Genomic DNA, 71,922 nt, shown 5'->3' on the forward strand with positions numbered 1-71,922 from the left:
TAATGTAGGGGCCCTTGACCACAAGCAAGTCCAGTTGCCGCGTCCGCCCTTGGTATTGCACCCTGAAGGTCCCCACCCCCATTGTGGGGACCTTACGTTTCTGGAAGTCCCGGAGGGTGAATGGGGCCGGCCTGAGTTTGGGACCCCCAGTAGGACACAGTTTCCTTAAGGTCCTTGCCGAGATTATGGATAGAGTTGAACCCGTGTCAAGCTCCATGCGGCATGGGGCCCCCTCTATCTGTACCTCTACATAAATTTTCTCTACGTTGGGGTGGGGCAACTGGTATACCTGGAAGTCCGTGAGCTCCGTCGAGTTGCCTTGGTGTGTTGGGCCCCGGGACCTGGGGCTCTTGGATTGGTCATCTGATGCCTGGCGTCGGGTGGGCCGAGCTCGACACACCCGGGCGATGTGTCCCAATTTTCTGCACTGCCTGCACTCTGCGTTGCGGAAACGGCAGGTCCTCCTCTCGTGACTGTCTCCACAGCTTGCGCAGTTCCCTGCTTCTCGTCGAGGCAGCTGTGGTATGTGGGCTGCTTGAGTGCGCTGCTGTACTCGGTGCACCTCCTCCCTGTTGGATCCTGAGTCGTCGGTGAGGTCTTCGTGGTGGACCCTCGGTTGGGACGGCTGGCTCGGCCGTGCCTCTTGCGTCGACCTCTCGGCAGCTTCCGTTGCCAGAGCCTCCTCCAGAGCGACCTGGAACGTTAGGTCCTTCTTAGCGTAGAGGCGTCGTTGCAGCTTCTCATCCTTCAGGCCACCGACGAGGCGGTCACGAAGCATGTTCTCCAGCTCTGAGAAGTTGCAGAACCGGGCAGCTTGGCGGAGAGAGGTCACAAACCCAGTTATGGTTTCCCCAGGGGCTTGCCGCTTTGCATAGAAGGCATTTCGACGAGCCACCACAGAGGGCTGTGGCGAAAAGTGCCCCTTCAGCTGTTCCATTATTGTTTTGTATGGAACAGTAGCGACGTCTTCGGGTGCAAGGAGAGCCCGGGCGATTTCAAACGTCTCCTCTCCGCAGACGCTGAAGAATATCGCTCTCTTCTTGGCGTCTTCTTCATCGGTGACCCCTTTGGCTTCTAGGAGGAAGGTGAAACGGGAGGCATACGCTTCCCAGTCTCCAGATGCTGGGTTGAACGGCGAGAAGCTGCTGTCGGTTGCCATTCTGAGTTCCTTGTGTCCCGGAGCTGAAGCCTGGATACACGGTGCGAGGCAGCGGTGCGGCAGGTGGTGGTGCTGCGGTGCTGTGTGTGGCAGTCAGCTCAGCGGGATCCCACCTTCGTCGCCAGTGAAATATACTCAGAGTCGCAAAGTGATTTCATGCTCTTTATTCAGCTCATAGTGGTGAGGAGGAATGAATGAAAGTCCCCTCAAGGTATCTGCTTTATATACATTATTTACACAATGGGCTGCACATGATTGGCTAATTCCGGAATTCTACTGTAAGCCAATCAGGTTGAGGATTCACTTCTATCTGGAGCATGATTGGGTGGTTCCTGCCAACCAATCATATTGCTGCATTGTTCTAGGACCAATCTGACTGCTGCATTCTGAATCCTATTGTTCTAGGACCAATCAGACTGCTGCAGTTTGGATCCTATTCAACTCAGTACATAACAGCGAACATACTGAAAGAAGATTGTATAATCAAGGATTACTTCAGCAAGTGAGAAGCAACTGAACTGGAAACTCAGCATGGAATCTCTTCAGAGATTTTGCCACTGCCAAACAAGGGTGAAGAAAGGAGTAGAGAGATACTGGAAATGAACCAGTAGATGATCTGATAGAAGAGACAGGAGGGTTTCGAATTCACAGATCAGTAGAACGCTTTCTGCAAGAAGAGCCAAGTATTTGGATTAGGCTGTCTCCACTTAAGCAGAGAGGTTGCCAACCTTTGAGGTTTGAGAACTGGCAAAGCCTGTTAGGCAGGCTTTTAAAGCTGGGAGGAAGGGAAGTGGAGAACTTTCACTTACTTAAATAATCTGTTATGCTCTTCCAACACTTAAATTAAGACAGAAGCTAAAGATGACGATGATTTGATTTGATTTTTTTAAAAAGCAAAATCCATTGTATTCCACAAGTGGAAATAGCATTAAACAAATACATTTAGGATTATAAATAAAAAATATAAAAAAATTGTCCAGTATCCCTTAGAGACCAACTAAGTTTGTTCGGGGTACACAAAAGCTTATACCCAGAACAAACTTAGTCTCTAAGGTGCTACTGAACAATTTATTTATTTATTTCGACTGCGTCAGACCAACACGGCTACCTACTTGAACATAGGATTATAGCCACCTTAAATAAAGTTCATTATTATATATAAAAGGGAAAGTGAAGCTTAGTGGAATGACACTTAAAAGCAAGAAAATGAAATGAATGGCTTTATTCCAAATGAAAGGGAAATTTATGAAGAAAACATTTTGGATGGTGGTGTTTATCCAAAACTTGGAAGAGAAAGCAATTTTTGGTGCAGAACAATCAATTGTAGAAGATCTCATTTTATTCCAGATTAATTAATCTAGAATAGATACTCCTTATGCTATCTCAACTCAGGGGATCGTGGAATAGGCAGATCTCCAAATACATCTGTGCTCAGCTAAGGCTATGGCAGCAGAAATCCCTCACCCTGTAATAGATATCAGATTATGCAACAGAAATTCCTGCTCCTCTCTCTTGCAGCCTCCCATCACCACCCTCAAAAACTGCTCCAGATGGTTAGGGGAACATCTGCAGATGATTTGCAGGGCACACAGGAAGAGGAGAGGAAGAGGGTGTACTGTTGTGTAAGTGGAACAAAACTTCTGCAGGCATTGGCTACAACCCAATCTCATTGTGTTTAGATAATGCCTGCATGTGGGGGGAAATCCATCTACTTGTTTACACTTCCAAAGGAACCTTCTTATACATTTTAAAGAGTTTGTTAGGTGCTAAATACCATCTATACATCATTTTCATGGGTAAGTATAGTGATGGAACATGTGGAATTGGCAAAGCTATCAGCAAAAATAAGAGAACCTAACCATGATTGTTTTGTGGACAAATGGAAATCCTTTTTAGAATATTTAAAGAAATATTATACTATGATGAATTCACAATCAGGATTTGAACTAGGAGTAACAGGATGAATTAGAGATTATGGTGTGGTGGTTATGATTTAAGAGAGGGAAGACAGGGTGAAGCAAGGGGGAGAAATTAAAAACACCATGGAAAATGGAAGGGGAAGTTGATCAAACCAAAGAAAAATACCGTATTTTTCGCTCTATAAGACGCACCAGACCACAAGACGTACCTAGTTTTTGGAGGAGGAAAACAAGACAAAAAATATTCTGAATCTCAGAAGCCAGAACAGCAAGAGGGATCGCTGCGCAGTGAAAGCAGCAATTCCTCTTGTTGTTCTGGCTTCTGGGATAGCTGCGCAGCCTGCATTCGCTCCATAAGACGCACACACATTTCCCCTTACTTTTTAGGAGGAAAAAAGTGAGTCTTATAGAGCAAAAAATACGGTAATTGTTTTGGTGTGTATATGTGGAATTTTTGAAAATTTTATAAAATATAAACTGCAAAAAAAAATGTGTCGCACAGCAAAGAGCATCTTTCATGTGTGTAAGAGAGAAAACAAGGCTTCTTCTAAGTGCCCTGCCACAAGGCATTATGGGACATGGCAGAGAGCTCCAAGTGAGCAGCTTGCACTGAAAAAATAAACCATCTGGAGATGAACAGAAGGCTTATGAACCTTCAGGCCACCAAGAATGGAAATGGGGATGCTTAAAGGCCTAGTGATTAAGCCTCCTTCTTTCCTTCTCAGCCTCTCACTTGGTACACTGCATGTACCACTGGAAATGGCTAGGTAGCATGGAAGACACTTGGCTCCCTGAGCTCAGGGGAAGCAGAGTTCATGGAGCTCCTTGGCTCCAGTTCAGAAGACTCTGTTTCAATGGGCTCCAGCTCAGTGTCTTGAGACTGGTGCATCCCATCATCTGGCAGAACAGCAGACTCCGGCTCGGCTGAGCCAGCTCATCCTCTGACTCTGAGCTGACAGGCTGGGCCAAGACTCTAAACTGCTGCTCACTATCCTTAACAGATTGGAGAACTGGGTGCAAGCTAATAAAGTGAATTTCAATAGGGGAAAATGTCAGGTTCTGCATTTAGGAAATGGTACCAGACGCATGAATATAAGATGGTGGACACCTGGCATATTAGCAGTACATGTGAAAAGGATCTAGGGATCTTGGTGGACCACAATATGATCATGAGTCAACAGTGTGATGCAGCAGTGAAAAAAGCTAATGCTATTCTAGGCTGCATCAACAGAAGCCTAGAGCCCCAATCAAGGGAAATAATAAGGTAAAGGGTAAAGGGAACCCTGACCATTAGGTCCAGTCTTGGCCGACTCTGGGGTTGCGGCGCTCATCTCGCTTTATTGGCCGAGCAAGCCTGCGTACAGCTTCCGGGTCATGTGGCCAGCATGACTAAGCCGCTTCTGGCAAACCAGAACAGCACACAGAAACGATGTTTACTTTCCCGCTGGAGCGGTACCTATTTATCTACTTGCACTTTGACGTGCTTTCGAACTGCTAGGTTGGCAGGAGCAGGGACCGAACAACAGGATAATAATAGTAAATAAATAATAGTACCACTCTATTCTGCCTTAGTCAGACCACACCTGGAATACTGTGTCCAATTCTGGGCACCCCAGTTTAAGAAGGATGTTGACAAGCTGGAATGTGTGCGGCTGAGGGCAACCAAGATGATCAAGGGTCTGGAAACTAAGCCTTGTGAGCAACAGTTGAAGGAGCCGGATGAGTTTAGCCTGGAAAAGAGGAGACTGAGAGGAGATATGATAGCCATCTTCAAATATCTCAAGGGCTGTCACCATGTATGTAGCCAGGATTTATATTTCAGGGGACAGACTTTATGTTGGGGGGGGGTGAAGCTCAGTTAGTTAAGTATTTTGTATTGATTTACATGATTGGAGGTTGCAGCTGCCACTCCCTGACCCCCTTTAGCTACGCCCATGGCTATCACATGGAAGAGTTAAGAGGCTTGTTTTCTCCTGCTCTGGAGGGTAGGACTCAAACCAATGGTTTCAAGAAAGGAGATTCCACTAAACATCAGGAAATACTGGTACTTTCTGACAGTAAAAGCTGTTCAACAGCGGAATGGCCTCCCTCAGGAGGTTGTAGACTCTCCTTCCTTGGAGATTTTTAAGAGGAGGTTAGATGGCCATATAGTGCTTATATTAAAAAGACAAAGGAAAGGAACGTTTTAAAGAATCTGCAGCCTGTTTAATTGGGTGTCCTTCGTTTTCTACACCCCACCCCAGAGATACACCCCACCAGCAAGAGTCTAGGGGCTGGGGACACCAAAAGACAGAAGGAAGATAAGGTGTGCAGCCCAGATATTTGCAACTGTCGCAGTCAACATAATCAAAAGGGATTGTTGAAAATGAAGGTACATTTTTTCACCTTTGGTGGACGTGCCCAAGGATTAAGGCTTTCTGGGAGATGATCTATAATGAAATGAAAAAGGTATTTAAATATACCTTCCTGAAGAAACCAGAGGCCTTTCTCCTGGGCATGGTCGGCCAATTGGTGCCAAAGAAGGATAGAACTTTCTTTATGTATGCAACAACAGCAGCAAGAATACTCATCGCAAAGTATTGGAAGACACAAGATTTACCCACACGGGAAGAATGGCAGATGAAGCTGATGGACTATATGGAACTGGCGGAAATGACTGGCAGAATCCGAGACCAGGGAGAAGAGTCGGTAGAAGAAGATTGGAAGAAATTTAAAGACTATCTACAGATATACTGTAAAATTAAGGAATGTTAGAAGGTTGTTGGAATGAAGTTATGTGGTTTTAGCAGTAATGTTACAAAGGGGTATGTAAAAATGGATTGTTAACAGGTGAGAATGTAAAGCTATAATATATTAAGATAAACTATTAAGATAAAGGAGAAAATGGTAAGGATTTGCTGAAACAACTATTGAACTAGAATACAAAAAAGGGAGGTGTGAGGAGGTCAGGGAAACAAGCAAATGAAAGATAAGATATGGAAGGATTGATTTGTTTTTAATTGGTTTTATTTTTTGTATTTTGTATTGTTTATTTTTTTAATTTTTTTGTCTTGTTATTTTTTTCATTTTTGTAATTTGTTTGAAACTCTAATAAATATTATTATTTTTTTTAAAAAAGGGATTGTGAAAAGTAGCCTAGCAGCAATTTCCCATAGACGCTTAACTCAAATAGTATAGACAGAAGGGATTTTCTTTTTTTCTTTTGTTCCTTTAAAAAAAAAAACCAAAAAACTGTGCGTCTTTACTAACAATTCAGCACTGGCAAGAAGATGAGCAAAAGGTACCCACAAGGCATTTCCACTAATCTCTATGATCAAAGAGACGTAATGGGAGACTATCCCTCTAATTGCTTTCAGGAGTTTCAGGCTGCAGAGGATGTTATGTAGATTTCAGCTGTCTATCAAAGGAGAGCATTTGGAAGAGGGTTTTTATAGTAGGAAGGAAGGAAGGAAAGAAGGACATTATTTAGGAAAGCCTTATCACCTTTTATGGCTCTGTGCTGAGAATACATTCACTGCAGAATGGCAGCTGCAAATAGCATAGATAGGGGGTAGGCAATCTTTGTCCTTCCAGATGTTTCTGGAACACCCCTCATCCTTCTCTGACCATTGGCCATGCTGACTACAGCTGATGGGAGACCAGCAACATTGGGGGGGGGGAACAGGTGACATAGATTAACTTTCCCTCTCTGACTTTAGGATGCTACAATGACTAAAGGTAAAGGGACCCCTGACCATTAGGTCCAGTCGTGGCTGACTCTGGGGTTGCGGCGCTCATCTCGCTATATTGGCCGAGGGAGCCAGTGTACCGCTTCCAGGTCATGTGGCCAGCATGACTAAGCCGCTTCTGGCGAACCAGAGCAGTGCATGGAAACATCGTTTACCTTCCCACCTGTTTATCTACTTGCACTTTGACATGCTTTCAAACTGCTAGGTTGGCAGGAGCAGGGACCGAGCAACGTGAGTTCACCCCGTCGCGGGGATTCAAACTGTCAACCTTCTGATCGGCAAGTCCTAGGCTCTGTGGTTTAACCCACAGCGCCACCCGCGTCCTGTTCCCCACAAAAAACAAAATGACTGCTCCCCCCAAAAAACAAAAGTCTTGCAGACTAACTTCAGCACTTTCATACTAGGGTTTTCCCATGGAGTAGCCCACATTGTGTCCATTTGCTTTAGTTTTATGTTAGCATGACGCCATCATCCACAGGAAATCTGACATTTTAAAAGAGCAGGACATCAGCTTCGATGTCCTCAGCATAGCATGACACTTCCGATATTTTCAAGACTCTTCCTGGTCGTTTCCATCACTGCTTCATAACTGCACATTTTGCCTGGCTTGCCCCTAGCTTTGTGCATCCATTTCAGAGGAAATGAGGCTGGAATTTGTGTTACCATGCTATTGCATGCCTCTAGACCTGTATAGGATATCTGTTGACACAGATCACGTGCAAATCACTGAAGAACAAGGCTGCAATCCTGCCTCTTGGGCAGAGATGCAAGTTTCCAAGATAAGTTCGACCTGGAAATGGTTTCTGTGCAAAGGAGGGTGATTTGCATAGAGCATAGAGTGATTAAATCAGAAAATGTGCATTGGGGAATTTTATGATGCCCTTGAGTGCGATCTAATTTATCATGTTTGCTATACTAGCATTTGGTAAACAAAACTAAAAATGCTGAAACTGCTAAGCTTGCCCAAGACTGATTTTCCATTGACATTCTTTCATGGCTACGTAAGAAATGGATTTCTTTTATTTTACTCCATATCACTGCTCTTGCTTCGCCAGAGGGTATACCCCAAACAACTCCTATCTGCATAAGGTGGCAGCTGAATCTTCATTGCTCCTCTATGGGGTTGTGGCTTTCATGCTAGAAACATCCACAGGATATTCTGGGGCCCTCTTGAACCTCACATTAGAGCAGGGGTGGGAAGCTGATACAGTGGTACCTCGGGTTACATACACTTCAGGTTACATACGCTTCGGGTTACAGACTCCGCTAACCCAGAAATAGTGCTTCAGGTTAAGAACTTTGCTTCAGGATGAGAATAGAAATCGTGCTTCGGCGGCACGGCGGCAGCGGGAGGCCCCATTAGCTAAAGTGGTGCTTCAGGTTAAGAACAGTTTCAGGTTAAGTACGGACCTTCAGAACGAATTAAGTACTTAACCTGAGGTACCACTGTATTGGCCACGTGGACTAGAAGTAGTTCTCCAGGGTTTCAGATGGGGGCATCTATCCCAGATTGAAACTGGATCAAAGCGGCATCATTACTGTGTTCTTTTTCACTTGCACTTCCAACTGGGATTACCAACTCTCTCTTTTTTTAACAAGGCCCTACACCCTTGTGCAAATTAATTGAAACAAAGCATATTTTCTATCTCACTCGTAATCCTGTACTCAAAACAAACACAAAATGTCAGTTGATCATTATGGTGTCGGAAGCCTGCAGCCAATGGAAGGAAAGATGTGCTCACCACAATATATTGAGGTTCTACAAAAGAGAGTTATTTCAGAGCTGGAAAAGAGGTCTCCTTATGGTCCCGGGATATTGCAGCAGGACCTAGCCCCCTGTCACACATCGAAAGTGGTGGAGAAATTCATGACAGAGCAGCAAATACAGGTACTTGATTGGCCAGGGAATTCCCCGGAAGTAAATCCCATTGAGAATTTGTGGGCTATATGCAAAAGTCGCCTCCCTGCTATAGACTTATGACTATGGAGAAGCTCATTCAGGAGCTGATTCAAGTGTGGTACAGGGATCCGAAAATCAACAGTGACTGTTCAAAACTAGTAGACTCCATGCCAAACTGTGTCCAAATGCTGCTTAAAAATAGCGGAGGTCATATCCGTTACTAATGCATGTATATGTGAGTTTAGTACAGGTATGTGTGAGTTTTGTACAATAAACTACATTGTTTGTTTCAATTAATTTGAACAAGGGTGTATTCCTGCTGCTTTGATAATAGCAAGCAGCCCAATAATAATAAATTAAGGAGTCAATTATTTTCCTGCCATGAAGAGAAAATGAGGAGGAATTTGTCACTTTCTTCATTTCAGCATGTCAGGTCACTTTTAAGGGTGCAGGAGCATGGGCAGTTTAAAAAGGTGGCAACCTGTCTTTTAACAAATTTCTCAAAGTCAAATAAACTAACAACCTTGTGGCTGGCTCTTATTAAATCACTGTTTAAGGATTGCAGGCTGCAACCCAGTTAAAGAAATTGTCCTGTGGATTACCCAGATGAGTCTTTATCAATGAAATCTGAATAAATTTGCATTGGGCTGAAACAATCCCTTTGAAAGGGGGGAGAGACTTTCTTTGTGCTTAGATAGTTTGTGTATATATCACAGGCACCAGTAGCAACTTAGAAGAGGCACTCTCTGGCCTGTTAAACTAGACAATGTACATACTTTTGTAAACCAAGAAAATACTTAACTAAAAATTATATATAAACGGGGAATACCTCTTCTGAGATTTTGCCTCCCATCTACAGTTTTTATAAGTATTCATATATTTATATAAAAAAATGTTTTGCCTGATCGCTCAGGTTTGGCTTTAAGGCAGCTGAAAGGAGGTCACATTGTTTAACTTAACCACTTAATTGATTAAAAGTTTCAATATTTAAAGGGACAACCATTTCCTCTTTGGGATACAGTATCAGTCCTATTGGGATACAAGGTTTCTCTGGCTAGCTGTTACCATCAAGCCAGCAGGGGGAGTATAGCACACTCATTTTTTGGTGGGTTCTCAAACTAAAGGAGATATTTCTCATTGGTGGCCTTTGTCCCCCTTCCAGACTGTAAGCTCAATGTCTGTATGACCTGTGGGCAAGAGAACTTCTTCCAGTCCCCATAAATCTAAATAGCAAAATTAGTTTTATGCAACTGCTAGCGCACTAAGATCCAACGACTTACACAAACAGCAGATTAACAGTATCCAGTGTCCACTGGCTTTTTCTGGTCCCTGCAGCTCCACTAACAATCATTTCTCCCAATGCAACAGAAAAGGAAGGCTGGAGATTCAGGCAATGCGAAGGGTGCAGAGGAAGATTAGGAAGCTTTTCTCATCCCTGAAATCTTTGTGGCTGGGAACTATGTGCAATGCCTGCAACCTGTGCCATCACCTAGCACTGAATATATTGAATTATAGAATCGTAGAGTTGGAAGGGACCCCAAGGGTCATCTATTCCAACACCCCACCCCCACCCCACCCCCCGCAACGCATCCATGACAGTTGGCCATCCAACATCTGCTTTAAAACCTCCAAGGAAGGAGAGTCCACCACCTCTCGTGGGAGCCCATTCCACTGTCAAACAGCTCTTACTGCCAGAAAGTTCTTCCCAATGTTTAGTTGGAATCGCCTTTCCTGTAACTTGAATCCGTTGGTTCAGGTCCTACCCTCCAGAGCAGAAGAAAACAAGCATGCTCCATCTTCCATGTGACAGCCCTTGAGATATTTGAAGATGGCTATCATACCTTCTCTCAGTCTCCACTTTTCCAGGCTCCTTCAAGCGCTTTTCGTAAGGCTTGGTTTCCAGACCCTTGATCATCTTGGTTGTCCTTTTCTGCACATGTTCCAGCTTATCAACATCCTTCTTAAACTGTGGTGCCCAGAATTGGACACAGTGTTCCAGGTGTGGTCTGACCAATGAAGAACAGAATGGTAGAATAAGAATAAGAATTTATTTATACCCCTCCCATCTGGCTGGGTTTCCCCAGCCACACTGGACGGCTTCCAACAGAATATTAAAATAGAATAGTCTATTAAACATTAAAAGCTTCCCTAAACAGGGCTGCCTTCAGATGTCTTCTAAAAGTCTGGTAGTTGTTGTTCTTTTTGACATCTGGTGGGAGGGCGTTCCACAGGCGGGTGCCACTACCGAGAAAGCCCTCTGCCTGGTTCCCTGTAACTTGGCTTCTCGCAGCGAGGGAACCGCCAGAAGGCCCTCGGCACTGGACCTCAGTTTCCAGGCAGAATGATGGGGGTGGAGACGCTCCTTCAGGTATACTGGACCGAGTATACCAAAGTATTATTACTTCCCTTGATCTTTACACTATACTTCTGTTGATGCAGCCCAGAATAGTGTTAGCTTTTTCGGCTGCTGCATCGCACCGTTGACTCATGTTATGTTTGTGGATAAGAGTTTACAAATGTAGAGTACAATTTCACTTTACCTTATGCTAAGATCCAGCAGGCTCCATGGACTGCTAGTTATAATCAAACCCAGGTGTCCAAACAAATTACCATGGGCCATTTTTAAACAGATTTCACTAGAATGTTTGGTGCAACACAGACAATACTTTCCCCCCAAAAAATTAAATTCAGTCTTAGCATCGCTGTACTAGGCATGTGAGTTAATTAATATATGCAGCAGAGTTTTTCTGCATATGCAAATGGTACGTGCTGAGCTCAATGACATAACTGATCATTCATTCTAATTCTTCTAAGGAAGATGGTCTAGCATCGACAGTCCTGGGGTTTGACCAAGGAGATGGGGTTCTCAAATCTCCAAATCTAAGTCTTCCTTTTTCTTCTTCTTTGGCAATCACTCGTAGCTGAGTAAGATTGTCTTCCATAAACACAGTTTTAACAATGAATCCGTTAAGTGACTGTGGAGGCCAATTCTGGATCCACGCGTCCTTCCACAGTGGGGACATTGGTTTCCAGGTGGGAGCTGATCATGGTGTGGATTTGCCAAGCATGCCTTCCTCTCAGCATGTTTCTCCCTTTCGTCCTGAGTTCGAGTGTCTTCAAAGCCCATGACACCTTTGGTAAAGGCTGTTCTCCAACTGGAGCGCTCGCAGGCCAGTGTTTCCCAGTTGTCAGTGTTTATACTACATTTTTAAAGATTTGCCTTGAGACAGTCTTTAAACCTCTTTTGTTGACCACCAGCATTACGCTTTTTATTTTTAAGTTCAGAATAGAGTAGTTGCTTTGGAAGACAATCATCAGGCATCCGCACAACATGATCAGTCCAATGAAGTTGATGTTGAAGAATCATTGCTTCAACACTGGTGATCTTTGCTTCTTCTGGTACACTGGTATTAGTTCGCCTGTCTTCCCAAGTGATGTGTAAAATCTAAATAGTCACTATCTCTCTGCCTAGCAGGGCTGTTGAGAGCAAAATGGAATAACCTCATTTGTGACTCCCCAACACTATTTCTTTTTCTGTCTTAAATAAAATCTCTGATACTATATCATGGGATGGAGAACCAGTAGTCCTCTGGGTGATACTGCCCTAAGGCCATCCAGTGAGCTACAGGGCTGAAACAGGATTTGAAGAACCCAAATCTCCTTGGTCATATGCCAACACTCTTTCCACTGTTCTGCCTTCTCTAGAAGAGGCCTTTGCCCCAAGCTTGATTCTGCTCAAGGTTTAGATTATTTACCTGACTTTGAGACCATGACAAATCATTGACCTTCTGACCGCTAGCACAGTTTGAGTCCTAAGTACCTGCCAACTTCCACACTTGAGGATTAAATTAGCTTTCACTTAACTTGGTAGGTAATGCTAATTTACAGTGCATTTCTTTCCCCTTTATTGAGAAACTGCCATATAGAACTATAAACAGCAAACAGTTCAACAGCAATGTATCTTTGCATCATTTTTTAAAGTGCATTTTAAAAAATTTTAATGAAGAGCCTTTGACATTCCTTTGTTGCTGACAAATCGTAATGCTTTTACTACAAGTACTGATCTATATATTAACCTCACCCTTCATTATTTCTATTTGTAACTAATGAAAGATTTGCATTATCAGCTGTCAGCCAGTCCTTCTGCATTCTGTCCCATATTGGCAATATTTATATGTGGCAAATAATTCATGTTAAATGGACACTTGGAGGGTCCAGAACACACATGACATGGGAGATCAGTAATCTAGTTTCGCAACTGCTTTTTTATTTCAGTTTAAGCATGCCAGAAAGGATCCTGTTTGGATTGGAGCTGCAAAACTGGGGGAGAATGGTTAGACCTTTCTCCCACACCCTCTGACCCTCAGTGTTATTTCCCTATGTTAAATCATCCTGCTCCCCAACTCGCTATTAGCCAAGTGATAGAGGAAGCAGATACTTTTGAATTATGGTGCTGGAGGAGACTCTTGAGAGTCCCATGGACTGCAAGAAGATCAAACCTATACATTCTTAAGGAAATCAGCCCTGAGTGCTCACTGGAAGGACAGATCCTGAAGCTGAGGCTCCAATACTTTGACCACCTCATGAGAAGAGAAGACTCCCTGGAAAAGACCCTGATGTTGGGAAAGATGGAGGGCACAAGGAGAAGGGGACGACAGAGGATGAGATGGTTGGACAGTGTTCTTGAAGCTACCAGCATGAGTTTGACCAAACTGCGGGAGGCAGTGGAAGACAGGAGTGCCTGGCGTGCTCTGGTCCATGGAGTCACGAAGAGTCGGACACGACTAAAAGACAAAACAACAACAAGAGGAAGCAGATACAAAATGTGTCTGTTGTGTTCTGAACTGCATAATAACAACGTCATCCATGATATTTTTGCAGAGATGTTGGTAAAATGTGGACTCGACATGATAACTGTTAGGTGGATTTGTAGCTGGTTGAGTGACCTGGGGGGAATGCGACGTGAGGTGCTTCAGGGTTCTGTTCTGGGCCCATTGTTGTTCAACGTCTTCATAAATGACATGGACAAAGGATTTGAGGAGATGCTCACCAAATTTTCAGATGATGCCAAACTGGGATGGGTAGCCAATGCCACTGAAGACAGAATGGGGATTCAAGATGGCCTTAACAGATTGGAGAACTGGGACAAATAGGGAGAAATATCAGGTTCTATGCTTAGGCAGGAATAACCAGCTGCACAAATATAAGATGGGGCACACCTGGCTTGCCAGTAGTACATATGAAAATGATTGAGAGGTCTTAGTAGACCACAAGCTTAACATGAGTCAACAGTGTGGTGCAGCAGCAAAAAAAGCTAATGCTTTTCTAGACTGCATCAACAGAATTATAGTGTCCAGATCAAGGGAAGTAATAGCACTGCTCTGTTCTGTCTTGGTCAGACCACAGCTGGATTACTGTGTCCAGTTCTGGGCACCACAATTGAAGGAGGATATTGACAAGTTGGATGGTGTGCAGAGGACAACCAACATGCAGTTATTACAACAGTCAGTGTAGCATAATTATTTTTATTTTTATTTTTTTTATTTTTTATTTTTTTATTTATACCCCGCCCGCCCTGGCCAGTGCTGGGCTCAGGGCTGCTAACACCAAATATAAATTGCAATAAAATGTAATGAAAAAACAACAACAACAAACAAACAAACAAACAAACAAACAAACAAACAGTTATTTAAAATACGGCTTAAAATGCAGCTTAAAAGGCAGCCTCATTTTAGAAGTAGCCCATAAATCAAGACCATAAAGGGAGGAAACATCAGACATTCACCTGAGCCAGCTATCCATGCTGGTACTACATGGGCCAGCAAAAAAGCCAAGGGAAAATCCCATATAAGGGGTCAAAGCTAAAGGCCACGTGGAACAGCTCCATCTTGCAGGCCCTGCGGAAAGATGTCAAATCCTGCAGGGCCCTAGTTTCTTGTGACAGAGTGTTCCACCAAGTTGGGGGCAGTACTGAAAAGGCCCTGGCCCTAGCTGAGACCAATCTAACTTCCTTGAGGCTCGGGACCTCCAAAGTGTTGTTATTTATGGACCTAAAGGTTGTTATTTATGGACCTTAAGGTCCTCCGCAGGGCATACCAGGACAGGCGGTCCCAGATTGCTGAACGAGGAATAAGGAGATCCAAGCTGAGTTCCTCACTCATCCATCAAGTGTTCTGGCTGACACAGGGACCTAGGAAGCTACCTTACAGTGAGTCAGGCCATTGGGCTATCTCCAGTCTCTCAGAAGACATTTTCAGCCTTACCTGTAGATACCATGGGTTGAATCCAGGACCTTCTGCATGCAAAGCAGTTGCTCTACCACTGAGTTATGTCCCTTCCCCAAATGATCTCAAGGAGAGCTAGAAAAGTCCTGAACCTGAGATCTTGGAGAGCCACTGCCAGTATTGGGCTAGATGTTCTGACACAGTACAACACGTTCCATAAAGTAGGTTTCAACAGCCCCTGGCAAGTGAACAGAAGGTTGGCAGGACTGTGTGACAGCCTATTCCCCATAGACAGACCCGGCAGTTTCTGTTGGGTGGAGATGTCTTTCACATCCACCATGCTTGCTGTTCTATCTACAGCATAATAGCCTGAACAATGCAAGCCTGCAGAACTCCACAAATGCCTCTTTTATGGGCTCTTAAATCAACGGACCAGACAAGTTCAACTCCTCTTTGGGGAATATGTGATCCCTCCAAAACAGGGAACTGTGGTCAATTTTCTTTGCAAACTACTCAGTGCACTTCCTGCGCTGTGTGGGAGACAGGAGATGAATTATGGACAACGCAGAGGCAGCAAACGCAGACGTGAAGGAAGGCAGTAGATAAAAAGTCAGAGAAGGGGAAGCTGACCAGGACTAAAACATTTGAGAGAGAGCAAGAGGGAGAGAGATGTTCAACGGCTAAATCACCCAAACTCTTTTGCCAAACTATGACATGCCTGGTTTCCTGTGCTTAATTTTTTTAAGACTTTAAAAAAAAAATAGGGAGGGGGATAACCAGCTGTTCTTTGTATAGTCCAGGAAACAAGTTTGATTTATTGCTCGAAGGCTAGTTTCGAAGGGAGAGGGGGGCTTGCCTGTGGCAGCTACGGTACCAGAGAAGTCACTCGGGCCTGTCCACTTTGAAGGGCTCCAAACCGCTTCCTGAACAGCCTCCTTCTACACTCATCACCTCTGACAGCTATTATTGACAACGGTTTGACTGGGGCCTGGGAGTATTTTAAAGCAGCAGGGGTCCGGCCGGAACAATCTAGCTGTCAATTACCTTTTCCCCTGTTGTGAAAAGGGGGCCCAGGACAATGCCAGAAAGCTCAGCGGGTGGGTGTGCTGTTCGAAGTATGTGACCCACTCTGCATTCAAAATTGACTAAATGGCAGTGCCTGCCTTCTCCCCCCCCCCCCGCCTGCCACCCCCAAACTGCCTGCTCTGATGAGGATGGCTGGAGCTGAAGGTAGAGGTGTCGCCACGGAAAGGTTCAGAAGTTCTACTCAGGCAGAACTGGCATGGCCTTTTATTAGCAACTTGCTGCTGCTCCCTTCCTTTCTTATGTTAGAGAGGATGGGGGGTAGGGATTATTTTATTTCTCCCGTCTCTCCTTGCTCAAGCAGCCCTGACCACAGAGAACGCCCAAGCCGCAGTACCTATATTGTGTGTCTTTTAAAAAAAAACTTCCTGTGAACACTGATGACTTGCTGAGCGGCCTGTCCATCATACAGGCCCCTTTGTCCATCAGTCACTTCCCATTTGAATTTGACTGACTGAGGAACCCGGAGTTATTTGTAAAGAACAACAAGGCTTTTCATTCATAATTTCAGGAAGGGGGGTAGGGTGGGGAAACTGGGGTGCTAATGACCGGCCTTGAATAACCGGGGGAATGTGGTTTATTCAAGGCAGGAAGATGCCCAACTGGCAAACCAAATGATTTAGAGGAGATGGGAGAGAGAAGCAAGAGCAAACAATGGAATCAGGTTCACACCCCTATAGGAATCATTTTTTTTTTTTTAGTATTTAAAGAAGAGGTGGAAGAAAGTGGAAGCAGGGCGAGGTGGCAAGCAGGAGGGATAATATAACTTGTTATATTTCATTGTGTTGAATTGTTTTCTTACATTTATGAGCCTCCTTCCTCCCTAGAACTGATGGCAGGGTACATGTAATTCCAAAGCAGTCATACATCCAGGCCTTGACCAGACTCAGACCTGCTTTTCTTTAGCAAGCATAAGGTGGCCTCATGGTCTCAGTGTGTCTTTGGGTATCCCCAAGTGTGCCATCAAGCTTCTGCAAAAGGATTGCCCTATATGAAGTCAGGGCAAGGAAGAGGAAAGAATTCTGCATCTGTTGTTGGAAGACAAAGGTACTTTTTGAGCTAGATTGCAGGAACTTTTGAAGACACTCAGAGCATCTTTATTTCCTGCCCATTAGATGAAGAGCTTTATCTGAAGCCAGACCAATTGAGATGAGAACATCAGAATACAGTGGTACCTTAGGTTACATATGCTTCAGGTTACATACGCTTCAGGTGACAGACTCCGCTAACCCAGAAATAGTGCTTCAGGTTAAGTACTTTGCTTCAGGATAAGAACAGAAATCATCCTCCAGCGGCACGGTGGCAGCAGGAGGCCCCGCTACCTAAAGTGGTGCTTCAGGTTAAGAACAGTTTCTTTTCTTCTTTTTTTTAATTCTTTTTATTGAGTTTCAGTTACAACATCAAAGAAAGAAAGAAAGAAAGAAAGAAAACCAAAAAAGAACACAAAAGACAAGACAACAATTTCAAAAAGAAAAAGGGAGAACAAGAAGAAAAGAAAAAAATATATCCACATCTAACACCAGAAAGCAACAATCTCTGTTACAATTCTATATCTTATTCTTTAAAACTTTATATAATTAGATATTTAGATCTTTCTTCTACACCCCTGTTGACCTCCTTCCCTCCCAATTTCGGGCTTCTTGATGAAAGGAAATTTTCCATTTTCTGCAGCTAATAATTATTGATGGTTTGCGCATCGTAAGTTTTATAACAGACCTGCTATAGTTTTTAGATTTCTATAGTTTCCTTCAATGTATACCATAAATTTATTCCAATCACTAATAAACTTTGTATTTTTTTGGTTTCTAATTTTTTGCGTCATTTTTGCTAATTCAACATATTCAAATAATCTTGTTTGCCAATCCCTAACCGTTGGTATATTTGTACTTTTCCAATTTTGTGCAATTAGTATTCTGGCCGCTGCTGTCGAATATTGGAATAAAATCTTATCTTCCTTTTTAATTTCACCCCCAATTATACCTAGTAAAAAGGCCTCTGGTCTTTTAGGGAAAGTATATTTAAATAATTTTTTTAACTCATTATAAATCAAATCCCAAAATTTCTTCATTTCCTCGCAAGTCCACCACATATGGTAGAAATTGCCTTCTTTGATTTTACACTTCCAGCAGGCCTTATTTCCTGTTTTGTACATTTTTCCTAATTTTGCTGGTGTGATGTACCACCTATATATCATCTTCTCCAGATTTTCTCTAAGGGTAACACTTGCCGTAAATTTTATTCCATTGTTCCATAATTTTGACCATTTTTCGTATTCTATATTATATCCCAAGTCCATTGCCCATTTTGTCATAACCTCCTTTATTTCTTCATCTTTGGTGTCCCATTCCAATAATATATCATACATTTTGGATAATAACTTGGTTTTACCTTCAATTATTTCTATCTGAAATTTGGATTTTTTTTCACTCATCCCTACTTTTTTATCTTCCATCCACATTGCATTTATTTGATGATATTGTAGCCAGCCTGTTAATTTTTCTTTCAGATCCTCATATGTTCTCAATTTCCAGCTGCTTTCTGATCTTATCAGTAGGTCTTCGTAGGTTAATCTTTCTCCTTCCATATTTGTTTTCTTAGTTATTAAAATATCCGTTGGCGATAACCACCAGGGTGTTTTCCATTCTAGGAGTTTTTTATTTTTCTCCCAAACTTCATATAGTGGTCCTCTAATGATGTGGCTTGAAAACCCTTTATGTACCTTTTCTTTTTTTAACCACAAGTAGGCGTGCCAGCCGAACCTATTGTTGAACCCTTCTAGGTCTAACAAGTCAGTATTTTCCAAAGTTATCCACTCTTTGATCCAGCAAAGGCAGGCGGCCTCGAAATATAGTTTCAGATTTGGGACCGAGAATCCCCCTCTTTCTTTTCGATCTGTGAGCAATTTAAATCTGATTCTCGGTCTTTTCCCTTGCCATATAAACTTCGAAAGGGTTTTCTGCCAATCCTTGAACATTTTGGAGCCTTTGATGACTGGTATGTTTTGGAACAGGAACAACATTTTTGGGAGTACGTTCATTTTTATTGCCGCCATCCTTCCCATCCACGAAAGTTTAACTCTATTCCATATATCTAGATCTTTTTTAATTTCCTTCCATGTTGTCAAGTAGTTACCTTGAATTAAATTTATAATTTTTGTAGTTAGCCAAATTCCCAGATATTTTATTTTTTTAGCCACCTTGATTCCATTCTGTATCTCTAATTTTTCTCTTTCATCCTTTCCCAGATTCTTAGTCATCATTTTTGTCTTTAATTTATTCAGTTTAAAACCGGATAGTTTGCCGTATTCTTCTAATATTTCCAGCGCCTTGCTGACACTTTTTTGCAGCTCTTCTAGGGATAGCATCAAATCGTCTGCGTAAGCTTTTAATTTATATTCTTTCGTTCCTACTTTAATCCCTCGAATCTCTGGTGTTGCCCTTATTTTGCTCGCGATAACCTCTAATACTATGATGAACAAAAGCAGGGAAAGAGGGCAGCCCTGTCTTGTTCCTTTTTCGATTCTAAATGGATTTGTTAAGTTGTTATTTATGATCAATTTGGCAGACTGACTCGAATATACTGCCTTTATTCCTTTCATGAATTCGCCCTCTATCCCTGCCTTTTCCATACTTTTTAATAGGAACGACCATGAGACATTGTCGAATGCCTTCTCCGCATCGATAAAAATCAGCGCCGCAGGTATCTCATTCTTACACTCCAGATATTCAGTGATGTTTATAGTATGTCTTACATTATCTTTAAGAAACCTGTTTGGGAGGAATCCTGCTTGATCTTTATGAATTAGATTTACTAAACACTTTTTAAGTCTGCTTGCCATTACCTCTGCGAGGTTAAGAACAGTTTCAGGTTAAGTACGGACCTCCGGAACGAATTAAGTACTTAACCTGAGGTACAACTGTATTCCTGCTGGATCAGACCACAAGACCCATTGAGTCCAGCATCCTCTTCTCAGAAGCCAACCTATGCCAAATCCACAAGCAAAACACATGTGCAACCGAGGGCACCAATTTATCCCCACAATGTGGAGGCACATCACATAACATGTCATGTCATGTGATGTGCCCCGTCTCCCCCTAGTGTGCTCGCATGGGGTGGGGAATGGGGAGCACAGAGCCTGGCTCCCCGCTCGGCCTTCTCTTGCCCGTGCAACATCAGCAGGGAGGCAGAGCAGGCCACAGGATTTGGGGGGGGGGAGTCCAGCCCCCTCCTTAAAAAATGGGGGAGACTGAAGACCCCTCAGACCCCACCACTTGGCACACCTGAGTGAAACAGCACTATTCCCGTCTGGGACTCCCAGAAAATGGCATTCAAAGGCATTCTGCTTTCAACAGTGAAGGCAGAACATAGCCAATCTGGCTAGTAACCATTGATGACCATATCCATGATTGCAGTGCCCATCAATGTCTCTTGTGGGAGAGAGTTCCATAGTTTAACCATGCACCAGTGGCTTTTTTTTTCAAGGGGTACTCAAGGGTGTGCAGTACCAGAACCTCTTTTTTGTTTTTATTAAAAAGTGTGTTTTTATTAAATTTATTTATTAATAGATAAATTTATTTATTATTAATTTATTAATAAATTTATCAATTTATTTATTAATAAATAAATTTATTAATTTATTATTATTGTTTTTATTAAAAAGTGTGGCACTTACTGTAACAACTTCATGGTGAGTACTGGCACCTATTTTTCGAGGAAAAAAAGCACTGACATGCATTATGTGAAGAAATGCTTTCCTTAGACTATCCTGAATCTTCTATCATTTAGCTTCACCAGGTGGCCCCAGATTCTAATGTTATGACAGAGGAAGAACAACTTATCCCTATCCACTTCCGCTACATGTATATATAGCTCCCTCATGTAATCCCATGCTCACCTTTTTTCAAAACTAGACAGCTCCAGATGTTGTAACCTTTCCTCATAGAGGAGATGGGGAGGGAAACACCCTAAAACCTAGAAATTATGTAATAAATGATAGGTTTTTGATTATTTGGGATGTGAAGGGAGAAATGCAAGCTGCAGAGGAATTCCTGGGCTAGCCTGTGTTAAAATGACCTGGCCAAGCTAGGGCCATTAAGAAACAATACAGGGCCATTGAGAGCCATTGACAATGCAAGAGGACTGTTCTGTCCCTTTGCCCTGAGGTGTGAACAGAGATTTGGAAGGTTGCCAGGGTAACTGGGTGTGAGGTGACAGGAAAAGAGAGCTTTTAGCAGGGTGCTCTGGGAAGAAGAAGGAAGAAGAAAAAGTGAGTGCCATCTTGGGCAGGATGGCTGCAGGCTGGCTAGGAGAGATGCTTTGGACTCCAGGGCTGCACTGCTGTGGGGGACAAGCCCCTCTTGAAATGACCATGCTGCAAGATCTGGATTCCTTCCATGCAAACTGGAGGTGTAAATAGCTGAATAAACCATGTTTCTTAAAGCTAGGACAGCCTTGGCCGTGTCTCATTTCTCCAAAGAATGACAGACACTGTGTGAGTGCCTGGGACCCCAGGGGCTCTTGGTACTGCTCAGCAGAGAGAGAGGGATGCACCCAACTTATGCCTTGATCAGTCTGATTGCCCTTTCCTGAACTTTTTTCAACTTTACAATATCTTTTTTTAAAAAAAAAAATTAATTAAAGATCAGTTTACAAAAATACGTGCATTGTCTCTTTTTTCAAGTTACATTTTCTACAGATTACAGTGGTACCTCGGGTTACAGACGCTTCAGGTTACAGACTCTGCTAACTCAGAAATAGTACCTCGGGTTAAGAACTTTGCTTCAGGATGAGAACAGAAATCACGCAGCGGCGGCACAGTGGCCGCGAGAGGCCCTATTAGCTAAAGTGGTGCTTCAGGTTAAGAACAGACCTCCAGAACAAATTAAGTTCTTAACCTGAGGTACCACTGTAGTTTCATTTGTAGTGTTACATACAGTGTTAGGTTAGGAGGAAAATAAGTGGAAAGAGGGGGACAGGGGAGTGGTAACAGCAAAAGGAAAAGAACTCACTCTGAAACTCACTTACAGCTAGTACCTAACACCACGGAAACTAGTGCTAATACGCCCAGGAACCTCACCAAAAGGCTGGAGAGGATGCATCTCCACAGGCACATACCTCCACATGTGGTGGGAACGTCCCAAAATCCAACTCTTCTGGACATCAATCCCACAAGAAATATGCAAAATAACTAAGCAAGTGTTAGAAATCACCCCAGAACTGGCCCTACTAAACATCTTACAAGATAGTAATGCCCACTCACATCATAAAGAGCTTGCAATATTCTTTTTGAGGCGAGGCAATTAGAACCGCTTGCAGTATTCCAAGTGTGGCTCTTTTTCAGTTCCCATCCTAATGATCCCTGACCTGGAAGTGTTTAAAGCCAGGTTAAATCAGGAAGATGCTTGGAGCATGGAATGAGTCATGCGGTCACCTGGGAGCCCTCATCCTTCCTCCTCTTTGTGGCCTCTAGTGGTTTGCTTCAAGTGACACCAGAACGCAGAACCTGTTTTGGAGCCCGGTTGATCCTGACAGTGTTCCAGATGGTGACAGACGAATCAAAGACTGCCTGGCTGCTCTTGAGACAACTGGGTGGATTTCTTGATCTCCCAAGGCCTCTCTCAAAGAGCAAGTTGCTGTCAAAGATAATTAAGCCCTTTTCCTTCCTTAGGCGCATTATTATCTTCCCTCCTTCCTTTGGCTTCATTACCGCTCTTTCAAACGCTCAAACATGAAAAGAAGATGTCAATTAAAGGTTTATGTTTCTAAGGAAATACCAGGCATTAATGCTTGCCTCCCACTCACTAAACAACGTCCTGGATCAATATCTTTGCATTAAGCCATGAGACAATGTACAAAATGCTCAGGGGATGCAGCAGACAAGCCATGCAGCCATCCGCTTGCAGGGAATAAGTACTTTGAGGAAATGCACCCAGCAGAAAGATAGCTATCTATTTGGACTACTCAGCTCTTAACCAGAAATGAAACAGACAAATTATACACCGCATTTCTTCCTCTCTCGCTCTTCCTCCTCAGCCCCCTCCTTATTTATAAAACATGTTTTAGAATTTATTTCTGAACTGCTCCTGTAGACATTCCTTGATTCACAGCCATGGGGGCCACTTACAATTATGTAGTGAAATTGCTATAGGCCCTTGAATGGAGACGTACCCAAAAGGGAGGATGTATGGCTCTGGGATGAATTAGATGGCACAGAGAAGAGGCTGGTCAACAGCAGCAGCAACTCTCCTCTCCATCTATTAGTGTGATGGCCTGGGAATCGGATTCAGAGGCTGAACCTGAGGAATCCCAGCCTGCACAGGATTCCCCGCCTCCAAAACCAGCTGAGCTGGGGCTGGGGCTTGAGCCTGAAGGGTCCTCACCTGTGGTGGATCCTCAGGTGCAGGGACCCGCTGAGTCTGCTCTGGCTCCTGAGGGGATGGAGGACCCATTGCCTGCAGGTGCTCCACCCTCAGCCCCGTCAGAGGAAGCTGAGGTTGCCTCTGGGTCTGGTCACCCTCCAGCCTCTCCTGAGCTGTAGAGGCTCAGGGCAGAGAGGCAGAGGGAACTAAGTTCCCGCAGGAGGAGTGCTCGCCTCCAGGCCAGGAGAAGCGAGTCACCTGTAGACCAGGGCCGCCCTCTGCCTCAGGGCAGATAAAAGCCAGCCAGCCCCAGTCCCAAGTTGCGGGAGCAACATTGTTGGTAGCCTGCTCCTGCCTGACCCTGTCCTGCTTTTCTGCCGGAGCTCCTGACCACACCCGACTCCCTGCCTTGGACCCAGCTTCAGCTTTGATGGACTGCCTCCATACTGCACCCTCAACCTCGACCTCAGACTGGACTCGGACCTTGCCTCTTGGTTAGCCCCCGGGACCAGCACAATTAGTCTCTCTCTCTCGCTCTGATTTTATGTCTGATAAAAATAAATTTATGACATAGAAACAGTATGTTCCAATTTCTTTGCCCCTGTGATGTCATAGCTGCTGCTGATGTCATGCTCGGGATGTTACACCAGGAATAGGTGGCACTACAGAGATATTTGAAGCACATGTCTTCTCCTAAAGAACCTTGGGAACTAGTTAAGGGTGCTGGGAATTTTCTGGGAATGTGCTCACGTTCTGCTCCCTGGTTTCCCACTGGCATCTGGTTGGCCACTGTAAGAACAGGATATTGGACTAAATGGGCCATTGGCCTGATCCAGTAGACTATTACTATGTTCTTACAGTAATGTAGCTTTGCGAGCAGAAAACTACAGTTCCCAGCGTTCTTTGAAGCCATGTGCTTTAAACATATGGTATGGGTATGACACAGTAATTTAAGTGGTTTCGCAGGACCTTTTCTTACTCCATATGCAGGCTAAGGGAAAGCCCTTACTTGCAATGATCCTGCACACAGAAGGGACAATCTTTAAAAGATCCTTGGCACATACAATCCTAGCTTTGGGGGCTTATAGCAGGCCAACTAGTCCATTCTTCTGCTCTGAATGTAATATATCACCAGCTAAGCTTTGAGATGGGATGCGGGTGGTGCTGTGGGTTAAACCACAGAGCCTAAAACTTGCCGGTCAGAAGGTCAGCGGTTCGAATCCCTGCAATGGGGTGAGCTCCTGTTGCTCGGTCCCTGCTCCTGCCAACCTAGCAGTTCGGAAGCACGTCAAAGTGCAAGTAGATAAATAGGTACTGCTCTGGCGGGAAGGTAAACGGCGTTTCCATGAGCTGCTCTGGTTTGCCAGAAGCAGCTTAGTCATGCTGGCCACATGACCCGGAAGCTGTACGCTGGCTCCCTCGGCCAATAAAGCGAGATGAGTGCCGCAATCCCAGATTCGGTCATGACTGGACCTAATGTTTAGGGGTCCCTTTACCTTAACCTTAAGCTTTGAGATAAAGGTAAAGGGACCAGCCACACAGACAATTAGTGTCGCCTTGCACAGCTTCTGCCTTTTCCTGGCTCTGCTGGGGGGGGGGGGCAGAACCTCAGTTAACTGAGTACTTTTAATGCTTTTCAACAGCATTTGAGGATTTGGGGGGGCAGCTCCCCACCCCACCCCCTTGGCTACACCCATGTCCCCAGCTACTAATCTAAAGGCAGACAACCTCTGAGCAAGTGCAAAGATAGCAAAGGATGCTGCTCACAGTCCACTTGGTCTTGAACAGGTCCACTGCCTTTGACAGGATGAACCTGATAACAAGGCAGCCCTCTCTAGCATCCACCACCCCTAAGCTACAGAAAGGGGATGATTGTGTCAAAGGAGATCCTTGCTTGCAGCGGGTTCAAAACCGGCTTTGCACACCCTCTCTGAAAGTACGCCGTGGGATTATTACATCGAAAAGCCCCTTGGGGGCCTCAAGCATTGGGGATGAGGCCCGCTTTGCCCTCTTTTCTCCCCATAGGACTATGTCCCCCTCCCTTGCCGACAACAAATGCAACTGCTAGAGCACAAAAGGCAGAAAATGAGGTTACTGTTGCAGCAGATGCATGGCAGCTGGGTGGAACACTGCACGGGCCAGTTAAATACTGTAGGCTGAGTGGAGGAGGTGCTCTTACCTGCTTGGCCTAGAATGGCCTGGCAAAATGCCCAAACTGCATTCACAAGTAGCTGCAAAACAGCTTCCAAGTAGCATTACACAACAAGGAGAAGTCGTGCTTCCTCTGCCTCAGCTCCCACCTCATCCCTGCTCCTCCCTGCCCCCCCCAGACTAGAAGCTTGGGTTCTGTTTTCAAGCCTTATCAATGGCCTCTCATTGCACTCCTGAACAGAGAAGGTGATGGGCAACTCTTTCAGCCAACTGTATCTTTCTATGCAGGGAGAGAAGCCTATCTTTTCTCCTGTTCTCCTGCTCCAAAGTATTTCTTTGCTAACAGCACACAAAGCGGCTCAATTCACTGCTCCCTCTAGCGGGCACAAAGCCATCAAACCCTTGCCATTCATAAAATTGCTGAATGAAAAGAGATTTGCCATTGGGACAGTACACCTGGCTCTCTGGGCTGCTAACACTGCCATATGATTGGAAGATGTGATGTCTGTCACCTGCAGTGCTTTGGAGCCGGGTACCCCCTGCTCCACCCCCAAAGGGGGCTGGAGCGTGCACAAAGGATTGCATCATCAGATATATTTACAAATGAACTGTCATTAAAATAAGGGATTTCTAGCAAGTGATTGAAGGAACCTGTACAGAAGTTGCTGGGGGTTTTTTTTAAGTCAGGAATGTCTATAACTCTAGAAAAGAATGTTCCAATTAAATAATCATGAAAAATTTAGAAATTGTAATTAAAGGGATCCAAGTCATACTCTGAGTAGACCCATTGAAATTAATGAACTTGAGCGCATTAATCAGGCTGCTCTATTACTCAGTGGTAGATCACCCCAAACTTCTAATGTAATGCATGATAGATGCTTCATAGAAGTGAAATATCCCCTTTAATCTTATACATTTTCATTAATTTGAGCTACAGTATTCTAAGTTTTAAAAGGCTGCTCCGCACACAAACACACTGTATTACTTGCTTTGCACTTGCAAATAATGGTTCACATACACATACTGATACACCCAGCATTGGGCTTTTGAAAGTCTTCTGAGTCTGTGGTCGCTGGGTGCTGGATCAGAAAACAGGAGACTTGTAAAATCTGCTTGCTACACAGTCCTCTGCATCAGAGCCTACAGGGTAAGGATAAGAACAGTATGAATGAACTGGGCTGCACAAACACCTCCAGAGAGACTTTTTCATTATTTAGCCTACTAGCCCAGCTCTTATTTGCAAAGTACTTGACTCTAGCTCCAAATTTCTAGCAGCTGGGCTACTAATCGGTGCCGGCTCCCTGGGGTTCTGGGTGCCCGAGCACCCACAAAATTCCCCATGAAGAGGCTGGGCACCCACAAATTTCGGTGTCAGGGCCATGCACGCTGCATGGCACCCATGGTCACTGGCCATCCTCTGCATTTGCATATTATGTGAGTTTTATCACACGTATTTCATGCAGTCCATTCCTATATGTGTTACTCAGAAGTAGGTCCCACTGCATTAAATGGGGCTAGCTCCCGGCCAATAGAAACAGGACGACATCCAAAATAGGACATACTCCACAACATGGATGTTGTGTTCTTGAGTGTTTACTCTTTGTCTTCTTTTTTAAAAAAACTGTGAAAGAGTTGTTGGATATGCCATAGGTGTCCCTCTGCCTGGTCCTGTCATCTTCTGCCCGAGGAAGAAGAGTTTGGACTTGATATCCCGCCTTTCACTCCCCTTAAGGAGTCTCAAAGCGGCTAACAATCTCCTTTCCCTTCCTCCCCCACAACAAACACTCTGTGAGGTGAGTGGGGCTGAGAGACTTCAGAGAAGTGTGACTAGCCCAAGGTCACCCAGCAGCTGCATGTGGAGGAGCGGAGACGCGGACTCGGTTCCCCAGATTACGAGACTACCGCTCTTAACCACTACACCACACTGGCTCTTCACTCTGCCAACTTCACTCTGCCCATTCCACCTGCCAAATGGGCAGGCAAAAGTACAGCCAGCCGAATGCCCACAGCCTGCAAAAAACACCCAGAAATTGTGAGAGGGCGAGGAGGAGCTGAGCTAGCCCAGGGTCTGGTAGGTCACAAACTGACCCCATTGTCACCGAATGTAATGGCAATGGGTCCAATTTTCTGTGCCAGCTCTGCTATTTTTCTTTCCTCCCACCTTGGCAGGGCTGTGGGTGTGGCAGTAGCCCTGCCGCTCTGCAAAGCCTCCCTAGACAGCAGCTTGGGTTCAGATTGCACGGTAATATTCTAACAGCCAATGACATGCATTATCTTTACCTAATAGGCTCCAATGGGGAAAGTCTGGTTGATTTCGAAAGCCTAGTATTAAATTACGTGGAGAAAGTGAGACTGGCTGGGAGCCTGTGCAGAGAGAGAGCCACATCAGATTATCATATCTTGGCTTATTGAGTCAAGATATGCTTGCATCTTTGATTTTTGCAATTAAACCAGGAAGTCTCTCATTCACCAGAGTTTCCTGTCTCATCTGATTTGAGCTGGGAAAATATGGTTGCCAACTTCAGAACAAGTCAAGATCTCAAATCAACTTCAAAGCGACATTTAAGATCCTGACTTTGTGTCCAAAGCTAACCACTGTTTCTTGGGCAGACAAAGTGAGAAACTATGGTTAATTACACATTTCCTGGTTTAATTACAGCTCACTGCAACGGGGTTACGTGTGCAGGCAGAACTTAATATATGAACTTAATATACTGAGATGATCATCTGAATGTGGTCATACTTCTCACTATAGACCAGTGTGCCTAACCACTGCCTTCCAGTTGTTACTGGGATTGCAATTACCTCCAGGCCCAGCCGGCATGGCCAAGAGTCATGGAGGATGTGAGTTGCAGTTCAACATCTGGAGAAGGAAGTCTGGAGAGAAGGAAGTCAACCACTTTTGCTCCAGAAGTCTCCAAACACTTAAGAGCGCAATCCGGGGCATGTTTACTTGGGACTTAATCCCTAGGAAATGTGGGTAGGATTGTAGCCAAATTAGGCCTTGGTGAATGAGTGTGAATTCCGTTGAGCAAAGTGGGGCTTACTTCACCGTAAACAAGCCAAGGATGGGGGCTGCCACTCCAAATCGGGCTCTTTCCAGGGAGCCCTGGTGAGATTTGTGGGAAGATAAAGTTTACTGCTGTCACCCACAAGCAACGCATTTGGAATTAAAGTGATTTCGTCACCTTTCCCAAGTGGATGACAATATGAACCAGGAAATATGTGAGCATTGTGACTGCCTGTTGGTTTTTTTAAACAGCTGTAGCCCTCGCAGTCACTGAACTGTCTTGAACGTTAAGGAAACAAGCGTAATTGCTTTCTGAATAATGTTGCCAGTTTGTTCCTTTCTTTCTCCTACCCACGACAGTGGTACAATCGATTGAACTACCCCAAGATAAATGCCACCAGTGGTCAAAGTTCCTGGCAGAATTTATCCAGAGGACCATCATCGTAGACGTCTTCGCATCATTTTTAAAAATAATGATAATTTTGAAAATAAGGAATGGTTCCCTGGTGACATTCAACGAAGCAATGGATTCCAGTTTCTCCAATGCCAATGGCACCATTCTAGTCCTACCACCCACCAGATTCTTTCACCCATATCAAGAATGAATCAGCTTGTATTTCATTTGCAGGCTGCACCCCTAAAATATTCCTGAAACTGGGGCAGATAAACCAATTCTAAGTACACTTACTCTGAAGTACGTTTTCTGGATTGCACCCATGCAAGGAATTGTTCCTGAATGGGAGCCGCAATCCAGGACACTGTTCACACAACAGCAAGTCCCTTTGAGTTGAAAAGGGCTTTTTTTACTTGGTCTGCCGGGAAAGCTCAGTTGGGTATCCAACTGACGCTGATAATATCAAGGCGGCAAGTCCCATCCCCATATGGGACAGCTGCAGATCCCTGCATTCCAGGGGGCTGGACTAGATGATTCACAGGCTCCCTTCCCAAGCTATTCTTCTGCTTCACCACAAGCACCAAAAGGGGCCATCTTCCGCGTGTAAACTCAGGGCAACCGGGCTCAACAAGGTTTTGAAGCCCATTTCCCGTTTTCTCAGCGCTACATTCTTACCCGCGCTCACTTTCTCTTTTCTTTCCTGGATCATGTGTAACTTTCTTAAGGCGTCCCGTGAGCGTGCAAGGATTTCAACCCAAATGGTTGCACGCCACAGTCTGAATGCTCCGGAAGGAGCATCTCGCTAATCCCATTTTTAACTGAAGGGGCGCGGGGGGGGGGGGGGGGAGGGAGGGAAGAGAGAGAGAGAGTTGGTAGAGAAAGCGATGCAAATAACAGTGGGAGCCGGCCTGTTTCAGGCACGCCGTGTTCCGCTCCTCACGTACACTAACGTGGGGGAGGGCGACTCGGGCTGGGAGCTAACACTTGTACACAGCGTATCAATTGTGTTAATCCACCGAACAATGTGTCCTCCCCTTCTTACAAACACAGCGCCCTCTAAAATCTGCTAGGTGATTGGATTACCTTCTTTCTCAAAGGAGGGGGTGGGTGGGAGCGGGGCAGGACGCCTAACATTAATGATGCAATTCTCAAACACGTGTTCTTTTGGGTCAGCCTTGTTGACTTTTGTCACGTCTACTTTGAGAGTAAGTTGGCCGAAGATTGCGAGCGACTCACTTTTCATTATTATTTAAGGGAAAAGGAAGGCATTGGGGGTTGTGTATGTGTGTGTTTGTTTTGGAGGGGGTGTCTACTCGCGAGTAAACGCAGTATGAGAGGTGGCTGCCTTGGAGCTGCGATCCTAAATATTGTCATTTGCAATATCGATAAGATCCTAAGGGACAGCCAAGTGAATGGTTCCAGGGTCGCGCCGTCCGATCCTGTTCATGTTACATTAAGTAGTAAATCCCATCCAATTCAACGAGATTGATGCCCAGGTTACAGCGTGGAAAAGGATCGCAGCCTTCCTAGAATCTCCCTTTACAAATTTACAGGGCTCCTACTACCCAGACCCACTCCCGAGTAAAACAACTCTTTTGCACTTTGGGATTTCAGCCTCGAAGAGATCTTCTGGCATTGCACTTCCCGGTAACATTTGCTCGCGAGTAGTCCCCGGGGCAATCGACAGAAACATAGCCCGCAGAAAACCTGCTAAGCAAGAGAGGCACATCTCGGAACAGCCAAGGGACTGTCTGAACCTGGGGGGGGGGTGGGGGTGGGAATAAGAAGAGCCTACTCTAGAGTATACGGCTGTAAATTCCGACACGGGGGTGGGAAAGAAAACCGCCCACAAATCTGACACGAGCTTTCTTGGAAGAGGCCATCTCCCTAAAGCCCGTGGAACAGGCATTGGATCAGCGCGGAATGCGACTTACTTCCGAGTAAGCGTGCGTGGGAGGGAGGGAAGGAGTGCGGGGGGGGGGGAGGGCGCTCGAATCCCCGTCGATCATTTCTCTTTGTCCAAAATGTCACCGGCGACGTTTAAAACGCTTTCGGGTCACAGTCCCCTCCCTCCCTCCCTCCTTCCTTCCAACTTGCACCGAGAGCGGAAATTATTGTGGAAATAATACCCCGATCCCCTGCAGTTTTCGGTGTGTGTGTGTGTGTGTGTGTGTATGTGTGTGCCTAGACTTAGCCCCATCCGCGTATAACAAAAAACGGGGGGGGGAGGAATCGAGGAGGGGAGAGAGAGAGAGAAAGAAAGGAAAAGGAACGAAAGAAAGAAAAAGGAAAGAAAGAAAGAAAAGCCGTTGGATCGGCGAATGGGCTTCTCTCCTCTCTCCGTCCCTCCCCAAGCTGGTGTTGCCCTTTTGAATACCTCCTGGCGCGCTCTGCTAAAGGCTAGCTCCCAAGCGCTGGCAGGCGGAGAGGTTGGGAGGGTAAGTGAATGTAAGCCCGGGCGAGCCAATGAGGTAGGACCGGATACGATATATCCTCTGGGACAACAACTGCTCTGTTCCTCCTCAGATCCACATGACGCCATTTACTGCTGCTTTTGCGGAGAGATCACCCTGCCTCCTCCGGAAAGAAGAAAAAGAGAGGGGGGGCGAGAGGGAGGGAAGGAGGGAGGAGGAGGTGGAGGAGAGAGGGCGGAAAAACGCTGGAGCGCTGCAAGGACGGATCTCCAACCTGCCTTCCTGCAAACGCGCCACAGGCAGCAGCAACTGCGGCTCTCGAGCCCCGCTGACTTTTCCCTCCCTCCCTCCCCCCAAAAAGAAAAAAAGGGGGGAAAGAAGGGGGGAAGACCTTGCTCTCCTCCTCCTCCTGCCCCTCCTCCTCCCAGTTTGCAACCAGCAAAAGCTGCCTTGGGAAGAAAACGCACGCGCTCACGTACAACACACATTTGCCCAGAAGAAGAGGGGAAGAGAGCTCGCCAACCACTTAAAAGAAGCAACAAGCCCTTAGCACGCACCCCCCACACACAAAAATTTACAAAGCGAAATCAATCCAGATTGCAACCGATCCGGACGCCCAAGCTGGAAGAACAGAGCGAAAACAACAACTCCTGGTCCGCGGCAACCTTGGGATTTTATTCTGTTTTCTCCTCGTTCTCGCCAGGAGCCACTCACTTTATGTCGCTCGCCTGGGCTCGCCCTCCCCCTGTGTATGATGTATTAAGCGAAAGTGACTTGGGATTGACGAATCGGCCTCTTGTTCATTGAGAAAAAGAGAGAGAGAGAAGCAACAGCGACAAGGAAATCAACGTGTGTGATTGCGAAGGAAAAGGGGGAAGAGAGGAAGAGAGAAACCCTCGCCCCGTCTGGAAAAAAGGGACTTTTTAGACACACGCACACATTTGTGGTTTGTTTTCTTTGCTATTTATTATCAGCCGTCCCTGCGGAGAAGACAGAAGGAGGCAGGGGGAGAAAGCAACTTTGCCGTGGATTGTCTGCTTTTTCCTTTCCTTTTTGCTCGTTTCAATGATTCTCGCTCGCAACCTGGACTCGAAGTGAGTTTCTGGAACAGAAGAGCCGCTTCTGTTCTCCCCCTCCTTTTATTTTCGTTTGGCTTCGGGGTTGCGTTTTACTCGTCAACCCCAGGAAGAAGAGAATCCAGGGAGCGGGTGGAGAGGAGAAGGGGTTGTGAGGAGGGGAGAGAGGAGGAGGAAGAAGAGGAGGGTTCATTGCAAAGCAAGCTTCTGCTTCTATATATATGTGTGCGTGTGCGTTTTAAAGTAACTTGTTTGCAAGGAGACAAATGCAAATTTCAGGCCGATTCCCTTGGTAGAAGTCCTGCGAGGGGTGTTTCTTTTCTCTTGTGCACGGCAAAGAGACTGCAAAATGGTGTGTGTGTTCGGGGAGATTGCCTTGGGAAAGTGTGTCTGCGTGTGTTGTTTGGGGGTTGAGATTTCTCGGGTGGGAACAGATCGCGGAGTTCCTTCGCGCTTTGAAGGATTCCTGGCGCGTCCTTGCGCCTCGCGGATGACTCTGCAAGAGAGGAAACCCCTCGCCTCGCGCCATTGGGGGCGAGCGTTGTTTTGAAAGGGCGGAAATCTCCCCTCAGGTTGTTGAAGTGAAGCTATTTCTGCAGAGAAGCCTTGGCGGCAGCGCCTTCCCCTCGGTTTGTGCACGGCACGCCGCGGTGGCCAGCTTCGGAAACGTGCGTCCGAGTTCGGAACAGTTAAGCAGCTCCGTTGCTTGCAAAGAGAGCCTGTCAAAAAGGCTGGGTTGCAGGACAGGGGGGGTAAAAAAACCGAAGCAAAAACTTGGGTATTTTCTTTTTCTTTTTCGCAACTCCTTCTACCCCAACTCCAATTGCTCTGTAGCTTCTTAGATCCAAGCTCACCTCGTACTTAGCCGCCCTCTTTTCAAACTTGTGCACTTGGAATGTGCAATTCGGAAGTGAGCGAACGTCTTTAAGTGTAAATCTGGTTTTTTTTTGTTGCCAGTGGGAGGGATGGGTAGAATCTCCCACTTAACCGGATTGTCTTCTGAAGTGCATTTTTTCTTTTTTGACATCTGCTCTACCTTCTTTCTCTTCCCCCTCCCTACCGCCCCGGGCCTTTTTTTGGAGGGGGGGATATGCAGAAGATTGCTACTTTTGGAAATGGCTGGTCGTGTTTCTTTTTTCTTTCTTAAGGCTTAATTTGCCCCACCCCAATGCCTGCTACATAGACTCAGCCCTAAATAGGGGAGGGAGGCATTCAAATGGGGGGTGCGAAGACGAAGGGGGTGTTATAAACACCCCTGAGATAAAGCACCCTAAATATTATTTTTAAAAAAATTGAAAGCTTGTGGGTGCTAAACTATGAAAGACAGCAGCTTTTGCATGGAAGAAAAGGGTGGTTGTGCACTATATAAATTCTTCGTCTTTTATTCAAAAGCCACCCCCATCCGCACCCCTGATCTACTTCGCATTTCTTCCTTTGCTAGTGAATGGACTTGGGCTTTTTAAAATCCGTGGGACAGTTGGCACATACGTACAACACTACAAATCCTGGCACAGAGGATTTTAAAATAAGGCTTCAGCAATTGTTGCATTAGTTAGAAAGCAGGGTGTTTCGTGGCTGGGGGGTGAGGGGACTTTGTTTGTTGATAGTGTAGCTGGATCTGTCGACCGGGGAATGCGTTTCCCTCCGGGCAATAAAATTCCAGAGGCTGTTTGTGATGGGGGGAGGAAGAGTTGAGAGTCCTGCTTTGTCATTCATGAGATGGGGATTTGCTTGAAATTTACGCAAATCGGACAAATGCCCAGCAGGCGCTCCCTTGGGGGCAGACTTCCTGCCAGACCTGACTTCTTGGAAGCTGGAGCTGGTGGGATTTGATGGCATTTGGGTGGGGGGAGAGGGAGGGGAGGGGATTGCGTGAGCAGGTGTCTCGAAGGTGCTCAGGACGGAGCAGATATGTACTGTAAGTCACTTTACATAACTGAAGCAGGAAAGAGCCCTTCCCCATCTCCTGCTGGGAGGAGGAAGGAAAGATCCTGCCAGGCTCTCCTGATAAGGCAATCTTATTACAGTATAAGTCTCCGTCTCTCTTCACCCTCCTCTCCACCCCCCGCCCTGCTTGTCTCCTGTTGATCTCCAGGTTGTCTGCCCTCCAGGGAGGTTCCTTTGAACACAGTATCAGGGCAGCCTAGAGGAAAATGAGCAGGTTCCTGGGATCCCACCTGCTAGGCGGATTGTTTTATGTATGAAAGGAAGAAGCCTGTAATAAGGAAGGAAGGAGGTGATGCTCCCTGGCTGGCGGGCGGGCGGGCAGGGAGGCAGTGCGGGAGGAAAACGTGAGACAGATCTTTCCCGACGTGTGGATTGTGGACAGATTTTCAGCCGGCACTGCTTACTTGGAATTCAGTGGGAATTCCTTCCAGAGAGATAAGACTGCACGGGGTTGCAGTCTTCACCTAAAGTTTGTAGTATCTTGCACAGCCACCTAAATTTAGTAGTACTTTTTTTTTTAAGGAAAAAAAAATCAGTTGCTATGAGGTCATTGCAATAGAGAGGACTATACCTTGATTTTTACCCTGTAATTACTGCAGATTATTGGGTGGTTTTTATGTGCCGGCAAATCGAAGCCAGAATTTTAAGTACTCCTTAGAAGTAAGTCCCACGGAGTTTAATAGTGCTTACTTGCAAGTATATGCATAGGTTTTCGCTGATCTGATGCATGTTTAGTCAGAAACGAGCCCTGCGGATTCCAGTTGTGTAAGCAGTTCCTATACTTCTCTTTAACTTAAGAGTAAGTTTCACACTGAATTCAGTGGAACGTATTTCCATGTATGCACCGGGTTGTAGTGTCACAGTAATGTGACCAAGAGAATTCTCCTTTTGTTGAACAACTGCTCCTCAGACTTTTTTTTGCATTCTGGATCCTGCCCATTTGTGTGAGAGAGGTATTTAGCCCAGCTGTTTTCTAGTTGGCAGTCCTGTCTCTCTCTGTCTATACTTTATCAAGATTCCATTGTAAGTAATGGTGGTTCAGGTAGTGCTGTTCAAGTTGAAGCAATATTGTCATAGGCTGTTCCTGGAACCATGTGGCTTGCAGATTGCACGGAGGATATTTGTGTATTGTAAGCCAAACCACTTCTTTTTTTTCTGGCAGTGCCCAGGAAGTGGATGGATTATCTCTGGGTGTTATGAATGCACAATGAAAACCCTTACAGTGCTCAGCACTGTAAGCTTCAGGTGCTGGGGCTTAGGAATGCAAAGTTGTAGACAAATATTAAAAGTTCTGCAGAGAGGTACTTTGTATATGCTTTTTGGCCTGCACTTAAGACCAGCCTTGGACACGTTGTTGCTACTCTATGCTTTTCTCAGTGTCGTTGCAGGAAAACACATTTTTCCTTCTTTTTTTGCAACATGTTTAAGCTCAATGTGGAAAGAGGACATATTTGCTAGGCTTGCACAGGATAGAAAAATTACCACTCTGTCATTGGAAATTCTGTTTTGCTTGTTTAAAGTCTGCTACATATAGTGCAGAGGAAGTCCCACCTCTTGTGGGTGTATGTATTTATTGAGGAGTGGACTACAGTGAACTTGGGTGCACTGACTTCTGACACTCTGGTTTTTTACTGCAAAAGTGTGTTACAATCTGTGATCTGTGATTTGTCAAGAGTTTCAGACAGCTAAGGTGTCTAGATCCACAAAGAGAGATTCAGGCAGGGACATGTAAGGACACCTCGCAGGCTTCTCCCTTTTTTAGGTATACACCTAAACATGAAAACTGCAATATGGTTGCAAACATATGCAAAGAATGGGTACATTTGTCATTGAGTTTTGTACATTGTACATTTGTACATTGAGTTGCCAGAATTGACTCTTTGGCTCTTTCTGTCAAGTGTACAAGCTTGTACTATGTAGTGTGTGAATTTGTCCTATAATGAACGTCAAGATGTGACTAAGATGCAGGTGTCCTCGGTTTCCAGAAGAAGAGGTCTTTGCCAATCCTTAATTAAAAAGCAGAACCCTGTAAAATGTAGAAAACAACTACCTTTCTCTTTTTTAAAAATAAATAAGATCCAATTTTAAAACTGGATTTAAAAATGCTCTCTAGAGGTAGGTTGGCAGCATCTCTTCTGCAAAGAAGGTCCATTCTCTTCAAGGGAGGACCATGCTGGAAAACAAAGCCTCACTTAAAACAGGGATGAAGATACCTGTGGACTTCCAGGCATTGCTGAACTACAACTCTCATTATTCCTAACCATAGTCACTGGGGCTGACAAGAGTTGGAAACCCAATAGTATCTGTAGGGCCACAGGTTCCTTGCCTTTGCCTTGAAATCATAAAAGAGATTGCTTATTTCCACTGAATTGGTTGTCCCCAAGTCTTCTTCCACCATGAAGACTTGGTGCCTTTGCTTCCAGGGACTAGCTGCTGTGAAGTGTGTAATATTGAGGGATTTTGCAAATACGCTAGACAACGTAGCAACAAAACCCTAATCCTCTCTTCCTTTGCCTGCAGGATTTCAGATGTGTTCTAAGCTTCCTGGAGTGATCACTCTTCAGGGTACTGATGGAGACGAGAGCTCAGAATGGCAGTGGGTCACAGCCTTTGCTACAGAGTCAGCATGACAGTGGGAGGCAGTATGGAGAACCTGACCTAAGGGATGTCCTGGCACAACAGGTTCACGTCTTGTCCTTGGACCAGATCAAGGCCATCCGAAATACAAACGAATACACTGAACCACCTACAGTGGCTCCGCGGCCTGGGGTGAAGCCAGCGCCACGTCTGCCTCTCCAGCACAAGAGCGAAAGGGCCAATGGATTGACTGATCACCTTAGCAGGGTCCAACATCCCCAGGTCCATGTATCTTCCCGGTTACCACTGTCCCGTTCCATTAGCATGGCCAGCACCGGCTCGCGGGCCAGTACCCGGACCAGTACGAGTAGTAACTCATCGGAACAGAGACTTCTGGGGTCGTCTTTGGGGACAGTTGCAGATGGGATAGTCCGAGTGCAGCCCAAGTCCGAGCTGAAGTCCAGTGAACTCAAGCCCCCTAGCAAGGAAGATCTGCACCTGCATGCCTACAGGTGTGAGGACTGTGGGAAATGCAAGTGCAAGGAGTGTACTTACCCGCGAACTCTTCCCTCCTGTTGGATCTGTGACAAACAGTGTCTCTGCTCGGCCCAGAACGTGGTCGATTATGGGACTTGCGTCTGCTGCGTCAAGGGCCTTTTCTACCACTGCTCCAACGACGACGAAGACAACTGCGCCGATAACCCTTGTTCTTGTAGCCAGTCCCATTGCTGCACTCGGTGGTCCACCATGGGTGTCGTGTCCCTCGTTCTGCCTTGCCTGTGGTGTTACCTGCCGGCTAAGGGTTGCCTTAAGTTGTGCCAGGGCTGTTACGACCAGGTGAACAGGCCCGGCTGCCGCTGTAAGCACTCCAACACTGTTTGCTGCAAAGTGCCCAATGTTCCCCCCAGGAACTTCGAGAAGCTGACATAGCATCGCTCCTCGGGAGTACGGCGAAATAATACGGATTATTCCTTTTTAACATCATATGCAGCCAACTAAACGAGCTATAATTGTGGCACTGTGTCTTAGGAGGATGGGGGGGTGCGCCCTGAGGTTTGCAGTGATCTGCTCTTCCTCTTGTGTGTTTTCATGGGCCAACTTGATGGATACCTGCTTGTTCTAGTCCACCTAATGGAGAGATGAAGGGAGAGATGCTCCGCGGGACCCGACTATTGCATAAGCTAACGCAACTTGAGACACTCCTAGGCGATCTGTCGTGTTGTACATGTGTGGGTCCCCCCCCCCCAAAAAAGAATAGTACATTTGTAAATTAGGAAACTACTTCAACCTGCTCCCAATTATTTTCTGCCAGAGATGTGCTATATTTTTGTATATAGGATATTTTCAACTGTGAAAACACGAGTGTCATAGAAGACATGGCACAGGTCACAAAATATTATACTAATATGTTGTACATTCAAAAGAATGTGAATCAATCAGTATGTTTTAGATTGTATTTTGCCTTAAGGAAGCCCTTCATTTGCAAGACTCTGATTCCCCCCACCCACTTTTTTTGGATTTCATGTATATTGTACAGTTACAGTAAAATTCAGTCTTTATTTTCTAATTTTTTTCAACATATTGTTTAGTGTAAAGAATATTTATTTGAAGTTTTATTATTTTATAAAAAAAGAAATATTTATTTTAAGAGGCATCTTACAAATTTCACCCCTTTTTATGAGGATGCCACAGTTGCTGCAAATAAGGGGTGAAAGATACATATGTTCCCTATAAAATAGAAAATATATTAACGTTTGAAATTAAACTGGGCTGCTTGTCGTTTTTTCCCCTTCCTCCGGTCCTTTGGAATTGAACCATCTCTTATGAAAGGAAGGCGTTTCTGAATGCAAAAATGAATAATGAAACCATAAAATAGGTTGAGATCTCTTCTGAAGGCTGCTGTTTGATAAGACATGGAATCCTTATATGATTGTAGACGGAAATGCAGAGCTAGTGGAAGTAATGCAACCCTCCAGATCGGCCCTCCAGATGTTTTGAGACTACAACTCCCATTATCCCTGACCACTGGTCCTGTTAGCTAGTGATGATGGGAGTTGTAGTCCCAAAACACCTGGAGGGCCGAGTTTGCTTATGCCTGAAGTAATGTATGCTGAAGAGAGAAAGGAGAGTTTGCAGAAAGTGATGACCTGTTTTACAGAAGACCTTGGCTCAAACTTGTTGCCATACTCCTCAGTTGGTAGAGCAAAAGACTCTTAATCTCAGGGCCATGTCTTTGAGCCCCACATGGGGCAAAATAGTCCTGCATTGCAGGGGGCTGGACTAGACTATCCTCATGGCCCCTCCCAACTTCAATAATCCAGTGTTTGCCAATGACTCAATATCGTGCCCTCTAAAAGTTGCACTACAATTCCCATCAGACCTTTCTGGCATGGTCAGGCATGATGGGAAATTTAGCCCAGCAACATCTCAAGGGCAGCCTGTTGGCTGTAGACAGCTCCTATCACAAAAGGCAATTGTCTGTCTTGTTCACCCTCCCCTTAACTTGTTTCCTAACATAACTTTACTGTTCATTTCCTCACCACCTGCCAGTCAACAACCACTTAGGGAATTGCAAGGCTTGACATGGGTTTGGTGCACTAGATCTCTAGGGGACAGAAGTGGGTAGCTCAACGTGTGGCCTTTGTTTCAGCATAAATTTATTAATGCATCACTCTGGCCTATGTAAGTTGCTCAATAAATGCCTGGTTAGGGAAAAGTGTGGACCAAAACACCCTCAAAACCCTCAGAATGAAGAAGAGGCAGTCAAAGTCAATTAAAACTCTTTAATGCCAAGAGTTTATGAGCAAAATAAATGTGCCATAGGGCATTAGAAATCCGATTGCAGTGAAGCTTACGCCAAGCAATTGTGAAACGAAAATGGCTTGGTTGATTTGTCACTGGTGACTGTTAACCTCCACTAAGGTCAGTCTTCTTCTGCTGCCAAGTTTCCCATCGGAAGTCTAAAAAATGATTTACCTGTCTATTAACTTACCTTTTTCTGTTGTTGTCCTTCAAGTATGAGTGGCGCTTACGTAGTTAAGAGAGAGGGCGTGAGCCAGCCACAAGTGTGTGTGCGCTCACTGCAGGAGAAAGGTCATTCTTGAGAAATCACAAAAGACTCGGCAGACAGGAGAAAGAGCTTTGGAGCGGCTCTGAATCCTCTCGAGCCTGAAGCAAAGTTAAATTAACAGCACACGACTGATTCCAACACGAGGCATACTCCAAATAAACGCCTTGAAATTCATGGGCATGAGCTGCTGAAGTTACTTTCAATGGGTTTGTTCTGAGTAGCACTTGCTTGGCGATCCTAGTGAACTCAACTTTATCCAAGCACTCTGGACAAAGCCGTGGATTCCAAATAGGGTTGCTATACATTCAGGTTTTCCTGGACATATCCGGGATTCATCCATCGGAAATAGCGGAAATGTCCGGGTAAAAATGTCTGGGGAAACCCAGGTGTATGGCAACCCATACTCGAAAAACTTTATTTTTTAAAAAAATTGTTTTTTGAGATTTTGCCAAAAAAAGCTGAACAACTTTGCCTCCCCACCCCCCAGCCCTCCAAAAAGCTCAGCAACTTTTGTGTCCGGATTTTCACTTTTTGAATTATGGCAATCCTAATATAGTCTAGAATTCTGGTTCTGACAGTGGCCATCCTACTCTGCAAGTATCTGATGTGCAAAGAATCTGCTTTTGTTCCAAGAGGGTTTTGTTTTCTACAAGTTAAACACAAGTTACTGAATGTTTCTATCTTTCTAACTTTTTTTTTAATTGCTCCAATTCAATACCCTTGTGTTACTGACATCTCGAAGGTAATGTTTGCTTTGGAGATTGTTGCTCATATGTGTTGGTCTCCGCTTTTAGCTTTAGCAGGGATGTAGAATGGGGAGTGCCAGGGGCCCAGGGCCGTGGCTGCACAATTTTTGAGTGGTGACCCCACACAGCTGACCCCAGCAAGGCCCAGCCTAGTGCTCCTCTGCCCACCAAGGGCTGTGTTGGCCAGCCAGGCTCCTGCTTGCATGAGCTGACAGGTTGTTCAGTGCAGTCCCACTTAGCTCTGGTGGGGGTGGGATCGCTCTGGCAGCATCAACGGTGAGGGCTGGGCTGATGCCTCCCAACACCCCCCCCCCAGTGCGCATGCTCCCCAGTGTCTCCACCCACCCTGGGTGCCGGCAACTGATGCTATGTCACTGAACGTTAGGACTGGTTTACATGTTCCTTGCATATAATGTGCTCTGTAGAGAAGCGTGAAAATCAGGTGTGGATCGCATGTCATCTGCACACATGGCTATCTCTTACTGCACAGACAAACTCCCCACAAGGTTTAAGGCGTCTGTAATGCAATAGGTTGTTGTCTGTTCCTCACACATGGCAATCTACAGGTGCCTTTTATGCTAATTTGTGTGGTGAATACATTTGCCCCCCAAAGGAACTTATTCTGACTACCCTTTAATTGGAATAATTCAGTACACAACCAGTGTTGGAAACTCAGATATATATAAGATAGGCGCCAAATGGCATCTTAGACCAAGGTTGCAGTCACGAAAACAGAATGTCTAGTTGCTGGGAGGGGGGGGGGCAAGATGGCTTTAAAAGTCTTGTTTTTCAAATGAGGGACTGACTGTGATTGATTCTCAGTTAAACCTCTGGCTAGTTCAGATGACAAGTTTGAGCTAGGTTAATGACTCTGAGAACTTAGAGAAGGAAAGTCCCTTGATCCAGGGAAGGTCCATATATCGATTGGCCTATTTCTACCTTTTTTTCTTAACGGTGACACGGACCATTCATAAGGTAAGAATATTTTTCACAACTGTGAGCAGGGCAGTGGGGTGGGGTAAATGAAGACATACAACAATTAACCAAAACATCGTCCACCGCTCCTGTTTAGGCTGCGCAGAAGAAGCATTTTTGTTCCCGAAATGCATTCTGATTGTGCAGTTAAAATATAACTGATAGAATTCTACAGGGTGGGGTTCAGCAGGGTACAGCAGTTCAAAAGCACGCCAGTGCAAGTAGATAAATAGGTACCACTGTGGCGGGAAGGTAAATGGTGTTTCCGTGTGCTCTGGGTTCCGTCACTGTGTCCCATTGCATCAAAAGCAGTTTAGTCATGCTGGCCACATGACCCAGAAAGCTGTCTGTGGACAAACGCTGGCTCCCTTGGCCTGAAAGTGCAATGAGCGCCACAACCCCATAGCCGCCTTTGACTGGACTTAACCGTTCAGGGGTCCTTTACCTTCACCTATACAGTAAGTTGAAGTTCTGAGCCAAGTTGGTGCTTTTAAAAACTATGTTACGAGCCTGAACTCACAATGACAGAGTCCAATCAGGTCAGCTCGCTTTCTCTTTCTGCAAATGTGTCCACAGAGTTCTTCCTGCTGCCTTGATATCGCTGCTTGCCTAAATATTTGTGCAAACTGCAGTGGAGAGAAAGGCTTTATTCAGAGGGCGAAAAGGCGGGACCACAAAGTTGCTGCATGCTTTGGCCCCATGTATGGGCCCGCCCCCAAAGCCAGAGAATTCCAAAATGGAATAAGGAGCAGGGAAGAGGGAGGCAGTGAATGTTCTCTTCTGTAACAAAGGGAAAGGGTTTACCCCTACGTAGACGGGCAGGCGGGCAGCGCAGCTTGGCCCCATGAACCCTCCATGCCTGGCAGCTGCCTGGCGGCATCAGCTGGGCTGGCTTGGTGGATTTTGTTGACCCCCCATGTCCTGCCCCCAGTCCCAGCTGGTGTGTGCTCATGCACGCGCATGCGCCCTGGGGCCCAGCAAAGGATGCTACACCACTGCTTTGATCCTCTATATATGTTGCTGGACGACAACCTCAATAGAATCCGGATGTCTGGGGCAGATTAAAGTTGGAGTCCACGAACATCTGAATGGCCACAGGTTCCCCATCCCCGGTCCACTGCATAACGTATGTGATGTTTCTTTAAAAGGTAAAGGTAAAGGGACCCCTGACCATTAGATCACTTTATTGGCCGAGGGAGCCGGCGTACAGCTTCCGGGTCATGTGGCCAGCATGACTAAGCTGCTTCTGGCGAACCAGAGCAGTGCACGGAAACGCCGTTTACCTTCCCGCTGGAGCAGTACCTATTTATCTACTTGCATTTTGATGTGCTTTCAAACTGCTTTACCTTGTTGTTATTTCAAAAAAGGGGGGGGAGGGACTCCCCTGTCTTGCATTAGGTGGGAACTCCCTGCCATAATGTAACATGACCTCAGATACATTTTGGCAGTGCACTGCAAGAAATATTCTGCCAGCGCTTGGACAAGAATTCATGGAACGGCACTGAGGTATTTTCTCCTTCTGCTCAGAGCTCTTTGGGTCCAAGCTTTCATATTTTTGCAACCCTTGTTTCTGTGTAGTCTCCACATTGCCTTTTGCAGCTTAGCTGTAAGTTAGGTTCCATCTTCTTCTTGATCTGCATCGTGTGGGCTCCCTGAACAGAGCAAGGCTGTTGGCAAAGGAAATGCTGTCGTGTAGAGTGGCACTTTATTACTCCATATTAAAATCTGGGTCAAAAGGAGGGTCAGCCGAATCTGTTCTCTTCATACATATGAACATAATACCTTAAGCCACAAGAGTCCTGGAACCTTGCGGTTGAAACAGTCTCAGGAATATACCAGGGGGGTTGGCCGTAAATTATGCAGCATGGTGAATTCAGAGTGTTGAAAAAGTAAAATACTATATGTCGTTTTATTATTTCCCGGCTATTTTCCTAGTTGTCAAAGTTCTGTTGTCATGAAAAGTAACACTTGCAAAGAGTACTTTGTTTGTACAGGCCTTGCCAGAAATAGCATTTTATATGAAGCCCCAGAATCAATGACATCGCTCTGATCTCAAGTGCTATTTTAAATTAAGGGTAGATTTTAAAGCAACTTATTTCATTCACAGAATCTGTGTTTTAAATTAGACTGATGTGGAAAGGCAATTTTAACAGTCACCCCATTCCCCAAACATGGAAAGTGTGTGTGTGAGAGAGAGAGAGAGAGAGAGAGAGAAGGGGGGGCTGTAGCTTATTTATCTTACTCCTGGTAAGTACTTAAGAATGTAAGAACGTAAGGAGAGTTTGCTGGATCATGCCAATGGCCCATCTAGTCTAGGAATCTGCCTTGTATCAAGTCACATCACAGATCTGATCCAGGTCAGCTTTGTTTACTGGAGCTGAGGAAATCTGTGATCTTTCTGGTGCTGTTGGGCTACAATTCCCATCAGCTCCAGACAAAATAGCCCAAGGTCAAGGATGATGGAATGTGTAGTCCCAAAACATTTGAAGGGGCTCAGGCCCACCTACTCCTAGTCTACACTACATTGACTAGATGTAGCTCTGCAATAATTCAGACAGTAGCTTTTCCCATCCCAGCCTGGAGATGCCCAGGGATCTGGGTTTGAATCTGGAACTTTTCTCCTTGACCTATGACCTTCCATAACATCACTTATTAGCAAGTCTGTATCTGCTTTATTGCACTTGTAGCTTTTGAATGACGCTTTATTGCACCATAGAATTATTTCTGCTTTAATGCCTAAAATCCGGCTGAGAATTCATGAAGAAGCATACACAAAAAGTTGTTTCTCTAGAACAATCCTCCTTATCATGTAAGGCTGCATTTACAATAAAGGAATAAACATTCCATCCCTTTCCTAAGAAATCGCTGGCTGCTGAAGCATTGCAATGAAAGAACTTAAAGTGGATTGGTGACCTTTTCCTTCAAAAGTATAGGAAGGGGTTCGGATGCCAACCTTATCATTTCCTTCATTTGGTGCAAGAGTATTATTTTCAGTAAAAATAGGACTCCGTTTTTGCATCTACACACACAGCACTTTTAATTTTCCTCTAAGACATGGAGAGGAGGAAAAAGGAAAAACAGGACATTCTGGGATCAAAAAACAAACAAACAAAAACTGGGATGGCTTCTGTAATTCTGGGACTGTCCCTGGAATATCAGGACACTTAGAGGGTATGCAATAGGCAGCACAGCACAGGATTGGATCACTCTGCTTAACAGCTCTTAAGCAGAGGAATCTGATCCCTTCAAAACCCTTAAAAAAACCTCTCAGCCCCACATCCAGAAATTGTTTCAGAGGTTGATCTGGGGTGGGGTGGGGGCCTCAGGGTGAATCACCCCAGTCTGGAGGTTGCAGGACAGATCAGGGGTTCTTGCAAACCCTAGTGCATTGTAATTCCTTGTATTTCACAGGCACACTATCTTTAAATATACAGGCTCTGTTTGTGGCTATTTTTGGCTCACACACGTTGACAGGCCCATCCTCTGTGACTTTATCTAATCTTTTTGAACCGTCATGCATCCTGGTACCCATCAAAGCATCTTGTGGCCTTTATTTCCGTATGTTGATTACGCCCCGGGTAAGAAGACGAAGCCTGGCTCATGCACTCCCTGTTTCTGTAGCTAGTGCAAACAATGAGTCAGTTTTTATCTTCTCTCCCCACAGATCATAAGACGGAACATTTTTCCCATCACTATTTTCAACGGCCGTGTCCTCTTCTGCACAGCTTACAGCTGCATTTAACTGAAAAGCTGAATTGTTGTATCACACTGTGGGATCGCCCATGTAAACAGTTTCCTCATGTCCTAGTTTCTTTTGGCTCTCATAGTGCCCATGTTGTTTTGAGTCTCTCAAAGCTCAGCTAGAGAAGAAGATGCAGAAACTGGTCCTGAACTGGCCCAGGGCGAAGTTCCCCAGGGGCCTCTTCCGCAATATGCCAAACTGAATACATTTTGGGGAAATCCATGATATTTGCAGATGTTCACACACTCTTGAATTATATCCCTGTGATGTGGGGCCTCACAGATGGACCACAAACATGGATCTTGTGAGCAAAAGTTGGAAATGCAAACACCTGCCACCCACTATTCCATCAAGCTCACTTAGATACATTTGGACATATGGACTATGACCATTAATCTATACATTTAAGTGAGGGTTCTTATTGTTAATGTCAGCTGGCAATGTCCCCCCCCCTTTCTTTCTCTTATATTTGCAAAACAAAACAAAATAAATTGAACATCAATGACAAATTGCTTATTCCAACTGGTACCTTACTTTTAATTTTTATCCTCCTCTTCCCTCATTGTTCCTTTTCTCTTTGTGTCATAGGTTGTTTGGTTTATTGATATTTTTGGTTTTTAGATTGCAAGCCTGATTTCAACTTTTGAGGAGCGTACTGCTGCGATTTATGCTTCATTGCATTGGTGTCTTTTATTAAGTGTGTTGCTTTTATTTACAATACTTTGGGCAATCTGTTCATCATCATCATTTCTTCCCAGGTTTCTAAGATATGTTATTGTTTTCTTGGGAGAAGGTTCTACCAAACATTTTCTTTGGGTAGAAATGATTTTTAACTAAGCTTTGCATAGTGTGGTCACTCCTGTCGTGAAATTTTGAAATTAGCACATTAATGTAACCCCCCACCCGCTGCTCTGCACACACAATTTTCCATTCTGTAAGCGCTGAGGGAATCCCTAGGAAAAAATATCACATTTCAAATGAATGTGCTCCACTTCTGATTTCAGATATGCTTTAGGCAAATGCTTTGCATTGCCTGATGGTCTGTTGAAGATGACAGGAATTTCCTCTGCTTAACTCTTTCATCACCTCATGGTGTACAGGATCTAGAAAACAAATCAAATCAAAAGCTTTGTTTTTAAACATCGTAAGCGATACCTCCACCCCAGCCAGGACAATGTGAGTCAATTTAAAGAAAGAGACAAAATGTCTAGAGAGTGAGAAATACACAAGCCCATATGAGGGGAACCAATATTCTCAAAACATATCAGTTGTTGATGTTTTATAAATGATCATTCAAATGGCAATGCTTTTTAAAGGTAAAGGTAAAGGACCCCTGACAGTTAAGTCCAGTCGCAGATGACTCCAGGGCTGCAGTGCTCATCTCGCTTTACAGGCCGAGGGAGCCGGTGTTTGTCCACAGACAGTTTTTCTGGGTCATGTGGCCAGCATTACTAAGCCGCTTCTGGCACAACGGAACACCAAAACCAGAGCAGCGCACGGAAATGCCGTTTACCTTCCCACCAGAGCAATACCTATTTATCTACTTGCACTTTTTGGCGGGCTTTCGAACTGCTAGGTTGGCAGGAGCAGGGACCGAACAACGGGAGCTCACCCTGTCATGGGGATTTGAACCGCCAGCCTTCTGTTCGGCAAGCCCAAGAGGCTCAGTGTTTTAGACCACAGTGCCACCAGAGCCAAAAGGTTGGGGAGTATGATGGACTGGATTGGGGGGATGGGTGGGCAGGTGCCAGGGACGGGGCAGAGGAAGAAGAATGGCGGAGACCGCCTCACCATCCTGGCCCTTCCAGGGAGGAGGAAGAGGAAGACAGTTTAGAGTTACAACAGTGGTTTGCGGTAGGTCACAGCTCAGAGGCTGATGAGGGGCAAAGTTGGCAAATAATGGGAGAGGAGGAGCAGGCAGAACCGGAGCAGCAGGTGGCTGACATGTTGTCACTAGAAAGCATTCCAGACCCATCAACTCCTAGAACCTGGCGAGCCTTAAAAGTAGGAGAGCAAAGAGCTCAAAGACAGAAAGCACTTAGTGGCACCCATAGAGGAGATGATGATGAATGAGGAAGTGGGAGATACAGGGAGTGGAGATTCACTCAGGACAACGCCATTGTCCAAGAGGTTGGGTTCTATAGCCTCTCTCTGTAAGTTTCACGGAGTGTCACAGAGCATGGTGTCATCACCACATGTGTATTTGTGTGAACACACTTCCAAGGCACTTCATATTACTGAATGCTAATACTAACACCAGCTCTACAATTAAAAAAAAAAACCACCAAAAGTTCCATTTGTCAACTCTGATGTTGCAGAAGTGTTTCAGAAACAGAATTCAATGTCTGCATTAGTAACAATAGCTGAAGCCAGGAATGTAAGTTACTTACCTACCCAAGGTATCACATTTTTTTCACATGTCCTTTTTTCAGTTTCATATTTTATTTCAGTGCTATGCAGAAAAAATTATTTCCCCTCCCCTTTTCATTAGATGTTGAAAGGAAAATCTGCTATGATTCATATTGTGCTGTTTTAAATCATGATCCTTTGCTCCTGAAGCTTTAATCTGCAAACAGGAAGCAAAAAAGGAAAGTCCTCTTTGCCGCTGCCACATCCTTGACAATACTAAGAAAGATAAAGCCCTCTGAATTGCTGTACTTCTGAGAAACCAAAGAGGTAGGCGTGTTTCTCTTCAGCTACAGTGACTATTCTGAAGAGCAGCTTCTGAAGAGCAGGGAAATTTGGGACAAATCTTAAAGCTTACTTTGAGTGATGATTGGGCATTGAGCACCTTTCAAGGGTTCATTCCTGAATTAATAGGGAGAAAGTAACCTTGAAATCAGCAGGAGTAACTTCATATGGCAGGGATAAGGAATTTGTGTGACCCTCTAGATTTTGTTGGATTATGACTTCCATCAGGCCCAGCCAGTGGGTCAATGGTCCAACTGCCAGCGTTTGAAATGGTCCTTAAGTCCAAAGGTCAATCATCCAAATGGCCAATGATGACATACCCTCCAATCTTTCTCTCTGATGAAAATAGGGATGTCCTGTTCAACAACAACAACAACAACAATTTTATTGTTTATGCTGGTGGAGAAAATATGGACATTCCAGGATCAAATCAGAAGCTGGAATGGTTTCCATAATTCCAGGAATGTCCCTCGAAAATAGGGACACTTAGAGGGTATGTAATTACCTTTGGTGTATATCATCTTGAGACAGTTGTTTAGAAGGCAATTAATAAATCAGTGATAATATAATAATATTTGCATCAGTTGCTCCACCCACTTCCCCCTTGGACACCACCCAATAATGGAATCAGGTGATTGGAAAGTTCCCAGAAGAGAATATGACCCTTGAGCTGAAAAAAGATTTCCCACCCATGATGTGTAGGATCACATGTGTAGGTTATATGTTTATCAGGACTGAACTTCTGCATTTCTGAATGCCTTGCAATAATAAAGGACTATGGTATGCAGTTGGCTGATAAGGAATCCATTAGGATTGCAAAGCTTGCAGCTACATGTCCTCTTTTGGGAAGAGCTCGGAGATCCCACCTCTCTCATACATGTTTAAATTTTGCCCTGGGAGAAAATATCCGCCCACGCCAAAAGGGGAAGCCAACTTGGCTTCCCGTTCCAAACACATTATAGATATCTGCCAAACATCATTTGCAATTCTTTCTGTCGAAAGGGGAAAGCTACGTGGAAGCAGCGCCCTTGCAATAAACTCGTTCCAAACATTTCCTGATTAATTCCAGATCCTTTCCAATTATGCACTGCTCCCAAATAAGGCTCACGTTGCACGTCTCCATGGGATTTGCATCATGGCTTGTTTGATAGGGCGTGAGCCTTCGAGCTTTTGGTAAACAGGGCTCTCAATCATTTAAAGGGGAGCAGAGTTTGACACACCAATTGCAGTGCCTACTTCCTATATGCAGGCGAATGTTGGAGACTCTTTATATCAGCTCCTGAGGAAAATCACTACCAGACATGGAGAGAAAACATTGTCTTAGGCAAGTGTTTCCCAAACCTGGGTCTCCAGCTGTTTTTGGACTACAATTCCTATCATCCCTGACCACTGGTCCTGCTAGCTCAGACCCTCCAAGTATCCTTATTTTCCAGGGACGTCCCTGATTTAGAGAAGCTGTCCCGGTTTCTGATTTGATCCCGGAATGTTCCACTTTTCCCTATTTTCTTCAATGTTGGGGGGTATGGAGTTATCCAACCTCCAAGCTGTCTGAAGGCAATCCTGTATAGGGAAGGGGTTTTTTAAAATGTTAAAGCTTTATTATGTTTTTATATGTGTTGGAAACTGCCCAGAGTGGCTGGGGCAACTCAGTAAGATGTGTGGGGTATAACTAGTAAACTTATCAATATGGAATGGGGTGTCCCTATTTTCATCGGAGAAATGTTGGAGGGTATGCTAGCTAGCGATGATGGGAGCTGTAGTCCAGAAACAGCTGGAGACCCAAGTTTGGAAAACACTGTCCTAGGCATTTGCCAAGGAGTTCCTGCAGAATTTATAGTCATAACGGGGAGACGGCAGGGCTGTTGGTGAACTAGCCAGATAGCATCAGCTGACTGGCTCTACCAGCCTTGTGGGAGAATCTTCAACTGCTCTTGGAGAAACAGTCATTCTTAAGACTAGTTTATATGTACAGGATTTCTCCATTAGGAGGCAGAGGGAAGACAAAAGGAGGTGACCTGCAGCTAAACCAAAGGTAGGCTGCAGATTATGGAGGCGGCTGGTTAAAGCATATGTGCAAGGAGTGTGTGGATTGGGAAAATTTAGAGATTACATTCTTTGCAAAGGCACACACATGGCTTACAGCATTTGATTACAGCTGTTCTAGATAAATGAGAGACTGGTACATTCTGAGAGCAGACCTATTTGCTGTGGAAAAGCCAAGAAGAAAACGGGGAAGGCTCCTGAAATCCTGGAGAACCACTGCTAGTCTGTGTAGATAATACTGAGCTAATAGATCAATGGACCACAAGACAGCTTCTCTGTTCCTAGAAGGTGACATTTTGCATTGCAGAGAACATACTCTCCAGCATGTCTCCCATGAAAATAGGAATGTCCTATTCGATAATGTTATTGTTTGCCCCAACCACTCTGGGCGGCTTCCAACACACACACACACACACACACACCATTAAAAAAAACCTTTCCTATAAAGTGCTGCTTTCAGATGTCTTCTAAAGGTGGTATAGTTACTTATCTCCTTGGCTTGGGCAACCAGTGTCTCAAATCCCCACTTAGCCATGTAGCTCAGTGGATGACCTTGGGCTAGTCACTGCCTCTCAGCCTAAATCTAGCACCTAGGGCTGTTGCAAGGATACAGTTGTGATGGGAGAGAACTACCTTGAGCTCTTTGGAGGAAAGGTGAGATATAATAATAATAATAATAATAATAATAATAATAATAATAATATGATATAATAATCCAGCATCAGCACCATATCCCTGGCATGATGACGAGAGAAGCAGAGAATAGGCGTGGGTTGTTTCAGTTCACATAGAAGCAGAGAGGGCAGTGGTGTGTCTATGAAGCTTGATTCCTGCACAGGAGGGGATTAGATGACCCCTCAGGGTGCCCTTCCAACTCTGTTTTTTTTTTATAATAATATTTATTAAAATTTCAGAGGAAATACAAAAATATAAAAAGAAAAGAGAAAAAAAGAAGAAAAAAAGAAGACAAAAAGGTACAAAATACAGAAAAATAAAAACAAAAATAGTTAAAAACAAATCAGTCATTCCATATCCTATCTTTCATCTGCCTATTTCCCTGACTTCCTCACACCTCCCTTTTTTTGTATCCTGATTCAGTCATTGTTTCAGCAAATCCTTTCTATGTTTTATCTTATAACCAATTAATTAACTCTATACATCCTATCCATCTTTCACCGTATTCTGATGTTCAATTTACCTTACTTTATTTAACCTTATCTTACCATAAAATACCTTAACCTTATCTTAGCATAAAATACCGTAAAATACCTTAAAACTTAAAAACTTAATACTTATTTATCCTTATGTCATTTCTGCTAAAGCCAGACAATTTCATTCCAACATTCTCCCTAATATTCATTAATTTTACACTAATTCCCAAAATAAAAATTTTTCTTTATAGACTCTTCCAGTTTTCATCCAACGTCCCTTCTTCCTGGTCTTGGGTTGTGTCAGTCCTTATTATCCAATTCCATCTAGTCCATCAACCTGGTAGTCTGATATCCGAGGCTCTTAAGTCTCTTCCATGCCCCTTCTGCAGATCTTTTTCTTCTTGTTTATACTTGCAGTTTTCCTTGTCTTTTGTTGGTCTCTTTCTTAGTTTCTTTCCTTTCTCCTTAGGGAGTAGGTCTCCGGGGAATTTCCATCCATACTCATGTCCATCTCCCCACGTCAAACCATCCCATTCCCCACAGTCCCACTCCCCACAGTCATCAATATAATCCAAAAGATCTTTAGCAGCATATTTCAAAATCTCTCCAAAGTTGAGATCCTCCTCAGCTCCAGATTCCTTCAGGCCTAATTCAAGTTCATTCTTCCAAAACAGCGGCTTATACTCCTGCAGGGCCTCGGGTCTCACCATTTGTGTTGCTTGAGGTAGCACCGTAGCTTCCTCCATTATTATCTGGCCTTGCATTTGCCCGGTCGAACCAGTTTCCTGGATTGGTCCCTGTATAATTTCTATGTCAATATTCCCTATTTGTCCACATTCACTAGTTGCAACAGTCATCAAATCCAACTTCTCATTCATCAAATCCACCTTCTCATGCAACTGCTCCAGCAAAGCACTTGTCTTGCAAAAAGCAAGCACCAGGACTTCTTCCAAACACATTTTTATTCAAGGTCACAGTCTGGTCCCACGATGTTAATCTTGCAGCTGTGAAATCCCCAAGTAAACTGCAGCAACAATTTGACAAGCTCCCTCTAGAGGATACAATTTCTATTTGTGTCCATCTTTTTAAATCATGTCCAACAAAGGAAAGTTACTTTCAGTTTTCAAATATTTTGTTTCTTTAGAATGCAACAGGCAGCAGTGGAATCAATTTGTTTCTCTTTTTTCTTGCTATCTGTCAAAATGTTCCATTCACAATCAATGAACGTCTCCAATAATTTCTGTCTCTGGCACCCCGTTCCCAGGTTTGAGATGGTGGAAACTTATTTTCCTTTACTCCCTCTCCAGCAGGCTTAAACAATTTAATTTCCCCCCCTTTTCTCCTGCTTCCAAGGGGGTTTTAATGGTTATAAATGAAGGAAATTTCGACCTTTGTAAAGCGACTTTCCAGGCTATCAGCTTACAAGATTTTTGCTTCAGTCTATTTACAGAAAGCAGAAGGCGGACTTCTTGTTTTGAACCTTCCCGCTTCGGTGCCAAATTAAAATATTTCTTGATCCAATTTTCCGTTTCTACTCACGGGTACTTGTTTAGAATCCAATTGTCGACAGGAAAAAGTCAGCGCTCTCCGGCAATGGCAATGCGGCTTCCCTCCGTGAAAATAGCAGTCAGTTCGCAGCACCGCGCCGATCACCCTCCTTCGCTCCGGAGCCCCAAAATGGGGTTCCCCGCGAATAGGGGAGGCGCTCCTGGTGCTCTGCCGAACCCCACGTTCCCAGGCTTCTTCCACCTGGGATTTCTAGCGGGTCCCCACCTTCGCCGCGGCGGGTAGACCCGGTTTCCACGGAGACAGTTCCTCCGGTTGGAGGAACTCCGCCATTTCGCCGATGGCGCTAACAGGGTGCCCTTCCAACTCTGAATCATTGTATGATTCAGTCCCCATCAGCTTTTCTGTTCAAAATGGCCACAAAGTTAATAACATACAGTAGAAGCACATTGATAATTTGGTCACGGAGATCGGTGGCTAATGCAATGGGATATGAATCAGCTAGATGGATATAACTGCAGGAGATGTGATCATCCTAGAAACTTTTCTCCAGCTGCTTTGATGACATCATTCATTTTGCTATTTACAGAGGAGCCATTGTCATATTTTACAATGACGGCCCTAAAGCCATCTCTGTTCTTCCCAGCCTGATATTCTTATGATGAGCAGAAAGTTAACAAAATCATCTTATTATCCTCATATTTATTTTCAGTGCTGCTCTGTTGAACTTGCCCTCATCTGTCTTTCACCCACCCCAAAAATACATTACTGTATTCTCTCTCTCTCTCTCTCTCTCTCTCTCTCTCTCTCTCTCTCGTACTTCATGTTTTAATTGAAATTCGTCATTATTTTTTTGTGCGGGACAAACCAGCAATGGCAAAGAGTTAAAGACGTCACTTTAAATGACAAAAGCTGAACACTTTACCCCACTTTCCGTCTCTCATCCATTCATCCTCTTCATTGTGAACTTGGCCGTTTCAGCTTTCTAAGCCTCCTTAGACTACCTGCCCCTAATTTGTATTCCTGGAAAGAGGCTTGGGCTTGGGTTCGTTTGCATTTATGTGGCAGTGGAGGAGGAGAAGAGCTGTCTTGCTTTGGACGAGGGCGGGGGCAAGCATGAAGAAGGGAAGAACCTACAAAATGGGGGTTGCCAGTTGGTTTCTGGACCCAATGCAAGGTGTTCACATTAGTGCTAAAGACCTTAGATGACTTAGGCCCAGAATATCTGAAAGGCTGACTCCCTTCCCTTGGGCTCTCTTGGGAAGGGCTGCCATACGTCCATAATTTCCCAGACATATCCAGGATTTGACCATTGAATATAGCGCCCAGGCGGAGTTTCTGAAAATCAGTAAAGTGATTTTCTGGCAAATTTCCTTTAAAAATAGCTTAAAAACTTCAAAGCTCAACAACTTTGGCCAATCTCTCCTCCCCCTCAAAAAAACAACAATAACTCAACAACTTTGAGTCGCTCAGGAGAGGGCATTCTAGGTTGTGGAATAAAGGGTACACCTCTTTACCTTTAACATCTGAGACACATTTTTTTCAGGAGCCATTCTATTTCTGTGTCTGTAGTTTGTTTGAAAATGTTTTTAATATTACGTTGTTGTAACCCACCCTGGAACCTGAGGTGGAATCATGGAGTAGAGGTTCATAATGCATTTCGCCTCCCTATAACGAGCAAAAAAAGAATAAATTATGCTGATCTGTTTAGAAAATGCTGCGCTTTCATAATACTTGCATAGTTTTCTTGGTGCCTCTTTTTATTTTTATTTTTAAAGCATGAAATGTAGTCATTTGTTTGTGTGCCTGTCCAATATTTCTATGCCTCCTTTCTGAGCTGAAGCCCCCATAGAAGAATTATATACAAAGCTGAAACAGAAAATACAGATGAAGTATTATTTAAAATGAATTCATTGCAATCATTCAGGTTATAAAACCAAAGTGACTAAAGTCGATATACTTACACCCACACCTTTGAGCCTATAGCAAAAGGGTGGATGAAAGAATAATCTAAATAAATAAATACAGATTATTAGATTAAATGAGGCAATGTTATTAATTTGTTTGCAAACATTGGGCATCTAAATGCTTGTTATGCTAACCATGTTTATTTATATCCAGGTCAATTTAACTACCCTGCAGATGATATGTTACTGATTATCGTCTTCCAAAGCAACCACTCTATTCTGAACTTAAAAATGGAAAGCATCATGCTGGTGGTCAACAAAAGAGGTTTAAAGACTCTCATAAGGCAAATCTTTAAAAATGTAGTATAAACACTGACAACTGGGAAACACTGGCCTGTGAGCGCTCCAATTGGAGAACAGCCTTTACCAAAGGTGTCATTGGCTTTGAAGACGCTCGAACTCAGGACGAAAGGGAGAAATGTGTTAAGAGGAAGGCATGCTTGGCAAACCCTCACCGTGATCAGCCTGGAAACCTATGTCCCTATTGTGGAAGGACATGTGGATCCAGAATTGGCCTTCACAGTCATTTATGGACTCACTGTTAAAACTGTGTTTATGGAAGACAATCTTACTCAGCTATGAGTGATTGCCAAAAGAAGAGAAGAGAAGAGAGACTCTATAGCCATGACCATGTGAATGCATCTTTGACTGGGTGGTCATACTGCTAAAAACAGAAACATCTATGAAATTTTTATGTAATGTTTGAAGGGCTAGATAAGATATGATTACTGAACTCTATGAGAGAGTTACAGCCATATCAGTAAGGCTAGTGTCAATGAACTGACAGTCCTGTGATGTTTTAAGCAAATCCCTTGCTTTGTTTTGATAAGTAAATGAAACTTCCTGTCTCAGATATCTCTCCTGCTCCTGACCCAGATTGAGACCATCAAAGTGTCCCTATTTTTCAGGGACAGTCCAGGATTTAGAGAAGCCATCCCAGTTTCTGATTGGATGCCAGAATGTCCTGCTTTTCTTTAAGAAATCTCTATTTTCCTTGGAGAAATGTTGGAGGGCATGGAGTTATGTGACCCCCGAGTCAAGGAGATAAGTAACTATAAAACCTTTAGAAGACATCTGAAGGCAGCCCTGTATAGTGAAGGTTTTTCAGTGTTTAATGTTTTATTGTGTTTTTTATATTCGTTGGAAGCTGCCCAGAATGGCTGGGGTAACCCAGTCAGATGGTTGGTGTATAAATAATAAACTTATTAGTAGTAGTAGCAGCAGCAGTAGTAGTAATAGGGTAGTACTAGTATTGAATAGGACATCCCTATTTTCCTGGGAGAAATGTTGGAGGGTATGCAAATCATTAAACTCAAGAATAACTATGGGTTGTATGCACTATTAGTCTTCCTCAGAGTCAGAGGTGCTGACTTGCACCCAAGATTGAAGGGGGCCTATTGCATGTTGGGCATTTGTGACATCCTGTGCCCAACACACACACGGCATCACATTGTTGGGAGGAGGCTGAGTGTGAAGCCCAGCATGGTGTGGCTTCAATGACTGGCGGCTCCTCCTCTCTCACACTCGAGGAGTTGGCCACTGAAGCCATGCCTCGCCCTGCCTTCTCTGCCCCCTCAACATTGAAGGGGCCTGGCCCCTTTCCCACAGATACTGAGGGGGCTCGAAAACACCTTGGCCCAGGGGTAGGCAACCTAAGGCCTGTGGGCCGGATGTGGCCCAATCACCTTCTCAATCAGGCCGGCAGATGGTCCGGGAACCAGCATGTTTTTACATGAGTAGAATGTGTCCTTTTATTTAAAATGCATCTCTGGGTTATTTATGGGGCATAGGAATTCGTTCATTTCCCTCCCACCCCCACCTCCCAAAAAATAGTCCGGCCCACCACATGCTCTGAGGGATGGTGGACTGGCCCACGACTGAAAAATGTTCCTGACCCCTGCCTTGGCCCTATAGAGTTGGTGCTCAGAGCAGACCCACTGAAAATTTAAAAATATAGCTAACTTACTCAGATGCACCTCTTTAAAGTAAGAGTGTCAGTGCAGCCCTAGACGCTTCAGTGGGACTTGCTCCCAAGTGAGTAAGTATGAGATCATGTCCTGAGTCCATTCAGACCACCAAAATCTTGCTCTCTCTTGGTATTTTTCTCACACTGCAGCAGGAACATCCTGCTAAGGGAGGAGGAAGGCAGAAGACAGAAAAAGGAGGAAGAAACCATATTGGGTTGTATTTTCTTTGCCCCCCCCCTTTTTAGGTAAATAACAATTATATAAGATCATACCGGACCAGTGTGCAAACTACTGCAACCCTAAGCTCCTTTACTTGGGAGCAATACCTATTGCATTCAACAAGACTTCCTTCAGGTTAAGATTGCACTAACCAAAATAAAAAAAATTTCAAAAACAAATCCAGAATAGAGGGAGGTGGGCAAGGGGAGAAGCAGAGGAGCCAAGCATCAGACATCAAAAACAATAACCTGGATGTTTACTGTGCTTTTGTGTGTGTGTGTGTGTGTGTGTGTGTGTGTGTGTGTGTGTGTCTTTCTCCCTACCCTCCGGCTCTCCAGCAATGTCTGTGCGTTTGGCTGCTTTCCTCCCCCTGCCCGGATGATTCCACAGCTCAGTGGCTTGGCTTAGGTACAGTTGGAAATGCCCTAGAATGGCTCTTTGTTGGGTTTCGCCTGCGCTAGAGCCCAGTGTTGCTGTGAAGCGAAGGGCTATTCAATTTCTTCACTCAGGCAGAACACTCAACAGGAAGGAAGGAAACAGCCATTCTTTCTGGTCCTATTGTGTGACCACCAGGCTTAAGCAATCAAACAGCTCTGTGGCCTGAACCGCAATGCCTGCTGTCCTGCCTGGCTGGAGAGGGGAGGGATGTGCAGAGGTGGGGAGGCAGGAGGTGGGGAGGGAAACGGGTCCCTGCTTTGTCTTTGATACACTCCAACGACATCTTTTCATGGCTCGCAGCCTCAGGTAGCCTTCTTTCCCCCTAAAAACACACACACACACACACACAAAAGCCAGCCACCCCTCTTCGCATTCCCCTCTCTCCATTGAAAAGACTTTGCCCAAAGAATCAAGGGGTGTGAGAGGGAAAGAAAGAGAAAGAGGATCTCTGGATAGTGCCGATTCACTCCTTTGAGGGACTGGTGGAAATCTATGAAAATGTATGCGTTAAACAGGGAAGGCGGGCAGGAAGGAAGTCAGAGGGATGAAGCAGAGCAGAACAGGTCCGGGTGGAAGCAGTCGAGGCACTGCTCTCTCCAAACTCGTTCGTTTCTTAACACTTGCCATTTAGCATGCTGCAGAAAGTTTGTTTCGTTTTCGAGGAAACCGAAATTATAAATTCACATGCGATATCAAAAGTACAGTGGAGTGACGTTCAGGCGCATGTCAATGGATCCTGTGAGCATCTCCTGTGCAGAGATGATTGGAGAGTGGCTGTGTGCCCAACTCTACCAAGGACAGTCTTCCTGTCCAAGTTTGGTGTAAAGAATCGTAAGAGGGGAGATGATGGACCTTGAAATTGCCCATCAACAGCTGCACCTGAACTGCAGACTGAGCAGGAAAACTGGTCGTAATGATAGTCATTGTTTCTAAACTTTGGGGCTAATCTGTGTCCTCTTCTTTGGCAATGCTTTCCCACTCTTTTTGTGATGACCTGGGAATCGGATTCAGAGGCTGAACCTGAGGAATCCCAGCCTGCACAGGATTCCCCGCCTCCAGAACCAGCTGAGCCGGGGCTGGGGCATGAGCCTGAAGGGTCCTCACCTGTGCTGGATCCTCAGGTGCAGGCACCAGCTGAGTCTGCTCTGGCGCCTGAGGGGATGGAGGACCCATTGCCTGCAGGTGCTCCACCCTCAGCCCCATCAGAGGAAGCTGAGGTTGCCTCTGGGTCTGGTAACCCTCCAGCCTCTCCTGAGCTGCAGAGGCTCAGGGCAGAGAGGCGGAGGGAACCAAGTTCCCACAGGAGGAGTGCTCGCCTCCAGGCCAGGAGAGGCGAGTCACTTGTGGACCAGGGCCGCCCTATGCCTCGGGGCAGATAAAAGCCAGCCAGCCCCAGTCCCAAGTTGTGGGAGCAACATTGTTGGTAGCCTGTTCCTGCCTGCACCCTGTCCTGCTTTTCTGCCAGAGCTCCTGACCTCACCCAACTCCCTGCCTTGGACCCAGCTTCAGCTTTGATGGACTGCCTCCATACTGCACCCTCAACCTCAGACTGGACTCAGACCTCACCTCTCAGTTAGCCACTGGGACCAGCACACTTTTGGTGAGGCATTAAATGGCAACCCTAGATGACTGACAACATCCGTTTCAGTCAAAGGTACCATTCTGAAGGCAGGCAGATCTCACCCCAAATATTTCAGACCTGAAGAGATGCTTTGGAATTACAATGGTCCATGTGTGAGTGTGTGGGGCCATTGCTGGTGCCTGCCAAGTTCTCACCTTGCCTGAAGAACCATTTTCCCTTGGGGCGAAAATACCTTCTTTGCACAAGGATCTTCAGTGGGTGGTAGATGTGATGTTTCAGATTCTCTTGGGCAATGCGGTTCATCTGGACACCTTCTTATCTTGTTTCTGCCTTGTTTTGGCTGCCCTTATGGATGACCTATGCTGGGAGAAGGATGGGACACATACCTGCTTCTAGATGTCTCAGTGGCTGTTGATGTTATCAGCCATGGTATCCTTCTGGGCTGGTTGCTTTCAGAGGTGAAGTGGGAAGAATTACGTGAGCTTCCGCAGACCACTTGTCATCAGAAAGGCAGCCCATAAAGTACCTTGAAACAGTGATGGTACCCTCTTCCTGGAATCCCCCTCAATGAAGGCACAACTGTTGCTGATGGATGAACTTTTGGCACCAGGGAAATAGCATGTTACTTGCCAGCCCTTTCAGATGTTTGGGGTTTCACTTTGCTTTAAACAAGGTTGCTATTCTGCAGCATTAAATGCTACTATTTGTGTTGGCTTTTCTTTGGTTGTTTGTGCAGAGGAGAGCCTGAGAGCTCTCTCACCCCCTGCCTGGGGACATTCAGCAGTGGATTGGGCCCACTGGGACTTGTAGGGCAGAAGGAGGCATCAACAGTAGGTGGAGTCAGAGCCAATGACAGACAGGGCCAACAAATTCTATTTTTGCCCTCATCCCTCTCCCTACAGAGTTCTATAATGGCAACACTTCCTGAAGAAAAGGAAGCTAACAGCCAGGACCATCCCTTAGACAGAACGTACCTAGAAGAAGGTGGGGGCTGGCTGTCATTGGAAGGGCAGTGCTAATGGACCAGCCTCCATCATTCACATCTCTAAATATGAGGTATGCTGTCACCAGTCCTTGCTTTTCTTCTGACCTTGAGACAAGAGCAATCCTCAAGGCTATCAGCAATGAATATTGGTGATGGAGATGAGGGAGAATCCATCCCACACCCATAACAATTTGCAGCAAGCAGAGTAGCTTCCTTTCTTCCTGTGAAGCATGGGCCAAAGAGAATCTAGGCGCACAAAGTTTAAAAGAATAAAGTTTAGGAGAGCAAAAATGGAAAAAGGTAGAAGAGTGTGTGAAAGAAAATAAGCATTTCAGGTCTATCTACCCTAGGCCATCACACACACACACACAGAGAGAGAGAGAGAGAGAGAGAGAGAGAGAGAGAGAGAGGTTTATGGTTTCCTCATGAGTGACATATCATCCTTGATGATCAGGTGGATGTTGAGGGATCAAATAATGTTGGCAACATCAAACGTTTACAGGTTCTTGACCAGGTGGTGCTGATTGACAAGTGGCTCTGAATAGCCAATCACGGGAGTTCTATGTAGCCGGGAAAAGATCCTTAACAATTTTGTGGAGCCAGATGATGGAACTGTTCAGATGTCAATGACAGGGAGATGGGGGTTCTCTGGATGAAGAGAGAGAGAGAGAGAGAGAGAGAGAGAGAGAGAGAGAGAGAGAAATAAAAATTTCCGAAGACAACATGTGGGGGCCAACAGTGGTCAAGCTACTGAGAAATGATTGTGATGGCTCCACCCCACCTGGCAAACCACTTCTAGAATGAAGGATTTGTATGGAGGAATTGGCAGGTTGGCATAAAGGGTTAGACATTTCCCAACATACACATTCTCTCCTGCAAGAGATACAACCCCTACATTTGCATTACCCCAGCAAATATAGGTCTGTGTCGGGAGCATGTTAGCCAAGTCCTGAGAAAAAGCCATCAGAAAAGTGTACCATTATGACATCTCCCCTCCCTTTAAAAACCCTACTTATTAGATATTCTTGGGAGGGGAATGAAAGAGACATCAAAATGCTCTTTTCCTTTGGCTTATGGATGTTTTCTTAGAATAGAAACCACCTCCATTTCCCCCACAGCCACCCCTGAGGAGCTGTGGTGCTATAAAAACAATCCTACTCAGAACTAACTTCCAGATTTGCTAGCATAATACTTGCCTGAAGATAAACAAGAACATTGGTTTTTAAAGGGTAATTAAGGTTTGGGGGATTCGAAATAAAGCCATTGGGATATGGTTTTATGGCCAAAGAAATGTATGTTCACAGCGCTGTTACGTGATATGGAGAAAATACTGTTTGTAAAACTTAATAACTAAGTTGACATGCCGAACAGCCTATAGAAACATAATGGGAAAAGGGAAATGGTTCATGTGGCTGGTGATCACATGCGACAAGCCGCAGAAAGCTTCCTCCCACCGTTCGTCGCATATACATAATTTGCATACTGTTTACAAATTAATCTCCATAATAGGTCATATGCAAACGATCTGTTTTTCTGGTGAGGGTATTGCAAACTCCTTCCCTTCCCCCCGAAAAATGCATGAATCCTTTTGATTCCTTATGTTATTGATTTGGGGGAAAGGGTTACATTTGATTGTGAAATCATTTGGTCCAGGTAGAGCTAAATTAATTGTAACGTGACGCAGCTTACCTGGCTCCAACTTTTGGGTTGTTAAGACACCAAAGTTTCATAGGAAAATCGAGAAAAACATGAACTTACATCATCACATGCTTTTGTTTTTATTATGTCTTTTGTGTTTCTGTTTTGCATTTTTATGCTGTGAACCGCCCTGAGATCTTTGGATGAAGGGAGGTACACAAATAATAATGAGGGGGGGGGAATAGAATTACAAGGCTAGACCAGATGAAATAGACCATCTCTGTCCCCCACACCAGTTCCTCCTTACAGGTAAAACATGACTATGGTGGTGCAGCATCTGTTTTGGATGCAGAAGGTACCAGGTACCTCTGACATCTCCAGGTAGGTCTGTCTGAAACTTGGTTTCCCAAACTTGGGTCTCTGGCTGTTTTTGAACTACAGTTCCCATCATCTCCAACCACTGGTCCAGCTAGCTAGGGATGATGGGAGCTGTAGTCCAAAAACAGCTGGGGGCCTAGGTTTGGGAAGCCCTGGTGTAGACAATACTGAGCGAGATGGACCAATGGTCTGATTCAGGATAAGACAGCTTCCTGTGTTCCTATGACTCCTTGCTGATATTTGAACATGGGTGTCCGGGCTTTAGCTAACATAGCAATTGAAAGACCCAGCTTCCATGAATGTGCTTAATCTGTTTAAAAGCCATCTAGATTAGTGTCCATCCTTATCTCTTTCACTAGTGAATTCAACAAGTTGGCTATGCACTCTATGAAGAAATTCTTCCTCTTTCTTATTGCAATATTACATTGGTGTTGGTTTCTAGTGTGCAAAGAAGCAATATGGAACACTTTCTGCTTCTCTCCCATGCACTGTTCGTAATTGTACAAACCTCTAGCATGCCCCAGATTTATTGATATTTTCTTCACTGGGAAGATGCTGTTATTCCATTATGTTTAAAATGCCTAAGACCCTGGTGAGCTGCTACCAATCAGATAATATCGGGCTAGAGCTCTCCATTGCCTGATATCATTGTGACAGCAGGTGATGGACTACCCAGCAGTCAAAGCTGACCAGCCCAGGTGTGTTAGGGCTGGGCGATATCTAGTTTTTAAATCGTGATATATCACCAGCTAAGCTTCACAATATATCACAATATCTGAAATAAGGATGGAGCTATGTAAAGGCATTGGCTGGCTTCACAGTCCCCCCCCCCACAGTGATTTTTGCATAGCACACACACACATTGTGATTTGCAATATATTGCTAGGTTGAAAATTATGAAACCGATATCATGATATGGACTTTAAACTGCTTTTGGATGATATCTTGATATATCACCCAGCCCCAATGTGTGTGAGGAGATCCACTTGGCTAGATCCAGTTCCCTATTCCTGGCCTAGATGAATGTAAATAGTCTTAGCTGATATATAAGCAGAGCTGGATTTAGGTTTAATGAGGCCCTAAGCTACTGAAGGTAATGGGGCCCTTTATATGTCCAGCTGTCCTCTGTCAACCACAAATTGTTGCTGTTTTTTGTGTTGAATATATGCTATATGGCAATTTATGGACCTGATAGGTATCTAAAGCCATTTGCACATGCAAAATGTAGGCACCCTATATATAGAAATGAGCAAACCAGTGATATTTTAGGGAGCAGGTTAGCAGGCAAGGCTCATTACTTACATCATAGGAGCCTACACAACACAAAACACTGTTGCTGTACATAGGTTTTATTTTATTTGTTTTTTATCTTATATTTTGGAAATTTACATCCAGGTTTTTTTCCTTTTAATTTTTTTTGGGGCCCCCAAGAGAGTGGGGCCCTAAGCTATAGCTTGTTTAGCTTATATGTAAATCCAGCATTGTATTTAAGGCAGTTTTCTCTGTTCCTTAGGGCAGAATATAGAAGCCAACTCCTAGGGGCCGAGGTCCTTTTGACCCTCTCAATAATTTTTTTGAGGGAGCTGGGTTGATGAGCATTGTCATTCAAATGGTGTGTGTCACATCACATGATCCATCATGTGGGGCAGGGCTTACCTGCTCCCCCCCCCATTTTATATTCAAGTTGGCACCCCTGGGGCAGAACAAGCAGTAGCAATCTGGTAGGGTAGGGGTGGAGCTTGTTCAAAATCTGGTTAGATAGGAACGGGGCTGGGGGTGTTTGCACAGCTAGCAAAATGTGCTGTCTTTTCATATCCCAGTACTGATTACCCGAGAGAACCCAGTTTTATTGCTGGCTGGCCAGCGAGCCTAGCCAAACATGAAGAATTGTTCCGCTTTTGAGCTTGAGAGCTCCTTCTCCATCACACCATGGCAAAGTTAATTTCTAAAAGGCAGGAAACAAAAGCACTTGGCAACACTGTGCCTAAAATGTTCCCATCTACACACGCACGTTTCAGAAGAGAAGAGCTTTCATTAAAGAAGTGGCCTTAGTATTCATGATACTTAGTGACAAACTTGCAGCGCTTTCCCACTGGCATGCAAAAGTGAAAAGCAGAATTTATCTCCTTTCTTCTATGTTTCATGTTATGTCCCCCCCAACCCTGCTTTTTTTTTTTTTTTTGGGTGCAACTTCTTTATTTCCAGTAACTCTCATCTTAGCGCTCTTTCTCTTGTTCTCTCTCCCTCCCTCAATTTTTTCCCTCATTTCTCTTTGGTCAAAGCATTTCTGAATGAATGCCAGGCTGTTACTATGTAAGGCCTGTTGTACTGGAGGGTTGGAGTCTCATTCCTGGAATCATGACCGGCAACCCCAAAATAGTATGTTTTGTTGTTTTACAGGGAAAACAAGAGAGTATAGAAGCTTTCAGAACAAACAGAAATGCAGAGAGCCGAGGGACAAAGACTCTGCTGAACACACACACACACACACACACACACACACACACACACACACACTCTTCAGGGAGTCATTCGATTGGCTGCAGATAGCTTTAATCTAGAAAGTTGAAAGAAATATTGATGCTATTCTTGCTGGGCAAAACAATCGGGTTTGAATCAGAGGTTTAATGTGGGAGGCTAGAATTCAGGGTAAAGTGCCCTTTTCTCGATCCATATACAACCAGAGTCCATTTCAGATTTTTACATGATTAATGGCGTCTAGGAGATGTAACTCGCAAGCCATGTATTGTGGCTTGCCAGGTTTTTGTCAACCTCCCCCCCCCCTTTTTTACAGTTCCAGACAGCTAAAAACAAAAACAAAAAACCCCACAGGAAGTTTGTCAAGCCCTGGTTGACTGTCATTCATGGTTAGTGGATTGAATTCAGCTCGATGGATAAAAAGGCTTTTTTAAAAATGGACTAGGAAGTATATAAGGCCGGGAATAAAGTTTGCATCTGATGGCTTTCAGGCCTGAACTAGGGATAGGATGTCTCCTTACACATCACCCCCAGGAAGGTGATGCATCACAAAACAGTGGACGAAAGAGAAGCATATTTGCATAACATTTGCACATGCTCCTTTTTATTTATAGAAGCAAATTTAGAAATAATGACTATAAAGTAACTGAAAATATAATACACCTCGCCACGGTGAAGATAATATAAGACCATTAAAAGGGCCATGCTGAATTTAGCCAAAGGCCCATCTAGTCCAGCACCCTGTTCTCACAGTGGTCCATGGGGAATCTGCCAGCAAATGTCTGAGTGCAACAGTGCTGTATTCATTTGTGATTCTGAACAACTGGTGGTGGCAGTGGCAATGATATTTTTCCCAAGAGCCTTTGGCTAGAATTGGCCAATCCATCCCCCCTGGTGGCATAGCGTGGAAGGGTATAGGAGCGGTTGTCCCGGGCGCAAAATTTGTTAGGGGTGCAAATTTCAACAGCTGGTTCTGCCTTGATACAGCTACGCACTTAAATTCCCGGGCTCCATTGAAAACAGCCTCTCCATGCAAATCAGTAAGCAACCTCTCCACAGAATGAAACAACTCTTCTTATCTCTAAGGCTGCGATCTCCTGGGTGACACTGAATGTACATGTGTACTCTGTTTCCCTCCCTCCCACCCACCCGTCTGCATGGTCTTGGGCACTGGCAATACATGCTACGCCACTGCCTCCCCGCCCTGGTTAAAGTCCCCTGAAACAATGGTACATTATGATGTAGCATAATTCTCAGGCCAATTGGTGGGAAGGAGGGATGGCAGCAATCAGTCAGTATATGCTGCCAATGCTATATCTCCTCCCTCCATTTTAATCCCTTGGAAACACTGACAAAATACCAGCTCCCAGCTTTCAAGAATGTAAAGGGGGGCATTTAAGCTTTTCCCAAGTAGTTAAACACTTGCTTAGAAGCAAGTCCTACTAAATGCAGTGTGACTCTTACAACAGACCCACACCAAACATTTAAAACGCATCCAATGCACATTCAAAACACATTACTTCCCCCAGCTGTGGTTTTCCCCTCAGAGAGCGATAAATTGCCAGTACCCCTAACAAAATAAAGTTCCCAGGATTCTTTTTTGGGAGTGCTTTAAATGTACATTGGATGTGCTTTAAATGTGGATCTGCCCTTACTTCTGAGTGAACTTATATAATACGACTGCTGTGTTGAAAGAGGAAAGGATTAACTCAGTTCCTTGAACTACAGTTCCTGGAATTCCTGGATTAAGAACCATGACAGAGTTAAAACATACTTACACTTTTAGCGTAGAGAGATCCAATTTCAGTTTCAATTCCACAATATAAGATCAAGCAATATTTGTGTCTCCTATTCCAAGTAAACAACAACAACAACAACAACAACAACAACAACAACAATGAAGACCGGTGGTGGTAGTCTACGAGCACTCCAATTGGAGAACAGCCTTTACCAAAGGTTTCATGGACTTTGAAGACACTCAAACTCAGGACGAAAGGGAGGAAAGAGCTAAGAAGGCATGTTTGGCAAACCCTCACTGTGATCAACTCCCACCCGGAAACCTATATCCCCACTGTGAAAGGACATGTGGATCCAGAATTGGCCTCCACAGCCACCTATGGACACACTACTAAGACCATGTTCATGGAAGACAATCTTACTTGGCTTCGAGTAATTGCCAAAGAAATAAGAAAGAAAGGCCATACTTGATTGAATTAACCAATAGTAGACCCTGTATAAGGGGACATCTTATGTACAGTGCTCTTGAGCAAAAATGTATAGTGGATTCAGAAAAAGCCACTAGCTTCAGTTAATGACATGGATGGGAAACATGTTTTTGGGTGTTGATGGACCCTCATAGTCTTTGACCACTGCTCATTATGACTGGGTCTGATGGGAGTCAGAATATGACAGAACCCAGAGGACTATGCATTCTCCAGCCATAATCTATGGCAAACAGGTCATGTAAAAGAGTGCACCATGCAGTAAACTCAATGTATATCAACTTTTAATACTCAAATCACAACTGGCATTGGGTTTCACATGGCTATCTGTGGAGTTTGCATAAGCTAAGCCTTTTCTATGACCATCAAGTGCTAAGCGATCATGTGACTAGGCCCTGAGCTGAGAGTTATGAGAGCATGGAGAGAAGCCTGATCTTTAATAAGGTGTGTGAATTTGGGGGGGGGTACTTTTTATATTGAGCAATGATCTCATAAATATTTTTTCTTCACCCACACGAAATGAAGGTCGGTGTCCAATTTGGACCGATCTTTGCTTCCATACGCCAATCAGATCGTAGGAAGAGCCAATTCAACGGCTAAGAAAATCTTACTTGGCCTCCGTAGATACATTTTTGATATTTCGTTAATGACATACTAGAATGCACATCAGAGAAACGAGCAGGACAATTAACACTGTTAGATTATTTAATTACCACATTCTGTGCAAGGCTCTGATCTTTAAGTCTCCCAGCAGGGTCTTAACCATGCTTACTCATCCTTGTAATTTCAATAAGTCTTAATTCCAAGAAAGTGTCCTTAGTGTTACAACCATTGCCTCTGTTCAGCATTTTTCTCACCCTCCCTCATTATTTCCATCAGTTTACCAAACGCCTGAAAAAGAATACTTACACTTACACTTAGATCAAGCCATGAATCTTGCAGTACTAGATCACCCTATATATCTGAGAGGCCCTGATTGGCCCAGGGTCTCTTTACTGGTCCAGAACTTTGAATAAACTTCTTGTTTCCCGCCAGGCCTTGTTTGGAGCCATTTGGGGATTGGCTGGGTTTGTTACACAATGGCGGTTGCATTTTTTTACTGCTTCTTGATTGTTTCTCCTACCCAGAGGCTCTCATCAATCATTGCTTCATTCCAACAGCCTCTTTTGATCTGGGTGAGACCAGCATCTTCCTGCAAGATCAGCACCTCTGTGGAGGGAATCGGTCAAGAAGGTGAAGATATAATATAATTGAGAAGCCAATCTGCTTTCATTTCCATGCAGAAAAACAGTCCAAGCAGGCAGGGTGGAGAAGGGAGTGGAACTGGCAGGACCAGGAAGCATGGCAGGAACAGGCTGAAATCCTGGGTCTGTGATCTCATCCAGGATATAAGCAGAAGGAGAGAGATAAGAACAGAGAAAGACACAGTGACCAGTCATGTAGACTAGTGGCAGGTTGCAGGAGGCACAGAGGTAGTGAACAGGAAGATTCCTCTATTTTGATGGAGTGGTTCTTCAAGAAAAGAAGTGGTAGACAAAGTCTCCATTGAAATCTCCTGCAGTCAATACCCTATTTCACCTCTTGCTTGATGACCATCATCTCTTGTGGGGGTCCAGACCTCGTGTGACTAGAACAGAGTCATATCTCCTTCAGTGTCTTTTCTGACTCCGCCTTGTCCTGAACTTTGGATGGATAGTTCATTTCTTTGATTTTGAGTCACACACATGCCCTTGGGACAACATGTGCTTTGCTCCTTTCTGTTCCTCTTTTGAAACGATTCTTTCCACAAGTAGCTTTCTGTCAATAATTCCCACCAGCTACTTCCTCTCCCAGCCGTGCTATCAGAGGGAAGAGAACCAAACAAATATTTACCATGTATACGGGGAGAAAAGGCACAGCTCTTTTCACTTTCTCCTTGCTGTCATCTATTCCCCTCCCACCCAATGATAGGTCAACAGCTATTTGTGATTCGTTAAGTCCACAGGGCCACGCTGTGTCTTTTGCCTACAAAGTGCAATACATCTATAGCTAGAATTTCTTATAGATTTGATACAGTTGTATGGGTTGGGAGCTGTGAGTAGTCAAACCGGCTGGGCCTTAAACTGACAGAGGGAAAAGAATTATTATTATTATTATTATTATTATTATTATTATTATTACAGTGGTACCTCGGGTTAAGTACTTAATTCGTTCCGGAGGTCTGTTCTTAACCTGAAACTGTTCTTAACCTGAAGCACCACTTTAGCCAATGGGGCCTCCTCCTGCTGCCGCGCTGCCAGAGCACGATTTCTGTTCTCATCCTGAAGCAAAGTTCTTAACCTGAAGCACTATTTCTGTGTTAGTGGAGTCTGTAACCAGAAGCATATGTAACCTGAAGCATATGTAACCCGAGGTACCACTGTATTATTATTAAAATTTGTATACCACCCTATACCCACAGGTCTCTGGGTGGTTGTCAACATAAAATCACAATATAAAAACATAAAATACATAATAAAAACAAGAACAAGAACAATCCAATAATCCCCAACTCCCCAACATATTTAAGAGGGCATTGAATATCAACCATCCAAAGGCCTGGTTGAAGAGGAATGTTTCTGCCTGGCGCAAGTCAAACTTCCATGAGGAGAGCATTCCACAAATGGGGAGTCACTGCAGAAAAGGCCCGTTCTTCTGTTACCACCCTCCGGACCTCTCGTGGAGGAAACACATGAAGAAGGACCTCAGAAGATGACCTCAGGGTTCAAGTAGGTTCATATGGAAAGAGACAGTCCTTGAGGTATTGCGGTCCTGAGCCATTTAAGGAATCTCAGCATTACAGGAGATGTGTGGCTCACGCTGAAAACAGTTATCCATGTTTCCTCCTCCTATAGCTGCTAGTAATATCTAGGCCAGAGGTGAGAGTTAGGAGATCGCTGTTCCCCTCTCAGAGCTACAATTCCACATGTCCCTCAAAATAGGGACGGATTGTTAAACCGCTGTGGGAATTGTGGCTCTTTGAGGAAAACAGGAGAGTTAACTGTTAAGAAACCACAGCTCCCAGAATGCTTTGGCTGTGCTCTCATAGTGATTTAAATGTATAATACAGACATTGCCTGTGACTCTCCAGATGCTGTTAGAGTAGAATTTCTTGACCATTTGTGACCATTGGCCATGTTGGCTGGGACGGTTAGTAGCTGGGGAACCCACCAACTTCTAGAGTACCCCAAGTTCCCCATCACTGCTACGGATACTAATGGGGAATTTCCAAATGCCAGATGAAACTCTGGGCATGCCAGGGCTGACGGCTCTCCTCCCCACTATCTTTCACATAATGTTAGGATTTAAATTAAGCCATTAAGCTTCACAGGCTCTCTGTTTTAGCAATGTAATTCCCTCCTTGCTCTAAAGTGAAGCAGAGACAAGAGCTTTCAGGACCTTGGGGGCAATTGTAACATGAGTATCCTACATAACACGGGATTTAAGTCTCTATGGATTACTTACCAGTCCTGAAATAGTTTGAGGAAACAAGAAACAAATCATGTGCACTATGCGCTGACAGATGTTTTTCCAAGCCAATATGGGGATGTGGGGGGAGAACAGCCTTAACAGTATGCAGCCTCCTACAGACTTATCGAAGGAGTAACATTGAATATGCCTAAACATTGTTAATGGAATTGCCTTTTTCAGCTCAAAATGTGTTCATTACGAGATGGTCTCTGTCATGCAGCTACATCATCACATAGTTCAGTTCCACAATAACTGGGCAAAGTTGCACTTCTTCATTTGATTGATTGTGAATCCTGCCCTTCCTCCCAGCTGAGCCCAGGATGAATCAGAACAGTCACGAAATATAAAACATAGTAAAAACTGTGATTAGCTATACAATCTATATTGTCAATAAAAACATAAAACAGCTAGCAATGCTATGTTCCAGACCAGCTATGTTCCAAAGACTACAACTTCTATCAACCCTAACCATTGACTATGCCATCTGTGGATGATGGGAGTTGTAGTCCGATGACACCCAAAGTTCTCCGCTGTATCATAACACAGGATGGTGCCATGTGGATGGGAGCAGACTTTGTTCTTGGTCGACGGGTCCGCATCTCAACGGTGCCCCACAATGCACCATTTTGTTTTCTCCTGTATAAGCAAATGCGGAATATTTATTCCTAGTGGAAAAGCAAAGCACTGAATTTTGGGACAATGTGAAAGCAAGGGCTAAACCTACCAGTTACGCCTCGCAGTGGATGACTCAGTTTTCACGGTCAAGAATGCTACAGATGGGTTCAAAGTGAATCAGGGACCTTGGTAATAGAGAACTCCAACATACACACACACCCATGGCAGTGCCCTGGTTCACTATGCTTTTCAAACTTAACTATTCTAAATAAGATTTTATTACTTCCTAAACAGGCTTGTGGGATCAGCAGTGTTGGAGGAAGCAGGGTGTGTGGCATCTAAATGTGCGAATTACATCAGTCACTCACATGCAAACCAGCACATAGTGCACTTTGATGCTCTTTCACTGGAAAACAAGTTGCCTGTTCTTAGAACTCATTCTCGAATCCTTAGAGAAACGAACACTAAACTCAGATGGCTTAATCCCTAACATTTAATAGAGCTAATGCAGTAGCTAAGCGACTGAACTCTGAACCAGGAAGTCACGGAGTGAGATCTCTCCTGAATCAAGAATGCATTTGTTGTCCTTGGGAAAGCTTCTATCTCATAGTCCTCTCCACCTCCCTATCATCAGCAATGTGCTGACCTACTTTACAGGGTTGTTGAGGGTTGTTGAGATAATGGGCTTGAATGAGAAGCACTTTGAACCCTCTGTAAATGAATATGTTTGTTTGGAAGGCTGTGCCTTCAGTGGTGTGATGAGGTGCTTACTCTTGCAGTCCTTGAGTTGTTGCCTGTATGGCCAGCATCGCCTTAATTTGAATCGTAGGTAGAATTCCTCCTGGATGAACAACTTCACCCCCTCTAAACTTAACATCCAGTTAATAAATGCTGCATATCAGGTGGTCTTCTGCATGTTTGTTGGAGTCTTACTCCCATTAGCTCAAGGCAGCATGGCCAATAGTTGTGGATTATAGAAGCTGGAGTCTAATAGCATCTGGGGAGCCACTGGTTTTCCACTCCTGCTGTACATTAAGCAGTGGCCTCAGGCTTTGATCCTGAGATTTAGATTTGAGAGTC

The 71,922-nt window shown here is 44.6% G+C and overlaps 1 protein-coding gene and 2 long non-coding RNA genes across 6 annotated transcripts; 1 reads left to right on the forward strand and 2 right to left on the reverse strand.

The window, feature by feature from the left end:
- Nucleotides 1-27,460: 27,460 nt before the first annotated feature.
- Nucleotides 27,461-31,417, reverse strand: LOC310761346. Its single transcript, XR_014547410.1, has 3 exons — nt 31,304-31,417; nt 29,602-29,744; nt 27,461-27,532 (listed from the first exon to the last, which is right to left on the reverse strand). It is a non-coding gene; the product is annotated as an uncharacterized lncRNA (long non-coding RNA).
- On the forward strand, nt 31,329-38,705 carry SPRY2 (sprouty RTK signaling antagonist 2). 4 transcript variants are annotated; one of them, XM_083611006.1, is made up of 2 exons: nt 31,329-32,434; nt 36,884-38,705. In XM_083611006.1, exon 2 carries the CDS (start codon nt 36,935-36,937, stop codon nt 37,868-37,870), a length of 936 nt encoding a protein of 311 aa, XP_083467132.1. In that variant the 5' UTR covers nt 31,329-32,434; nt 36,884-36,934; the 3' UTR covers nt 37,871-38,705. The 4 variants fall into 4 exon arrangements, with proteins under 4 accessions (XP_083467132.1, XP_083467133.1, XP_083467135.1 ...); XM_083611007.1 differs by lacking the exon at nt 31,329-32,434 and adding an exon at nt 32,611-32,768; XM_083611009.1 differs by lacking the exon at nt 31,329-32,434 and adding an exon at nt 34,308-34,652.
- A 21,745-nt stretch (nt 38,706-60,450) lies between these two features.
- On the reverse strand, nt 60,451-71,280 carry LOC310762111. The gene is made up of 3 exons (XR_014547870.1): nt 71,211-71,280; nt 67,648-68,576; nt 60,451-60,670 (listed from the first exon to the last, which is right to left on the reverse strand). It is a non-coding gene; the product is annotated as an uncharacterized lncRNA (long non-coding RNA).
- Nucleotides 71,281-71,922: the final 642 nt, after the last annotated feature.

Source organism: Podarcis filfolensis (genome assembly GCF_964270895.1).
Source record: "Podarcis filfolensis genome assembly, chromosome: 4".
NCBI classification, from domain to species: domain Eukaryota; kingdom Metazoa; phylum Chordata; class Lepidosauria; order Squamata; family Lacertidae; genus Podarcis; species Podarcis filfolensis.

Excerpts from the sequence above, each read along its gene's own strand:
- SPRY2 (XM_083611006.1), top strand. The coding sequence starts at position 36,935 with ATGGAGACGAGAGCTCAGAATGGCAGTGGGTCACAGCCTTTGCTACAG.